The 71,622-nt window shown below is 49.4% G+C and overlaps 1 protein-coding gene across 1 annotated transcript; it reads right to left on the bottom strand.

Annotated features, from left to right (window-relative positions):
* Positions 1-25,772: 25,772 nt before the first annotated feature.
* On the bottom strand, positions 25,773-66,874 carry Katnal1 (katanin catalytic subunit A1 like 1). Its single transcript, XM_051162853.1, has 10 exons — positions 66,686-66,874; positions 64,792-64,952; positions 51,377-51,539; positions 43,385-43,512; positions 42,922-43,027; positions 41,808-41,966; positions 40,743-40,869; positions 38,230-38,364; positions 28,681-28,807; positions 25,773-26,509 (listed from the first exon to the last, which is right to left on the bottom strand). Exons 1-10 carry the CDS (start codon positions 66,845-66,847, stop codon positions 26,311-26,313), a joined length of 1,467 nt encoding a protein of 488 aa, XP_051018810.1. The 5' UTR covers positions 66,848-66,874; the 3' UTR covers positions 25,773-26,310.
* Positions 66,875-71,622: the final 4,748 nt, after the last annotated feature.

Below are 71,622 nucleotides of genomic sequence, written 5' to 3'. Positions count from 1 at the left end.
AGGGCGGGGGGGAGGGGGGGGGAGAGATGGCATCCCACGTGGAAAGCCTGCGAGGCCCCAGTGGGGACTCTTGCTGCAGGGTTGATGGGGTCACCTGAGGCCATGGGTGAGGCTGGCCATGGTGGGGAGGCCTGGGAGGGAGGGAGGGGCTGTCAGGGAGAAATGGCATCAGAGGTCTGAACACCGGAGTAAAGATGGCATCCTAGAAGCTGAACCAGGCTGGACTCAATGGCCACATGAGGAGACAAATGCTTGGGAGAAGCCCTGAGTTCCTTCTGGACTGGGAAATTGGGACCCATCACTCTGCCTAAACACCCCAGAGGTGGGGGGCGGGAGATTGGGGATTTAGCTCAGTGGCAGAGCGCTTGCCTAGCAAGTGCAAAGCCCTGGGTTCGGTCCTCAGCTCTGGGGGGGGGGGGGGAGACAAAGTAACATCCCACAGGGAAAGCTTTCTTCTGCATCACACCTGGCATGTGCCTGCATCACACCTGGCATGTGCCTGCATCACACCTGGCATGTGCCTGCATCACACCTGGCATGTGCTGGCTTCGATGGCCTCTTCTATAGTGCATGCACAGTGTGCATTTAGCGTGAGTCAGGAAACTTCACACCACCTGAATAGTACCACAACTATAAAGCCAGAACATCCAGTAATCTCAGGTCAGCTGTTATTTTCCAAGTCAATAACCTCCTCTGTTGCCACCATGAACCTTAACGATGTGTGTAGGTGGGGGTGGGGACCCAGGCGCTTAGATTTATGTTCCTCTGTGACAGGGATCTCACACCGAACCCCGGTGAAGGCTTAAAAGGAACGTTCGGCTGGTTGGCCCCAGCGTGTTCTACGTGGGGTTATTTATGGATGTGTTTTCTCGGGTCACTGTGGGGCCTAATCTGCATAGGGCTCTCAGGAGAGTGGGGGGGGGCCGTTATTTGCATAAGAACTCCCAGCGTCCTGGAGAGGATTACGAACATAGCCAGGGCTGAGGGCTCTGCTACTGTGAACGCATGCCGCATGCCGGGGTAGCCTGTCTTCACCAAGCCTCGAGTCAGCTAGTCCGAGGACCTTTCTGTCGTTAGTCTGCCGTGGTGCCATGCATAGCCAACAGCCCCCTCAGTCCTCCCTTTGGGCTCTGGCCCAGGGAGAAGGGATGTGTCGTCTGTAAGCAGTTAAGAGCACTGGCTGCTCTCACAGAGGACTCAAGCCCCATTCCCAGCACCCACATGGAGGCGCAAAACCATGTGTAACACGTTTCCAGGGAGACAGTCGCCCTCTTCTGGCCGCCGTGAGAACTGCATACATATAATAAACTTTCAAGCAGGTAAAACAATCATAAATTAATAAGATAATTAAAAAACAGAGCAGTAGTTTCTTTTTCTGTTCTTGGCTTGTATTTCCCTGGTGGTTAGAGCCTTCAAATGTTATGAGAAGCCCACCTTGTCTCCAGAATTTTCTTTGTCCTGAAGTTTCTTTATCAGATAGTGACATCATTGCCCCTTATCTTTTTAAAAACCAATGTTTATGTTGTATGTCCATAAATAGAGAATATTGTTTAGACCTTCTGAAGAGATAGGCTTGCTGGCCATGCACTCCCCTTTTGTGTGTGTGTGTGTGTGTGTGTGTGTGTGTGTGTGTGTGTGTGTGTCTGATAATGTATTTCTCCTTCCACTGTTGATGGCTACAGAGTTTGTGGTAGGTCATTCATTTCTTTCAAAGACATTTGCATTTGTATTTATGTGTGTGTGTGTATGTGTATGTAAGCACGTGTAGATGCAGTACTCATGAAGGCCACAAGAGGGCATCAGAGCCTCCTGATGTGGGTGCTGGGAACTGGACTTGAGTTTTCTACAAAAGCTGCCAGTGCTCTTAACTGCTGAGCCATCTCACCAGCCTTGGTTGGTCTGTCCTTTCAATATTTAAAAATGCTGAGAAGCTCCTCCTGGTCTGGCTTCAGATGGAAAGGCCCCTGACACTCAGCCCCGAGTTCCCCTGTAAATAAGTAGCCACCTCCCGTTCAAAAAATGCTGTTTTGGCTTTGCATTGGTTTGTAATGTGACTTTAAAAAGCTTAGCGCTGCCATGTCTTGGCATGGATTCCCAGCGCTTGGTTTTATCTTTTGTGTATTTCACTTAGTCTCTTCAGATGTCTTTCTCAATCCCATGAACACCTTCCTAGGATAAGTAAGACCATCCATTCACAGTGCCTCATTGCTTCCAAGGGCAAGCATGAACTCAGTTTCCCCTGGTTCCCACTGACACCCAGAAGCAGGGGAGGGGAGGGCTGACCCACACGGCTCCCTGCTGCAGACATAGGACAAGCTCCTTCTGTGGCCTGTTGATGCCCGGGGAGGGGAAGGGCAGTGACTCAGCTCCCACATCCTCCTGCCTCGCTGCCACTGGTGAGCGTACAGCCCTTTACTGTGGCTGGAGCCTGAAGTGCCCCCCACAGGGTCGTGTGTTCAAACACTGGCTCCAGCTGATGGGATCATATGAAAAGGTCTTGGAGCCCTTAGGAGGCAGGGTCTGGCTGGTGCGGGAGCGCCACAGGGGCGGGACCTTTGAGGTTGTAACCCACCCCGCTTCCTGATCTTCATGTATGTATACCATACCCTGTTGTTTTAAACAAGATCTCAATCTTCAGTTTTACCAATTAAGACTCAGGATCCAGATGCTGGGGTGAAAACCTGCTAGCTCAGAGAGGCAGAGAAAGCATCCAGCTGACCTCCCTCCCCAGCCGACATCTCAGAAGGAAAAGGGAATCTCTCCTTCACTGTGTCTCAAAAACCCTCAAACTCAATGACCCTCCTTTTTACTTCCTGTGCACTTCCCTATTCGTCCCCCCACTTTCTCTTACTCTGTATGTTTTTTTCCTATGTTCACTCTCTGTAAACAGTTGCTTTCTCTGCCTCTTGACCTAGGGTTAACTTTTTAAAAGTCCTGTCTTGGATTAAAGGTGTGTGCTATGGCTGAGTCACACCATAACTAGAAACAAGTGTTTCCAGTAAATAACACCATCTCAGGGCTCACATTGTGGCCAAATAGCCTGCAACATTTCCCTCTAAAACTGAGAGCAAAGGCAAGCCGCTCCTTCTGTGGTGTCTTCCCGAAGGCAGAGAAACCAGAGCTGTCCCTGCAACCACAGAGCAGGGTGGGAGATCAAGTGACTGCTGTGCCACCACAGCACCCGACGGGTCAGTGACGGGGCACTCGGCTGGTCACACCGGACGGACGTCCCTGCTCCTCAGTGGTGTCTGTGGCTCCCCACTGTCCCTCAGCCTTCCTGACGGGAGACCCCGTAGTAGAGCTCCTCCTGCTGTGGTGACGTCAACTGCAAACTATTCTTGTCACTACCGCGCAGCTGTAATGTTGCTACTGTGATGAATCATGATGTGATGTAATGAGTCTGCATTTTCGCATAGTCTTAGGTGATAGGGTCGGTCAACTCCCCCAAAAGGGTCTTGACCCACAGGTTAAGAACCGCTGACCTAGAGGATGTTGAGAATTGCCGGGAGAGTTTCTGCAGTTAGGTCACCCTTAATGTTTTAGTAATGAGGGTGGGGGTGGGGTGGGGATGAGTGGGTGAAGGTGAGTGGGTGAGGTGAGTGGAGGTGTGGGGGTGGAGGTGTGGGGGTGGAGGTGTGGGGGTGGGGATGAGTGGGTGGGATGAGTGGGTGGAGGTGAGTGGGTGGAGGTGAGTGGGTGGGGGCGAGTGGTTGGGGGCGAGTGGGTGGGGGTGATGGGTAGGGGTGAGTGGGTGGGGGTGAATGGGCGGGGATGAGTGGGCGGAGGTGAGTGGGCAGAGGTGAGTGGGTGGGGGTGAGTGGGGGTAAGTGGGTGGGGTGAATGGGTGGAACTGTGGAAGTGGAGGTGTAGGGGTGGAGGCGAGTATGTGGAGACGAGTGGGTGAGAGTGAGTGGGTGGAGGTAAGTGGGTGGGGATGAGTGGGTGGGGGTGGGGTGGAAACAGTTGTTGGTAAATTACCCTTAAGTCCTGTCTGGAATAAGAAACACCCAGGAGTCGCCACTGTGTGATGCCTGAGACTGGGGTGCATAGCAGCCTCGTTCCTCCCTTCAGAGTCACCTCGTGCTTTTCTGTTACAGGTCAGCGGGAAGGGGCTGCCCAGGCTCCGCTGGAACCCCAAGCCTGACTTCTCTTGGCTTGTTCGGGAAAGTGAAAGCTCTGCCCTGGAGACCTTTGGGTGACGAGGGCACCATCAAGGATGAGGAAGGGGAAAGCTCTGCCGGAGACCTTTGGGTGACGAGAGCACCATTGAGGATGAGGAAGGGGCCAAGGGAAGGAGCCAACGAGCTGCTGTGACAGGGAAGGAACAGCTTTTGTGCCTTTTCACCAATGACAGTTAAGTGCTGACTAGGGAACTTGTATAAGAAGCACGAATTATGTCTCAGGACGCAGCTCCCTTTCCCCGCCTTGACCGGACATTTGGTTGTCATCCTTCATTCCTCAGAGGGCGAGTCAAAAACAAAAACAAAAACAAAAAACAAAACAAAACAAAAAAAACCACCCTTGGTGTTGAAAGTAAAGCAAGACCTCTAGACCCTCACTTGGCTCTACCATCTCCTCACTAAGGGTCTTACAGTCGCTGTCCTCCAAGGCTGGTCACACACAGGACGCCGTGGCAACACTCGGGCGTGCTACAGAAGCTAGCCTGGTGATCCAATGTGTTTCCCGGGAAACACGGAGGAAGAGACCAAATCAGTAAGGCAAGCTTTGATGTGTTTCCAGAAAGTGACTCCTGTCCCCAGTTTCTGACATCTTTTAACATGAAATCTCTAAGCATCTATTTCCAAGGCTGGACAGGAAGTCTCTTAGTAGCCATAACTACGTGGTGTCACGTGGCAGCTACAGCTTGTCTCCGTTTTCTAAAATCATACCAGGAAAAAAAAAATTCCTTTTATACTAGTTCGAGGCTAAGCATTTAAACGTGCGTAAGTCTGCAAGGCTGCCTTTACAAATGGTGTCATGCGTCCTGCTCAAGGACGTGACTCCCACCTTGGGTGCTCTACAAACCAGCTGGGGTATCTGCTGGGTGCCCCTCCTGTTTTGGGGTGCCCCTCTTCAAAGCAAACAACAAATCTTCAGACCCTCTGGCTAATTGATCAGCTTAGTGCCGTTTCTGGTCTGTGACAGAAACACACATCTCGAGTTGCTCTGAATAGCAAGAGGCGTGAGCGTACGTGTGTGTGTGTGTGTGTGTGTGTATGGTGAATCTGTGTATGCAATAGCGGGGAGGTCAAGGTATAAATTTCTATTTTTTTTTTCTTGATGAAATATATGAGATGCCATATGGTGGTGGTGGTGGGGGGAATAACCTGAGAATGCCAGGTGTGTCTGCTTCAGCATCTACTGTGCCGTTGCCATGGAAACCAGCACTCCTTCCACAGTGCAAGGCCTCTACCGCCCCACTCGCTCAGCTCGGAGGAGCTTGGCTAACTAATCAGAGCCCGTGCTTTGACTTGCAAGAGCACTAAGCCTTGAGGGCAGGCCTTCAGCAAATTTTTGATTTCTTTTTCCTTGAGCCTTCTTAAGAGCTTCTGCCCTCCAGACTTGCACCTAATGCCAGAGCTGAGTAATCGTATTTACATCTATAGAGCCAGTACTTTCTGTTCCACGCACTGACACCGACAACGAAGTGTTTTTATCTGTGTTTACAAGGAGTCCAAAGGCCTTCAAGAAAGAGCCTCGTTCCCAGGCCAGAATTCTCTGCCCACTTCAGGATCTGAACGCGGAACCACCGGTTTTCAGTTGCTAAGGTCCTGCTGGGGTTAAGTTGTTAAATAAACCAATCCTTTTTTTTTTTTTTTTTTTTTTTTCCTTTTTTTTTTTTTTGGTCTTTCTTGTCTAAACCCACACACCTTCCTCATAAATTAGGCTGCGGTAAGAGCCTAAATACAAGAGAGAGCGCGTGTGAGGCTTCTGCGGCAACAGGATGGCCACACGGCGGTGACTCATTAAGGAGACACACACACTGAGAGCGAATGTGTCATTCTTTCAATAAACATGTATTGAGACTTCCTAATGCCAAGCTTTGTCTTCAGTGTGAGTATAGCTGTGACTAAACCAGGCGGACAAAAGCGTCTGCCTGTGGGGACGCCCCTCTGTGGGGCACAGTGTCCCCAGGAGTTGGAAAGCAGGAAATGGTTCTAACTCTCTTGAGCAGTGGACAATTTAGGAGTCAAGACGGATGCATAAATCACCCAACTGTGGAGCGTAGTGCTGGGTGCTGGTTTCCGGGGACTGCCAGTCAGAGTGCTGTGGCTGCTGGAGCGCAGTGGGGTGCTGCCCCTCGGCTGGTTCCGGTGACCTCCTAGGGCTTTGTCTGTGTTGTGAGACCTGGTTGGTCCTCGGTCTTGTCCAGGGGTGGTTTTCATCCCGCGCTTCATATCCTTACACTGCCTTTATTCATTTCAGCCCAGCTCTTTCTTCCCTGTCCCTTATGGAGCTGTTGGTAAAGGTTGTCAAGCAAAACAAACCATGCTGGGGGCTGGGTGGGGGCGGCTCCATCACTGTGCAGTGCAAGTACAAGGACCTGCATTTGCTCTAACACCAACCAAGGCAGCCGAGGCAGGACGGGCCCCAGTCTAGCCTAGCAGCTCCAGGCTGACGTCAGCTCTGTCTCAAAAAATGGGGTGGAGTGTTCCTGAGGCTGACACATGAAGTTCACCTCTGACCTCCACGTGCATGCATGTTCACGTGCACGAGAGAGCCCGAGTGCGCGTGTATGTGTGTGTGTGCATGCGTGTGCATGTGTGTGTGCGCGCATGCGTGCGCACACACGTGCAGGAAGTGGCTGGAGAGAGATGATGAGCAGACTGTAAGTATGCTCAGCTGTAGTTTGATAACATCCAACCCCCTCTGCCAAATTGCCAAACTGTCAATTTGTCAAAATTGTCAAACTGTCAAATTTGCCAAATTGTCAAAACACATGTGCAATGTGACCAGGAAAATTTTCCCGCTGTTGGGTTCATCTGTGTGCAGACAGGCATGATATCCAAGTCGCATATACACAGGGACCAATGTTTGTAATTAGTAAAGCTTAGAACCACATGAACCTGGCACATAGTACTGTCATGCACAGCCATGACAGTGCTGTGTGCTGAGGGCACAGGACTGCTAACACAGCCCAGGTAAGTCTAATTCCTTCAGCCAAAGGCCGCGGGGTACAAAATGACGGAAGAGAGGGATGAAAAGAAAGAGATGAAGATTTAGGAGACCAGTTAGTGATGCAGAGGTCAACGGGGAGGTGACTTCACACTGCCTGCCTTAAACCCAGCAACTCTGAGCCGTCATACACACCTCTGTCCAAGGGTCTCCAGTGCGTAGAAGCTGAGGAACTCAGCAGCAAGAAGCCTAAGTAGGGAAAACAGTCTGAAGGATTTCATCCAGAACTCTGAGAGGATGAACTACCTTCCAGGAAGCTGGTCTCTTAGTCTTCTGGTGGCGCTTAGCAGTTAAGAGCACTGGCTGCTCTTCCAAAGGCCCCACGTTCGTTCCCAGCACCCACAAGGCAGCTCAAAAACCACCTGTAACTCCAGTTCCAGGGGAAATCCAGCGCCATCTTCTGGTCTCTGTGGGTACTGCACACACATGTGCACAGACAAAACAGCGGCCGGGTGTGGTGGTGCACACCTTTAATCCCAGCACTCGGGAGGCAGAGGCAGGCGGATTGCTGTGAGTTTGAGGCCAGCCTGGTCTACAAAGTGACTCCAGGACAGCCAAGGCTAACACAGAGAAACTCTGTCTGGAAAACAAACAAAGAAACAAAGCCTTAATCAAACTATCTAGAAATCTTTTTGAAAATGTAGGTACTCTGGGGCTGTAGAGATAGCTCAGTAGTTAAGAGCACTGACTGCTCTTCTGGAGGTCCTGAGTTCAATTCTCAGCAACCACGTGGTGGCTGACAAGCATCTATAATGTGATCTGATGCCCTCTTCTGGCCTGCAGGTGTACATGCAGGCAGAGCACTGTATACATAATAATAAATAAATAAATATTTTTTAAAAAGAAAAAGAAAATGTAGGTACTCTGAAACCTACCATGTCAGGGGCTCAGGGAGGAGGAGCAGGGGACAGGAGGGGGTAGGGGGCAGGTGGGGGGGCACCTGGAGGGGGGCTTTGCTCTGGTTAACTGTCCTGCCCTGACGAGCACATGGCAAGAAGCATTGTGTGCATAGGATTTCTCTCAAGAGGTCATTAGAAGTTGCACCAAAGAGGAACAACAGAAGAGGTCAAAGGGAAGAGGCAGGATGCACTGGGTACAAGGAAGGAACATGCAGGACAAATGTCCGAAAGGCTGCTGCGGACACCCTTAACCCAGGCAGGGCGTCTGGTGCCGCAGCTGCGGAGGTGGCAGTGAGGCTTTGGGAGGCCTATGTGATCACAGGACTCGACTCCCTGGAAGACGCCTGGTTTTTTGAGACAGGATTTCTCTGTGTAGCCTTGGCTGTCCTAGACTCGCTTTGTAGACCAGGCTGGCCTTGAACTCACAGCGAGCCTCCTGCCTCTGCCTCCCAAGTTCTAGGATTAAAGGTGTGCACCACCATGCCCAGCCGCAGACTTGTTTCTATACATAGCAAAGCTTAGGGGCTTATAATTTCTTTTTTTTTTTTTCCTTTTTTCTTTCCTTTTTGTTTGTTTGTTTTTTGTTTTGTTTATTGGTGTGTGTGTGTGTGTGTGTTAGGTTTTTCAAGACAGGGTTTCTTGTGTAGCCTTGGCTGTCCTGGACTTGCTTTGTAGATCAGGCTGGCCTCGAACTCATAGACAGACATCTGCCTGCCTCTGCACCCCCTCCTCCAGTGCTGAGATTAAAGGATGATAGATAGATAGATAGATAGATAGATAGATAGATAGATAGAAGTTGTGGTTGTCTATCAAAATGAAGGTGCAACATTTTATCATCCTCAGAGAACAAATGGAGTGTAGCTTAGTCTTCCTGATACTGAACAGAAGAGCAAAGCATTGCAGAATCTGGACACAGCCTCACCCTTTCACAGGACCACGCCACGTCTGTGAGAGGCACACATCAACATGACCTGTCAAAGTGAGGGGTGGGGGGCACCCATCAACACGATGCATCAAAGTGAGGGGTGGGGGGCACACATCAACACGATGCATCAAAGTGGGGGGTGGGGGGCACCCATCAACACGATGCATCAAAGTGAGGGGTGGGGGGCACCCATCAACACGATGCATCAAAGTGAGGGGTGGGGGGCACACATCAGCACGATGCATCAAAGTGGGGGGCACACATCAACACGATGCATCAAAGTGAGGGGTGGGGGCACACATCAACATGATGCATCAAAGTGGGGGGTGGGGGGCACACATCAGCACGATGCATCAAAGTGGGGGGCACACATCAACACGATGCATCAAAGTGGGGGGTGGAGGCACACATCAACATAATGCATCAAAGTTGGGGTGGGGGGCATGGACAGAAGACTGCTCTAAATGAGTTGTCAGAATGACATAAGATGAACATGGTTTTGGATGGAATCTCTCTCTCTGCAGATAGTTGGAGAGCAATGTCCGTGCTACTTTAAAAGAAGAAAAAAGACACAACATATAGAGAACTAATTAGATTTACAGTCTGTGAACAAAGTAAAAAAAACAAAAAAACAAAAACAAAAACCTCAGACCTGCGGTTTCCTTCGTACATAGCCTAAGGGCAGCGGCCAAGAGGAATCGCCATCAAGTGTGAGAACGCAAAAGAGATCGCACGGATTTCTATCTGAAATGTGTGAATTTAATATACAACTGTAAATTGGGAAGTGCCTTCTGATTTCCAAAGCAGGCTTGCTTCACGGGTGGAACTTTTTCTACCAGTCTGACAAGTCTGGAGACCGTGAGAAAGAGACGGGGGACTGGAGGGCACCACAAAGACCCCGAGGCCATGGCGAGGGCTCCTCAGCCAGCAGCCTGTATGAGCTGCGCTGTGCTGGGGTGGGGCTGCATCACTCTGAGGACGGGGGTTCCCTCCTCATGACTAGGCACAGTGTACAGGTGACCCCACAGGCAGCCACAGGCTGGACCATGGATTTGACTCAGGGCTTTTCAGCCAGGAGATAAAATCCAAGGTGACGCTTGTGCAGGGAAGGACTTTGCTTACAGGGACAGACTTGAGGGTATGAGGCAGACTGGCACTGCCCTTTATAGGGTTAGCACCTATAATCCTCTGACCCCCAGAGGGTGGCAGGAAGAGGTTGCCTCCGCCCTCACTGAGCTAAACAGCCTGTTGGTACTGACCTGTGCTCTCGAGAAGCCCACCACAGCACTGATACAAAGCTACCGAGACAGGGACAGTGTGGCTGTCTGAATGCACTGCCGCCCCCCCCCCATAGACTTACAGGGAGCAGCATTATTACAGGGGTGGCCTTGCTGAAGCAAGTGTGTCACTGAAGGGCAGGCTTTGAGGTTTCAGACGATCAAGCCAGGTCTAGTGGCTCACTGTCCCTTCCTGCCCCCTGCTGACCCAGATGCAGACCTCTCAGCTCCTGTCCAGCCCCAGGGCTGCCTGCACGCCGCCGCCAGGCTTCCCGCCATGAGGATGACAGGACTAAACTCACTCTGGACTGTGAGCCAGCCCAATGAAGTGTTTTCCTTATAAGTGCTGCCCTGCCATGGTGTCTCTTCACAGTAACAAAACTCTAAGGCAGACAGCAACTTCTGCAGGACTGGTGTCACCTTCCTGAACAGGAGCTAACACAGAACATGGCTGCTCTGGCAGGAGATCACATCCAAAGACCTTCTAGGTCTGTGTGATCCGGCTGGAATATAAACACGTCTTTAATCCAGGAGACAGAGACAAAGAATCTGAGTTCAAGGCCAGCCTGCATAGAACAACTATCAGGTTAAAAAAAAGGGGGGGGGAGGGGGCTGGAAAGATGGCTCAGAGGTTAAGAGCACTGTCTGCTCTTCCAGAGGTCCTGAGTTCAATTCCCAGCAACTACATGGTGGCTCACAACCATCTATAATGAGATCTGGTGCCCTCTTCTGGTGTACAGGAAGAATAACTCTGGCTGTATGAATAAATAAGTAGATAAATAAATATCTTTTTTTAAAAAAGCTTAGGCTAGAGACTTCCAGGACTAGGCCTAGGTTAACAGAAGGAGGCAGTAAACCTCCGAGACAACAACTGAGCCAGGAGAATAAAAGTTACTTTTTATACCTCCCTATGTATCAGGTAAGCCTACTGTGGGCTTAATGCGGCTGGAGGAGCCCGTTTCTCCTGTGAGGTTTTCTCTGTCCTCCTCCGGACCACCTCTCAGCCCCACGCTCACTGACTTGAGTGCAGTCAGTAGCCTGGGCTTGACACAGCGTCTCTCTACAGGCTGAGCTTAGGGGCAGAGCAAGGGCCAGGCCTCAAATCCTCTGTGCAATCAATACGATCAAATTATCTACCTCAAGTCCACATGACGGACTTAACATCAGGGTTCCAATTAGGATTGATGGGAAGACAAGTTCTGGCTCAGCCCTCCAGCCCCGTGTATCATCCTACAGGGTCTCTCCAGGTGGGAGACCTTGTAGAAAGTTCTGTGGAACCTGAGACCTTCAGCCGCCATGCAGTGGCATGAACACATATCACTCTCGTCTGTGTCTTTTTTTTTTTTTTGATTTTTTTTTTCCAGACAGGGTTTCTCTGTGTAGCCTTGGCCATCCTGGACTCGCTTTGTAGACCAGGCTGGCCTCGAACTCACAGCGATCCACCTGCCTCTGCCTCCCGAGTGCTGGGATTAAAGGCGTGCGCCACCACGCCTGGCTCGTCTGTGTCTCTTAAGCAAAGCACACAGAAATCTGTGGGATTCCTTCGACAGGGCACGAGCCAGGGCTCCAGGAAGGAGAACGTGATGTTTGCAATTACCCTAAAGCATCTCTTTATTGACAAACCGAGGTTGCTGTTTGGTTTCTACGGAGAGCAACGATGGACACGCTACTGTGTGCTACATGAGGGTTAGGAGGGGTGGAGGGTGGGGAGAGCAGACCGTCTCTTCTCATCACCTCCTGGCCACTGCTGGGAAAGCCAAACTCTCAGCAAAACACTTGTGTGCACGTGCCTGCTGGATGACTGATGCATAAGCAGCAGTGGCCGAGGGGGCTCAGAAACTTCTGGAACCACACTGCTTTTGACAGAAATGCCCAAGTGTTGGTAGGGAAAAGACAGAAGAGCAGATGCTTCACTCTTCTTGTGGCCTACAGTTTCTGTTACGCAGCAGCTGCCAAAGCAGTCAGTCACCCCACAAGCCTGCGGGCTACGGAGCTGAGGTGCGTTTGGAATGCAGCTAGCACTAGCGTGCTGATAAGGGGCCCTCCGTGGGGACCTGTGCTGGCCCCAGATGCTGGGGAGGCTGGAAACATCCTCTAGTAGCCAACAACTGCACAGCAGGACTAGCTCGCGACAGCCGCAGCCACTTTAGTAGAGGCTCCGTCGGCATCAGAACTGACAGACTCCTCAGTGTCACGCACCTCAGCAGAGCTCTCAGAAATGCAGTTAACTGGTATCTAGTTCCCTTTTCAGGTGAAATAAAAGGCAGAGAGAGAGAGAGAGCCACTTGCTCAAAGATTCTCGCCATCTCATGGGCACAAAGACTATCTCACTGGCGAGCAGGGCTGGCTCATTGGCCATGGGAGGCCATCTGCATACAACCAGACATCCATGGGTCCCTCTGACCTCTCTTAGCCAGTCACAGAATGCACCCCGCCCTCCCCCTTTGGAAATGTTCTTTCGTTTTGCAGCCTGTCGTACCCCTATTAGCAGGGGGTCTGTCACGACTGAGTTGATGATCAGCGATGGCCAACCATCAGCTGTCTAAATGTTCCACATTTTATTGAGAGTCCCTGGGACCTAAGACCCACGATATGAGGAGACACAGATACTGACACAACACACTGCTGACTGGCTTCTGAAAAACGAAGTAATCTTGATAAGGACATATCCATGTCCTGTCTAGATGTCAGGACTTTTATGACTGACTGTAGAGAAATGAATGCTTAATCAGAAATCAAATTTGTCCCAGACAGATGACTCGCGGTTATGAGCACTGGCTGCTCTTACAGAGGACCAGGGTTTGACGCCCAGCGTCTACATGGTGGCTCCCAACCATCTGTAACTGCAGTTCCAGGGGATTTGACACCCTCTTCCTGCATCTGCAAGCACCAGGCACACATATGCAGCACAGACATACATGCAGGTAAACACCCATACACAAAAACTTTAAAAATAAAAAACCATAAATAAAACAACAGCGAAAACCTTGCACAGGTCACCCAAGGACTATAATATATCGACCAACTGAAACCAGGAAAGCATCAGCCAGGCTGAAGAAGTGGAAATCGCAAGCACAGTAGCGAGTGGGTGGGGGCGGATGCCCAGGGTGCCACCTGGAGAGGCAAGAGGGAGCTTGAGGAGCAGCATGGTGGAGCATTGGCAGGAGTGTGGTCTCCAGCCCACTTCTAGAAAGGGCCACTGAGGTCCAGCATACACTGTGGGGCAGGGGGTACACCCGGGGGCTGGCTGGAGAGGGATCCAGGGGGTATACCCGGGGGGCTGGCTGGAGAGAGGACCAGGGGTGCACCCGGGGGCTGGCTGGAGAGGGGCCCAGGGGGTGCACCCGGGTGCTGGCTGGAGAGGGGCCCAGGGGGTGCACCCGGGGGCTGGCTGGAGAGGGGCCCAGGGGGTGCACCCGGGGGCTGGCTGGAGAGGGGCCCAGGGGGAGCACCTGGGGGCTGGCTGGAGCGGGGCCCAGGGGGTGCACCCGAGGGCTGGCTGGAGAGGGGCCCAGGGGGTGCACCCGGGGGCTAGCTAGAGAGGGGACTAGGGGGTGCACTCGGGGGCTGGCTGGAGAGGGGCCCTGGGGGTGCACCCGGGGGCTAGCTAGAGAGGGGACCAGGGGGTGCACCGGGGGCTAGCTGGAGAGGGGACCAGGGGGTGCACCGGGGGCTGGCTGGGGAGGGACCCAGGGGGTGCACCGGGGGCTGGCTGGAGAGGGGCGCAGGGGGTGCACCCAGGGGCTGGCTGGAGAGGGGCACAGGGGGTGCACCTGGGGGCTGGCTGGAGAGGGACCCAGTGTCCTGCATCAGATCTAGCAGTTTTACAAAAGGAACTCAGTGGCAACACCGCAGCGCCTCACACATGGTGAGGGTAGGTATTGGGTTTTTTTTTTAAAACTTATGCTATGCATACATACCTAGTCTCGTCCAATGAAATGCTTATCTCAATTATCTATAATTTAATTCTCTTAAATGAGGAAATAGTGATCCTTTTAAAAGCAATCCATCAGATGGAGACTGATGTTGAGAAATGTTCTCACTGTTACAGAGTTTTGTTGCCAAAAACATCAAGTCTCTCATTAAAATGCTTAATATGGGTAAATTACTTTTGAAGCAATTTTCCTTTTTTTTTTTTTTTTTTAAGGTTTGGTGGATCTTGCACTGTTAATATAAAACTCCAACCTTCCAATTAATGTGAGGGGGGCTGAGGAGCATCAAGGAAAATTCCAAAGTTAAACAAAAAACTCCCTGCATAATTAGTTGGCATGGTTCACAGTGAGGCTCATTAAAGAGTTGATCTTAAACGGACGCGAGGCAGTCAGGGAAGATTCGGGGGAGGGGAGGGTGTGGGCTGGGGCTGGATAAGGGGGATGTGTGGCCTGTTCTAAGCCCGCCCGCTCGCCGGCCCGTATGACAGCTGACTGATTCCAGCGTATTGGTCTAGGAGGATGCCTAAGGTCCTGGATACAAACAAATGCTTGAAAAATGATGCTCAGGACTTAGATTTGTAGCCAGCCAGTTTCCGTCCAAAACTTTACACTGTCACAGGGGCTCTGTGAGCAGTCACCATCCCCGAGATTAGGCACTAAACAAAGTCAGTGTCCCCAAATTGTTATCCCCCCCCCAAAAAAACAATAAGACGCATCTAACCTCATGGCTTTCAACACAAAGTATTCACCGTTTCCGTAAAGATTTTGTTCCAGGAAGGTTTTCAGTGTTCATGAGTCTCGTCTTTAAATTTTCTACACTGTGTTTCTAGAAATTATATACAAATGCTGTCAGTCACAACCATCCTAATAAGCTGTCAATAGAGTGGGCGGGGCAGATGTTGGTGAGTGTCTGGCTGGTCTGTGGGTCAGCCCTAAGCCGGGACCTTGCACACAGACAGGCATTATCCCTCACTGAGCTCTGTTTTTCCTCTGGGTCTCAGCACTCAGTGCTGTCCTGTTTCCTGGAAGCCCTTATGTAGCCTAAGCAGGTTTTGAACCCATGATCCTCTGCCCAGCTCCTGAGCGCCGACGTTAGGAGGGCACAGGGCTGCCATTCATGTTACTCCTGGTTGGAAGTAGTGTCAAAGCTGGGGCAGACTGTCCTGAGGTAGGCAAGAGGGCTGGTGTGCTCCAGTGCCGGTGGTCAAGGCAACAGTGTCTGACAGCCATAGCCAGGAGAAAAGAGTAAGTCATTCCCACAAATACTGCTCTTCTTATAACTTAAACCCTGTGCATTTCCTTTGTAAAATAGTCACATGGAAAGGTACAAAGTAAAAGGTAAAAGAAAATCTTTTTTTTTTTAACTTTTTATTTTTTATGTGCATTGGTGTTTTTCCTGCATGTATGTGTGAGGGTGTCAGATCTTGGAGCTATAGACAGTTGTGAGCTGCCATGTGGGTGCTGGGAATTGAACCCGGGTCCTTTGGAAGAGCACTCAATGCTTTTAACCACTGAACCATCTCTCCAGACCAAAAAAAAAAAAAAAAAAAAAAATCTTTTACTAAGATAAAATTGTTTTAGTTCAACCACAATCTAAGGGCAAATTCTTACACTAATCAGGATAGTTTCACTGAAATATTAAGATCCCTTTTTGTGGCGCAAACCAGTGAGTCTGTGTGAAGCCAGGCTACTCTGAAAGCACCGAAAAGATTTGTCTGCTAAATAAGTCCTTGAAAAAAAAAACCCCAGTTATTAAAGGTATGGTGTCAGGGGCACGCGCTTCACGCCTCCCCACTAGGAATCGATGGAGACGTCGCACCGTCCTCCGGCTCCCTTCCACGGCTGTCTAGCTGCCTGGAGCAAGCCCCCATCTGTGCTACGGTTCTGCGGCTCTCTCCTGAGTCACTATGGCTTCTGACTTCCTGTCCAATTAGCTGTTGCAGGCTTCCTCATCCCTTCACTGCAATGACCTTACTTATTCTAAGAAGACTGCATACCATTAAGTGCTTCAATCAGAGCCAAACAAAAAGCCGGTCTCAAAGCCCCACTGCTAGGCAACGCGGGAACCTGCTGAACTAACGCTCTGGTGGAAAATACGTCTAAAATACAGATGAGAACAATTATTGCAACTTCTCAATAAATTAATAATTTGGTTGAGAATGCTATCTTGTGAAAAGTTTAGGGGAAAAGTTGAGACTCGCCATCCTTTTGAGCACTGACATGGACATGATGCTCCTTCCAAATTCTGGACCACTTTGCATTTCAGTGGTTTGGGTGGTGTTAGACTGGTAAGAGCTGTGTAAACATCCCCGGCACACAAACCTCTCCAAACCCACAATCACCATTGTCCTGAGCCTTTGGTAAGGGATACACAGCAGGGGTGGGGGGTGCGAGGCGGGGAGGGGCGGGTGGGGGGAAGGAGCTAAGGTAACCAATCAGAATTCACCTCATTTCTTTAGAAGACTGGGTCTCCTGTAGCCTACCCTGCCCATAGACTTGTTTGCAGGTGAGGGTGATCCTCCTGTCTCCTCTACCTTATTGGGGGGGGGGGGGGGTTTGGGTCTGTTTTATTGTAGAGCTAGGGAGTTAAGTCAGGGCTTCAGGCCCGCTGGGAAGCACTCCACCGACTGTGAGGATGTGACAGTGACTATGACTCTGATGTGCACGATGGGTAACTCAGTGTACGTGTTTGAACAGTTCACCTTTCACTGTGAGAGGCAGCGAGCACCCTGCTCCTTCAAATGCACACTTTATTTGTGGGGGGTGGGGTTCAAGGCAGTGTTTCTCTGTGTAGCCTTGGCTGTCCTGGACTCACTTTGTAGACCAGGCTGGCCTCGAACTCACAGAGATCTGCTTGCCTCTGCCTCCCGAGTGCTGGGAGTAAAGGTGTGCACCACCACGCCTGGCTCAAATGCACACTTTGTAAGGCCCTCGCTAGTATCTGCTTTGAAAAGCAGTGAGTGGAGCCAGTTCTCACGGTGGAATCAGACTAATTTATTAGCCTTAATCCGGAGCTGGCTTAGACTTCAAGCTCTGTAGCTTAAACGGAACTAAAACACATTGCCCACATCTATCATGGGTGGAAAAGTTCTGATTAAGGGGAGCACTTTGAAAGGCTAACAGAATTTATGAGAGGGGTTCGTGCAACTTGTTAGAAAACAAACCGTTCTTTAAAAACAGCTTTGATGAGTTCAGCGTGACACGGATGAGAAACATACACTTCCCCTAAAATGCACGAGGGCTTAAACCCTGGAGGGTTTGCAAAGTGTGAGGAGTGTTGAAAACAGCCCGCGGTAGCTAATTAACCGCAGGTGAGCACAGCGGTTCATCCACCCCTAACTGCATAAGTGGGAGAACCGCAGTCCAAGATTTATGCCATGGAAGGGAGGGTGGCCATACTGTGGTTAGCCATTTATTTAAGAAATTACGGAAGATGTGCTAACTGAAAGACATCTGGAGCATCCGGCATGAACCTGGGCTGTGGGGCAGGGCCTTAGTGGTGCAGTAGTTGATGCAGCACACATCCCGCCAGGAAAAAAGGGCTAAGGAGCCGAGTGTGCCCCTGCTGCAGAGCCAGGCCACCTACACGGGGCTCTAAACACACTTCTCTGCAACTCTTGGGATGCTTAGTTTATTTTAGAAAGCCTTGCACTGAGAAGCAAGGCTGGTGCACGCACGCTCTGGCCCAGCAAGCGACAGCGACATCCCGATTAACATCTCATGGCAATAGCACCCGCTCCCCTGGCCCCCGTCAGTCGCGTAAAAAGCAAAAGGATGTGTAAGGACACTGTTCTAAAAATGCCCTGGTAAGAGAGCCCTGCCAATGAGGAAAGGTGAGTGGTTAGAAACCTCAGAAACAGGGCAGGGCTGCTCAGAGTAATTGGGAGGCTAACCCGAGCGAGCTAGGCTAGGTTGCAATCCGATCCTGAGTCTAACCTGGGCTAGGCTAGGATGCCACACAGTAGGTCACCCTGAATCCTGCCTCCTCCCCTGCAGAAGGCCGAACAGAATCCAATGACTATAAATCCATCTCCAATATACGGGGCACTGTAAATGCCACCTTCAGTTCTTGCAGGCTAGTGTCTTTACTATTAGGGACTTGAACCAATCAGCCAGCCATCCCCAATCAACAATGCCCCAGCGTGGGAGCACCAGGTGAGATGCCACACACGGAGACCACCGCGCCCAGCCTCCTGACAGGGCACAGCCAAAACAAAGTCTATAACAAGTCCCAAGTAGGATCACCTTCAGGCTTCATCTGTAAGGCGAATACAAAACAGAGAATCTGGGTTTATATTTTGGTCCCAGACCTAAGATATATACAAATACTCCCAAGTACCACCCAAGTCCCAAAGTGCCCATACTCTTAAGGACTCCGGGCTCCAGCAGACTGAATACTCAAGCTGTACATGTAACAGACATTTTGTTCTCTGATGCGTGACTTGCTTTCCACCTTCAGCAGCACACTTCACAGTGAGAACTGTACAGCATCGGAAGAGCATTTAAAATCTCTGGTTAAGGGGCTGGAGAGATGGCTCAGAGGTTAGGAGCACTGACTGCTCTTCCAGAGGTCCTGAGTTCAATTCCCAGCAACCACATGGTGGCTCACAACCATCTATAATGTGATCTGGTGCCCTCTTCTGGCCTGCAGGGGTACATGCAAGCAAAACATTGTATACATAATAAATAAATAAATCTTTAAAAAAATTACCATCTATAATGTGATCTGGTGCCCTCTTCTGGCCTGCAGGGGTACATGCAAGCAAAACATTGTATACATAATAAATAAATAAATAAATAAATAAATAAATCTTTAAAAAAAAGTTCTCTGGTTAACCCTTCACCGCAGAGAGAAAAAAGAGAGATGTTCGGACCATTGCTGGCTCCTGATTTTAGCTCTGGGTAACAGCCACTCAAGACACCATAAAGGGGACAGAAAGTACTACATCCTTTCCCACCAGTTGTGGGCAGTTGGAGAGAGAGCTGGAACCAGGCAGGTAGGACAGGGGACTCAGGTCCTCTGTTAGGGAGGAAGCAGAGGGTGTAGGACCCAGTGGCTCTCACGCCTTTCTCAGTTTCTTGGTTAACTTCTAGTTTCTCAGGGACCCTTTTCCACGCCCCGCCCCCACCCACACCCCCCAGCACTGAACTCTGCTCCATCCCAGTCTGTCTCACAGCTCCAAGCCGCACTGGCCCTGGGCCCTAGACAAAGCAGACAGGGCTAGAGGGACAGAGTGGGACTCCCTGGCCCTCCCTGGCCCTCCTGGCTCTTTGGTACAATTTACTCAACTCTTTTCCTATACCCTTCAGGGGGATAGAACAGCACTTGAGGTCCCAGGAAGGAAAATGGGGCCCAAAACTGTGTCATGTACCTTCCAAGCTATAAATGTGACCCAGCATGTGGCAATGTGGCTGTGTGCAAATCTCAGCTTCATGCTTGCTCTACCCAGACCACTTCTGGGAATTAAGCATCTTGGTTTCTCTTCTGTGGTTTGACCAAAAAAAAAAAAAAAAAAAAAAAAAAAAAAAATCTGACAGAAGCCACATGAGAGAGAAAGGTGTGATCTGGATTTACAGTTTTAAGGTAGTACAGTCCTTCGTGGTGAGTCGAGTTGCAGAAGCTCCATCACGTGGCATCAGTGGGACGTGTGCTTGCTGGTGCTCCGCTCCCAGCCTCTCACACCGTCCAGCATCCCTGCTCCCACAGAACAGTCCAGCCCACAGCTAAGTTCTAACTTCCCACATCAACTGACACAATGAAGACAATGTCTCAAGACACTTCCTCACAGGTGTGCCCGAGGCTTGTCTCCTAGGTGACAGTGGATCCTGTCAGAATCACACTGAACCCAGAGGAGTGACGACACACATTCACACACCCGAACTCCACTCCTCCCTGTCCCCAAACAGCTTGTACCCATTCTCCATGAGTCTCACGGCCTAACAATGGTCTCACTGGGTCAGTGCAGACCGGAAAAGGAGGAGACCCCATTAACATGATTTAGATTGGTAGGAATATGGGAAAAGCAAATGCCAGAGGTGCTTGGTGTTCATAATTCTGCACCACAAAGAAAAGGATAAATTAACTCTCTCACTTAGGAACCCAGAGCAAGAGTGTGATACAGTGGGGCTCCAATGACATCTCAGTAGAAATGAAAGGGCAGGGTCTGGAGAGCCAGCTCAGCAGTTAAACGCCCCAGCTGCTCTTCCAGAGGACCCAGTGTTCAGGTCCCAGCACCCACACAGTGGCTCACAACCATCTGTTACTCCAGTTCCAGGGAATCTGATGCCCTCTTCTGGCCTCTTCAGATACATACATTCAGGCAAAATGCTCATAAACATAAAAAAGTTTTAAAATTAAGAAGCGTATGAAAAGATGCCCAACATCAGTTGTCATCAGGAACAAGCTTATTAAAACAGCAATTACATACTTAACAAAATGGTAACATCCACACAATGACTACCACCAAATGCCGGCAAGGGTTTGGAGCAAGGAGATGCACATTCTCCGCTAATGCAAATGCAAGATGACCTTGGCCGTGTAGGAAGACAGCCATGTAGTTTCTCCAGGGACCAGAGCTGGAGGCGTTGACTCGAACGAGTTGAAAACTTGTGTGTACACAAAAACTGCACAGGAACACTGTAAAGATGCCAAGGTGGGTCACAGCCTCTTTATTCATAACTGCTGAGGCTCGGAAGCAACCGACACAGCTTTCAGTAGGCGGCGTAGCCATACAGTGCAGGGTCGTGTGAGAAAGCCCAGGTACACACACGGAAACGTTAAGGGTGTAACTGCTTCTGGACGGCTCACAGCAGTCTGAGAGCCTGAGTCTTACAACCCAACTAGACTGAGATCTGGAAAAGCAAAACTACAGAGACAAGACAGTCTGTGGCTGCAGGGCCCAGGAGGTGCAGGCAAATGAGCAGCCGGTGGCCCAAGGGATTTTCAGGGCAGCTAAACGATTGTTCATGAAACGGTTATGGTAGGCACATGCATTGTGCCCTTGTCAAAAACCCAGCACTACACAGACTGTAGCCCACTGCAAGCTAAGGGCGCACACAGGAGGACTTGTACCACGTCAGCGCAACATGCTAACGGGAGAGGTGGAGGGACTGGCGAGGGAGTTTGGGAGCCGTAGGAACCGTCTCCACTCACGTTTTCCTAAAAGTTCTCTAAAAAATAAAGTCTGGTCATTCATGAAGTCGCTTTTGGAGTGTCATAAAATAGGACTCGTGGTCTGGGAAATTCACTATACAGAAACCCCACTATGCAACAGTACCACATAAATATTAAAATAATGAATTTGGAAAACCACACACATTACCACACCAACCTTAAAATTATTAGTATATTGCACAGAAAACAAAATACCAGGCTGATACTATAGGGTTTCATGAGAAAAGTCTGAAAAAAGGTCATTGCCAGCTTGTGAGGAGGGTCTGCTGTTCCCATGGTAACAGGAAGAGCATATCACAGCTAGTGAGCAGTCTGTTCCCGTGGCAACAGGAAGAGGACATCACAGCTAGTGAGGGGGTCTGTTGTTCCCATGGTAACAAAAAGAACACATCACAGATGGTGAGGGGTCTGTTCCCGTGGCAACAGAAAGAACACATCACAGCTAGTGAGGGGGTATGTTGTTCCCATGGTAACAAGAACAACACATCACAGCTAGTGAGGGGTCTGTTGTTCCCATGGTAACAAAAAGAACACATTACAGCTGGTGAGGGGTGTGTGCCTGTGGCAACAGGGAGAGCGCATCACTGCACATCAGAATTGAGCCACATGGAAGGCCATCAACAGTCAACTCTCTAGGACTTTATTATGACATTGCAACTTACATACAAACACAACAAGGCTCGACTCCAGCCAACAGTAGTGTACAATGTGAGGGGAGACACGGTTAGCAGATACAACTTACAAACATCGTTTTTAAAAAATTAGTTTCAAATACTGGATAATAAACACTGGAAACTAAAATTGTAGAGGCAGACCCACAGCCATTCTGACATGCAGTGGTCCCACTGGACACTGTGTCCACAAAGTGGCCACTGAGTGCCACCACGTGAGCAGGCCTAGCTTCTCAGAGGCTAGAAAGAGGAACTGCAGGCTCCAAAATGTTTAATGCCACCATGTGGCTCTGCATTTCCAGAACTCCTGGGAGCCAGTGTGTGTGCTGTGTGAGAGCCTGCTCCTCGGGATGAAACGGATCCAAATGAGAGGCTGGCCACACAAGGGGGTAGTAACTTCCACACTTCACAGGGGACTGTCTGGGGAATCTGGCATGGCCAGAGGAGTGATGGCAAAGTGTGTGTGTGTGTGTGTGTGTGTGTGTGTGTGTCTGTGTGTGTGCGCGTCTGTGTGTGTTTAATCAAGTTAAGCTGGGTATGTGGCTCATGCCTTTTACTAGGGAGGCAGGAGAGGCAGACTCTTCAAGGCCAGCCTGACTGACATGTTAGTTCCAGGCCAGCCAGCACTCACTACACCTTGCCCCAAAACACTCCTATTACTACTCCTACTAATAATAATAATTTAAAATTTTCGGTTTCGAATTTTAAAGTTAGCAGGAGGAGGTAAAAGAAGCAGGGAAGGCAGTGCTTGAAGATCCGCAGTGATGAGGGCAGACCGCCTAAAACTAAGCGGGAGAGCGAGGCCCCTCGGCTGGCTCCACTCCCCAGGGCATAGGCGCCAGGGACAGGGAGACAGAGAGAGCGGAGAGCAGGGAGCGTTTATCCCTGTAAGACACAAGGCCAGCATCAATCCCCCATTTGTTGTGCCTAATGGACCAATCCGACACCACTAGTAGTAAGCCAATATTCAGGTTTTAGTTTTTGTGTTTAGTTTTCTTAAGTTATGAGAGAAGCAAAGCAAAAAATAATTTCACAGCACCATCTTAATATGTTTTTATTAACATGGCACCTGAAATGAGAAATATCATCAAAACTAGTTTTCAGAGAAAAAAAACTAGTAAAAATTCAAATTACTACTAAGTATGTAACAATATATTACCATACAGATTTAATGTTTTAAGTACTCAGTTTCCATGTTAAGAAACAATATCAAAAGCAAATGACCCCAAAATTAAATAAGTATGAAAAGCTTAAATTAAAAGTATAAATAAGTAAACATGTAGTAATTACTACAAAGTAAACTACAAAACTAATTATTGAAGATGAGAGTTAGACACGAGGTTTAGTTCACCCTGACCCGTCCTTCAACTCTACCTTTCTCTCTTCTGTTGTGATGGACTCAAGATTCTCATATTAAACATGTCACAGATTTAAAATACTATACATTCTAAACAAAAAGTGACAAAACAAAGACACAAAAACGGTGGAACATTCCGATTGTTTCCTCATCCTTAGAGTTAAATGACCTTTTCTTGGAAAAGACCAAGTCCCACCTAGCACGTAAGCCCCTGCCTGGGGCATTCCCTAGCTGTGGTCTATATTTAGTAAGATAGCAATAGAAATGTACTATTATGGAAAAAAAAATTTTTTTTAAAGACCAAAGAAGCCCACACCAAGGCCAAAGCCATGCCCACTATGCAAATGACGTGCCTTGGTCTCCACCAGCATCTGGGGCAAACAGAGGGTAACTGGCCCAAACCTGGACAGGCCGGGACCCTGCAGTGCATCCAAGGAAGAAAGCTCGGATACCTCAGCCTAAGGAGACCAGTGACCCCCACAGAGTCACCACACACAGGAAGAAGGATAAAGAGCAACAGTTGACACATTTCTGGGTGGCTACTCATTTTAGGGCAGGAGCAAGTTTGTTCATAAAAGGAAAAAGTCACTCATTCAATTTTTCAAAAAGTAGTCCCATTACAATAAAATCATGTCTGATTTGAAATTTTGTAATCTGTGTAAAGGGACCTATGTACTGTGGGGTGCGCCCTGCTGCGCCGCAGGGCAGGCACAGACCACACCCAAACACCAGTTTCCAAGCATAGCCAAAAGCTAGGTTGGTAAGTTGTGACTGGGTAAAGTTTTGATTGGGTATTCTAATTAGGTAAGTTTTGATTGGGTATTCTAACTAGGTTAATGGAAATAATAAATGTTGATTCCTGGACCTTGGTGTTCAGTCTCAGGAATGAGTCAGTGGCCAAAAAAGGGACAAGACCGTGGGGGCTAGCCTTAGGAACGTCATCTAGAGGACCGTGAGGGCTAGCCTTAGGAACGTCATCTACAGTTCAGCAAGGGGGAGAAGGGTAAAAGGCCAATCCTGCCAGTGCCGTGTTTGGCGTGGTCTGGCCTGGCCTGCGAGAGCCCTTCACATCCCTGTGTCTCAGAAGAAAGACAGCATTTACAGTCATCAGATGAATCCAGGGTTTAAAGAGAGTTGGCTCTGCGCTACGTGAAAAGAGCTTAAAGCATTTATAGGTTTTAGTAAGGAGAAGAGGCCAGATGGCTTAAGGAGCGCACGAAGAGGTTTTAAATGGGCCTGAGGATGTAGGTAACTCAGAGATAGTGGGCTTGAGAACCAGGGTAGTTATATCACACAGATGTTTAAGTTGACTATGACGGCATCGGCCTCCTGGTGGCCCAAATGGGTTAGGCATACTAAACTACAGAGAAGGCCCACCAGCGCGCATGCCCGCAACTCCCTTCCTGAGACCCGCCTACTGTCCCACCCCACTGCACGCTCAAAGTTCTCAGAAGGAAACATTTGTAACTCACTGGGTAGGGCACATCTTAGTAAGCAAGCTGTCTGAGAACCGTAAGGGATTCTGTTTGTGGGGCTGGAGAGATGGCTCAGCCATTAAGAGCACTGGTTGCTATTGCGGAGGCTCTGAACTTGGTTCCCAGCACCCACATGGAGGCTCACACCCCTGTAATTCCAGAACCAGGGGATCCAGCGCCCTCTTCTGGCCTCCCCAGGCACTGCACACATATGGTGTACAGACAGACATGCCAGTAAGAGATTCACATGCTTGGGGTGGGGGATGCGGGGGGGGGGGGGTGTTCCTTTTGCATTGGCCTCAGAGACCAGTCTTTTTTAATTTTTTTATTTTTATTTTTGGCTTTTCGAGACAGGGTTTCTCTGTGTAGCCTCGGCTGTCCTCGAACTCACAGTGATCCACCTGCCTCTGCCTCCCAAGTGCTGGGATTAAAGACGTGTGCCACCACTGCCCCGGTGGAGACCAGTCTTGTTTAGAGCTCAGATTATTCATCATAAACAAACCCAGTGTCAGGAGTGAGGAAACACATCAGCTGTAGCAATGTGAACTCCACAGAGCAGGAACAAGGCATGCTGCTAATGAAGTAGGAGATGTCTGTCCTTCCTGACAAAGTGTCAGGGCCCCAGCATCAAAGGCTACAGCCAGGGAAAGCTCTTGGCAACACGATTAGGGCCCCACAGATCACAGACTCATCCTTGATAGGTTAAGCCAGCAGCTAACAGAACAACGCTTTTTTGTTTTATTTTGCTTTTTTTCGAGACAGGGTCTGTCTGTGTAGCCCTGGGTATCCTGGACTCGCTTTGTAGACCAGGCTGGACTCGAACTCACATTGATCCACCTGCCTCTGCCTCCTGAGTGCTGGGATTACAGGTATGCGCCACCACGCCCGGCCAAATCAGTAATATTTAGTCAGAGTAATTTTCACTTACAGGCCAAAACACAATAAAAATGTCTAGAGCTACAGAGAAACATAGCTGAGAAATAAGAGCCGCTTATAGAGTCTGCTGGCTTTGGGCTAACAAACCTCAAACTCATGCCACAGAATACACAAGCCAGTGGCCCGGGTACGAGAGGCACAAAATAAGAGGAGTGAAAATTCTAACTACATATTAGATTGTAAGAGTAACTCTTAAATTCTACAGATTTAAAATTCATAATTTGCTGCAGAACGTAGTGTCATTCTTCTCAAAAGAACAATTCCAAGCAACCCACGATGCAAGTGAGAACAGAAAACATTGCCAGTGCTCTGTAAATGAAGCCCCAGCTCAGCACAGCACGACCCTTCAGCCAGGGCTGCCACACAAAGAAACCCCGTCTCGAAAAAAAAAAAAAGTTTTAAATTAAAAAATTCCAGATTTTTTTTTAATTTCAGGAATGTCTTCACATTTTATAAAGAAAAATACCAGAGCCGGAAGAGGTGACAGATCAGGCAGATCCGAACTCGACCATCCACTTTTCGTACTTTTCCAGGTCTGCAGCAGAGACGGACTTGGCAATTTTCTTAAGTGCCAACTCGAAGTCCCCTCTGGTGACAGGCATCTGCAGCTCCTCCTTGGACAGGGCCCGGATCTCTTCTGGACCCAAGCCATTGATACGCCGCCTCATGGCCATCAGAGAAGCATCCCTGGAACCAAAGGCAGAGCAGTCAGCAGCCTGCCTGCCATCCCCACTCCCGCCTTTAGGGTCAGGAGTCAGACACACACTCCAAGGGCAACTCGGTACGTGCTTTTATGACACCACTTAGACAGTTCCATTTCCATCACCTTCAAGTGTCGGAAGAGGTTCAAAACAACGCAAAAGCCGGGGATGGGGGGGGGGTAGAGGTGGGGGTGGGGCTGGGAGTGGTTCAGCTGGAGTACTGCAGCTGCATAAGCTTGGGGACCAGGGGCTCAACCCCCAACATGCTGGATACGTTGGACTATGCTTGTGGTTCTGGGGCTGGAGAGCTGACAAGAGGAATTCCTAGGGCCTGTTGGTCTGGGGCCCCACCTACTTGCCAAGCCTAAGGCCACAGAGAGACCTTGTCTGAAAAACCACAGTGAGGCCAGGGGAGGTGAAATAGTCCCAGGAACCAGATGGCAGAAGCAGGCAGGGCTCCTGTGAGTTTGGGGCTAGCCTGGTTTACATTGGCAGCCAGAGAAGCAGGGAGACCCTGCAAAACCTAAGACACCCTCCCCTATACACCACACAGACAAAGCCAGGTGGCTAGTACCTACAACACCCAAGGTGGGTCTCTGGCTTCCATGTGCAGGCACACACATGTGCACAGGCACCTGCACACATTTGTGCATTTCCAATCGTGAAAGATTTGAGAGGTGCTCTCTGTCAGAGCGGCCTGGGGCAAGCTCGGTGCATGCTCAGTTTTCTTCTCTGTGCCTCCAAAAGAGCCAGGGAACAACAGTTCAGGAAGAGGAAGTCGAATTTGGGGATCGAGAACTGCAGGCTTGGAACGAACATCTGCCTAATGTTAGAATAACTCGAGCCGTGTGTTACGCAGACGGGCAAAGGCGGGGGCATGGGCACACCCACACACAGCTTCCCTGAGCTCGGTGTCTGCAGGAAGCTAATGGCATAAACTCGGTCTCCTTAGCTCATTGTCAGCCCCATTTGCCCACCTCTAAGTAAGCGTGAAGGTTTAGAAGAAATGGCTGAGTTCTCAGCAAGGTCTGGTAGGAAGGGCAAGCCAGCCATGTCAGGCTCGCTAGTGTTTTACTCCAGCGTGTGGAACTAGAGTGACTGAGGCCTTTAGACTCAGACACACCTAGAAAAATGCTGGCAGGAAACGTGAGAGAGACAGATACTAAAGCCTTAAGGAAAAGCCGCTGTGCCCAATGGTGCAGACTTTTCTCCCCTTCCAGGTGTAAGGTCATGAAGCCCTCAAGTGAAGGGGAAATAAAGATGGGTGTGCCTCTTCTATCCATGAACCAATCGCCTTTGTTCATTGGGACATGGCCCACATTTGCCCAGGACAGTGGCACAACACGGCTTCACTGCTGCCCTGGGCCAGGGGTCGCTCGGCTCCTACTGCCAAGTAAGACATTTCCACAGCGATCAGCAGTCTAAGTGAGGGATGGAGGCGGAGCTCAGAGCCCTTGCTGAACACATGCCAGACCCTGTGTCTGATGCCTGGGACCATAAGGGGACAAAGTACAAAACCCTGAGAGGGTGTCGCAGTCCCAGCACTCCTGAGACAAGTGCAGGACCAGGGACTTACAGACAGCCCGGGTGACAGAGGACCTGGTGTCAAGAATCGAGCAAAGCAAGGAAAAAATCATCACATTACGGGCTTGTCTGTCTAACAGCAACCAGTGAAGCCGTGCGTTAGGGGAAAGGCTGTATAGTACTCTGCGCATGCGTGCTTTCAGGCCTGGCCACCAGGCAATGTGAGTAACCGGTGAGGTCTATCTCAGGACAGCTACTTCTCCCGCACTCACGGATCCTGGGGTGCCTGCAGTTCTGTGTCTAGGGTTGAGGCCTCCTAGCTCGGCCGCCTCCATGTTAGGCCACTGTTGTTCAGGGTTGGGCGGTCATGTTAGTGGGAGAGAGGGAAGGGAGATGGTGTAATTAAGAAAGAAAGTAAAGATAGTTGGAAAGAAGTGGGAGCAGCAGTGGGCAGGTGTCTGGAGGAAATGGGTCGATGCCTCGGGTATGGGGCTGACTGCACAGTCCTGGGAAGCTAACACTGCCGTGTGGGCTGCCATGTGCGCTGCCGTGTGGGCTGCCGTGTGCGCTGCCGTGTGGGCTGCCGTGTGCGCTGCCATGTGGGCTGCCATGTGGGCTGCTGTGTGCACGCACCTGCAGATGTTAGTTATGTCAGCGCCCGAGTAGCCCTCAGTTTTGTCGGCGATGTCCTCCAGGTGGACGTCGGGGTCCAGCTCCACGTCCCGAAGGCTGATCTTCAGGAGCTCCTCTCTTCCTTTTGCTGTAGGAAGATGGGGGTCGCATGTAAATTTGCTACTCAATTTGCAGAGGGATTGCATATGAACGTGCGGAAAAGAACAATAAAGAGGCAGCCAAGAAGGCACGACCCACGGCGCCTGCGCCCTGCCACACAACTCAGCATCCTGTTTTCTATACACAGTCCCTGAAACCTGACGTGACTTTATTCTCCTGATAGATGCAAGGCGCCTGCTGTGAAACCAAAGGTCTGAGCTCTCCAGGGAAGATAAACACTGTCTTCAGGTACTGGAACTGCTTCTAAGTACAAAATCTAGGGGCTGGAGAGACGGCTCAGCAGCCAAGAGTACCTGCTGCTCTTGCAGAGGACCTGGGTTCAGTTCCCAGCACCCGCACAGGGCTCACACAACCTGTAACTCCAGTTCTGGAGGTTCTGACGCCCTCTTCTGGCCTCCATAGGCACTGCATGCATGTGGCACTATTCATGTTGGCAAAATCCCTATACGCATAAAATTACTTTTAAAATTGAAAAACTATCTGGCCTACTTTATGAAATGAGACTGAATGGAGCACCAGTCCTCAGAATAACTCTGCTCAAGTGTTAGCGTGACAGATTTATAGAGCTCTTGTCCACGGTTCAGAAAAGCACCTAAGACTAACGAACAGCTCACTGGTGAGGCTGCTACTTAGAGGGTTAGACACAAGGCCTGTTTGAACAAAACACGACACAGACCATAATAGGTTTACCTGGGTCTTTATTTCCTAAGCTACAAAATAAATGTAATTTTCCCCAACTGGTATTTTGAGAAATTTTAAATGTACAGGGGAAAAAAAAAGTCTTTACTTCTCAAAATTCCCTGGCTGCTAACAGCGTCACTCTATGTCCCTACCTTGCCCTACACACACTCCTGTGAACTGAGAGCTGCTGCCGGTAACACCATGCCCACACTGTTCTGAGCATGCATCTCCTGAGAACAAAGGCATCTTTGCACACTTCTCACTAGTGTCAGGAAACACAAGAGCAATGCCTGGGCAGTACCAGGAACACAATTCAAATACGAGGCCTCGCCGTGTTTGCTGCCCCGTGGTGCCTAACGCATCACAGCCCACATTCACGCACAGCTCACGGCCTCTCATTAAAGTCAGGCCCTACATGTCCATCAAAGTGTGCAGAGGTCTGTTTATGGAATCCGAGGGTAGACTCTAAAATGCTTATGAGGACAGAGAGAGCCAATATTCTCCACAAGAGCAGCAGGATGGGGGAAATGATGCTGACGATGCATACGGTGGCCTGCAAGGCAGCAGAGTGCTGCAGGGGGACACTGTGGGGACAAACAGATCACGGGAACAGATCAGAGTGAGGTAGACACTGGACTCCAGGTTTGACAGGTGGCTCGGGCAATGAGGAAAAGCAAGCCTATCCTCAGAGAAAGTGAGGTCGGTTTTCCCTTGTACTATACACAAAAATCAGTGTCAGTACAAGTAAAATAAATGTAGTTATAAGATCTTGGAAAGTAACTAGGAAAATGGTTGATTATCTCAGGGAGAATTCTCAAGATACAAACTTTTAAGGCAGGGTGCTGGGGCTGGTAACCTGCTCACCATGAAAGCACAAGGGCCTGAGCCCGGGTCCCTAGTACCCGAGGACCTGAGTCCAGATCCCTAGCACCCTCAGCATCAACTGTAGGCACTGCGCTGGCAGGCAGGAGTGAAGATCCAGTCAGTCAGTGAGCTCCAAGTCCATGTCCAAGTCCGTCTCAAAAAATACAGAGGAGACTGACAGACCCACAACACCAGCCTCCGGCCTCCAGAGGCACATGCACAGCACTCGTGCAAACATGATCCCCCCATGCGACACAGCACACAGCAGAAGTGCAAAGGAAGAGCCTGCCGTGCAGATCACGCTTGAACTAGGAACTCCTAGTCTCACAAGAACCCGCCGCAGGTGTCCTTATGCTGAAGTGCTAACTCCAGGGCCTTAGGACATGACTGCGCTTGGTGGCCAGGCTTTTTAAAGGACACAATAGCAGGTCTGCCCTGACCCAAAGTAACCGACATTCTTCCGGAGAGCTCAGTGCACGGACATATCCAGGAGGGAGACGGCTTCCACCAGGCAAAGAGAAGGGTCTCAGTGAAAGATGTCCACACAGCCTTGACTCCAGGGAAAGCTGAGCAGTCCCTTTCTCCTCGCTTGCTCGGGGGGACACATGGCTAGGCCAGCAGTGACTTGCCAGCAGCCTCGCAGGAGAACGCCTGTGCTACTGCGTCACTGTGAATGGCGAACTAAGCTCCTTCACTGAGACTTGAGACCCCTTTGGCAGGAAACACAGTCTTTCCCTGGGTCCACAGATGTCCTGGGACCACAACAGGAGCAGAAGGCCTGGCACCCTCACCCTCGCCCTGTCTGTGGTCCTGGCTGGCTTCTCCTCTGGGCATATTCTACTCACCCTGCATGCAGACAAACTGAGTATTAGAGAAATATTCTATCTTGTCCTAGAATTCAGGGTTAATCTGACTGAGACATGCCTTGTCTCTTATCCCCCTTCAAGGTAAAGTCATCTACCAGGCACCATAACCAGAATACCGGAGCAGCAAATGAATGAAGAGTGGTGGCACCTGTGTCCCTGTAGAACCTTTGCCTGTGCCCATAAGAGGCATGATGCTCCTCCCTTGAATCCTCTCTCCTTCCTCCTCGTTCCCTGTGTCTAGTGGAGAAGCTGCCTGTGGTGGAGAAGCTGCTTGTGGTGGAGAAGCTGCCTGTAGTGGAGAAGCTGCCTTAGTGGAGAAGCTGCCTCAGTGGAGAAGCTGCCTATAGTTGAGAAGTTGGCTTTATGCAGCTTCTTATCCACTGTTCCATTGCTAAATAACAGCTGTTTGTATCCCCCATCACTCACGTGTGGGAGAGATCTCCCACCCACAGCATGGATCCCACAACTGGGTTCCATGGCACCTTTGTCTCAGATTCTAGGACTTAGAGAACTGTGAGCAAGGGGATCTCTCTTGTTTAATATAGCTCAGCTTTGGTGCTTCCAATAGCACTCCTAAAAAACGAACACAGTGGAGCACCACATGGCCCCAGAAAGAACTAACTACAGAGTGAAAACAGCCGACAGACACCATTCTGTTGCTGGATTGCGAAAGAAACAAAACTGTTTGGAAACATATTAAGTGGTAAAATTACGAGAAAAAAACAATAAATCTTTCTATAAAGGCAGTGGCAGTGGTTGGCAGTGGGTCCGGAAGAGGGTAAGCTAGGAGGACACCCTGGGGAGCTGCTGAGTTCTGAGGCTTTCGTGTGTCTTTCCTAGAAGTAGTGAGGGCATCTGACTTGTTGTGTGACTCTGCCCTGAGCTGTGGCTCACACACACACAGCCGAGTGAGACAAGACAGCAAGCACAGTCGTGGTGGGAGGACAGTAGGCACAGCTCCAGTCTTCCCTCCCAGACGCACTGCCCTGGGGCTGAACCTGGAGGTGCCTGGGACAAACACATTCAAGTCACTTCAGCAGCCGCTGTAGGTGAGCTCGCTTCATAAGCTCGACCAGTAATTAAGCACCATTGTAAGAAAAAGAAATGCTTGTACGTCAAGATTATTAAAAGTAGCAGAACAAAGAGTAACGGCCAGGAAAGGTGACCTAAGGCAGAGCCTGTGAGCTGAAATTCTACAGTTAATTGTGTTATACAGCCTGGAGGCCAAGTCAAGAGCGCTCAAGTAATATGTTATAAAAATACAGCCTCAAAATTCATAGACAAGGCTTCCCTTTCTAGCCATGGAGAAATAACAGAGTCCAGACCAGCCCTCCTGTGATAAACAGCTACAAACTTAGACAAAGTCACGAGGCCAACTATTCTCATGCCTGGACATTCACCTGCATGTGTGGCTATGCACCCTGTGTGTGCAGTGCCCACATAAGCCAGAAGATGGCGCTGAATCCCCCAAGGTTACAAATGCTGTGAGCTACCACGGAGGTGCTGGGAACCGAACCTGGTTCTCTCAAAAAGCAGCCAATGTTCTTAGCCACTGCCACCATTCCAGCCCAAGAGTACTGACATGGGTTTTCTTAGCTTTGCCTCTGAGTGCCTGCAGGAACCCAGGCAAACCTAGACTCCCTAACAGTGTAGAGTATACAATATAAATCAAGGGTATATTAAGAGAACAATTTAAATAAATAGAGAAAACTAAAAACAGTGGATAGAAACAGGTGGTCTAAAGGTTAGAATTGGCTAACAAAGTGGGAAGTGGCAATCTACTTTTGAGTAAACATTAAACTAAAGTTCAGAGGCTTAAAGTAATGTATTAACTGCATAGCTTCTGTGAACTAAGAATCTGAAAGCCACTTATCTAGAATGTTCCAACTTAAGGTCCATGATGTCTAATTTATATGTTCAACATGGCTGAGACAAAGTGACCAAAATTTATGTCAGGTTTTATTCTGGAGATCAATATTTACATTGGTGACTTTGGGAATGGCAGACCACCTGTTCCATGGTGTAGCTGGGCCTCACTCAATCAGTTGAGGGCCTGTATAGTTTAAGACAATGGCCTCACCCAGAAAAGGGAACTTGGAGTCAGCCTGCCTCTGGCTTAACTGCGTGTGACATCAAGTCTTCCTGGGTCTCTACTGTGGCACTCACCCTGCACACTGTGGACTTGCCAGCCTCCATGCGACACCTGCCCTGAGATGACTCCATCCATCTGTCTTTCTCTTCCTCTTTCCTCCTCTCACTTCTTCCTCCCAACCCCCAATACAGACAGACAGACAGACAGACAGACAGACAGACAGACAGATACACTCTCTTGGTTCCTGTTCTTTGTATAACCCCAACAGAAGATGTCCTAGTTTCCTTCTGCCACTGTGATAAAATACTCTGGCCAACAGTGACTCATCTGGAGAATGGTGATTTGCGCCCGTTTCTAGTTCACAGCCTATCTCTGAAGGAAGTTACTAGGAACTCAAACAGGAGGCTAAAGGCAGGACTGCACGTTACCTCCAACCAGGGAACTTGCTCACGGCCAGGAAGTACAGCAGAAACAGGGAGGGATGCTTGTGGCCACAGACTCACACTGAGCTAGCTTTCCTGCATAGCCCAGGCCCAACTGTGTAGGAATGGTGCTGCCTACATGAGCTTGGGCCCCAAACGTCAGCTAAAAATCAGGATGGTTCCCCAAAGCCACGCTCGCAGGCCAGGCTGAGGTAGCTGATCCACTGAACCTCTCTGGTGAGAGCTAGAGCTGACGACGACAGAAAGTGTCTCATAAGGCTGTGCACCAGGCCTACACTAGTCACTTCAGAAGCATCTCCTTGCCACGGCTTTCGAGATGGTGGTTGCGAGCAGAGGCCTCAGTGCCCGTGTGGGCTGCCTGAGTAACCTCATGTCATGGCTACCTCGGCCTCAGGAGAGGGAACTCAGGCAGAAACTAGCCTTGTTCTGACCTAGATCACTCTGCCACACTATTTCTAGACACAGGCCACCCAATCAATGTGGCGACAGAAGTCCACGAGTTAAAGGGAAAGAGAGACAATGCAATGAGGAATCCTAGCAAAGTAACAGAAACTATTGAAAAACTGCAAGTGACAGGTTTGTAAAACAGACTTAAATGAAAATTTACAGGGCAGGTTTAGAGCAGAAGAGATGGTAGAGGAAAGGGTCAGTGAACGAAGACAGAGCCTATCAGAAAGAAAGGCTATGGGGCTGGAGAGATGGCTCAGAGGATAAGAGCACCATCTGCTCTTCCGAAGGTCCCGAGTTCGATTCCCAGCAACCACATGGTGGCTGACAACCACCTGTAATGAGATCTGGTGTCTTCTTGTGGTGGGCAGGTACACGTGTGGGTAGAATACTGTATAAATAATTTAAAAAATCATTAAAAAAAAAAAAGAAAGACTAGAAAAGTGAATAACACCCCAGTGACAGCTGCAGCAGGACCAAGATGCCCGACACACATGCAGGAGAAAAGGAACGGGAAAACCCACATTACAGTCCACTGGTGAAGATGAAGTGCTCCATCTGAGAACAGCAGGGCAGACGGTGAGCAGCCGCTGCTATCGCCAAGCATGTGTGTGTCATGATGCCACCTCTCAGCAGTGACGCAGGAGAAGCGGACATCAGCCACACAAACACCCAACCATCAATTTGTTCAGAGTGGCCTCAATTAGAAACGGTCTAATATCAATCAACAGGGAATGGAGAAACAGTCTGTGACTGGTGACACAATAAATGACAAAATGACAGATCAGCTCAGGGAGAAGAAGGAAGAAAGGCCTGGGGAGGGTCGGAGAAGCCTTCGCAGATGAACGATGCCTTGCTTCTGGGTGTGTGGTCTAATGGTGGTACAGCCGCCGCCATCTCTCAGAATGATCAGGGGATAAAGTCTATTGTGCCTAACTTACTCCTCTGCAAACCTGACTTAAAAACAAAGGTGGAAAGACACACCTCAACACACAAGGGGACAATGACAGCTGATGTCGCATAAAAACAGAGGCAGCAGCAGTGCAAGGAATAAGAAACTCTAGACTGGTTCCTCCTGATGATGGGGCGACAAAGGCTCAAGCTCAGCACAGTTCAGAAGTCAGTGGAAAGTCCCAGAACCAGGCATGCTCAGAGTGTGGGCCTCGGCAGTCAGCTCTTCCCTGAGCTATCGCAGCGTTGCAGACTGGGAGGAAAAGGCCAACTTGTAGCTTCCCCTTGAGAGGGAGGGAGGAGAGAGAGGTGTGCACCTCACATCCCAGATTCCCATAGCACTGCCAAAGGACCTGCCCGCTGGCTCAGACTCCAAGCACTGAGGAGGAGTCTGCAGTGGCCTGAGAGCTGCTGAGAACAGAGCTCGGCAGCTACCATGGCACCAGAAGCCTGTGGCAGCTTGAAAAAACCTTGCACAGCTCCTAGCGCTGGGACAAAGTGTCCAGGCTTTTCCCGCTGTAGGAAGAGAGTGGAACATAGGTCTCACTGTGTCTAACATCAGAAAAACTGTCCAGCGCACTAGCGTCTGCCTCACCTGGCTGGCTGCAGGTGGAGCTTACTCTTTGAGCTTAACTTCCTCTTTTTCTGAAAGAAGAAACAGAGGACCACGTTGAGCAAATATTAACAGCTGTGAACTTTTCACCCACATGGTCCACAGGGATCCAGGGAAAGGCAATTAAGAAAATTCAGGGAAATGTTACTCTCAGTTGACACAATCTAGAGCTACATCTTCCATTTTCCTTACTGTCTGTGGGATCTGTTGTGGTGACGCCCTCATTCCGAGCATTGGTAATTTGTCTGTTCATTATTCCTCTAGAGAATTATTTGTCTTGTTAATAGGCTATCTCACGTTTCCCTTAACATTTTTCTAATTTATTTTCTCTACATACTGAGGCTAACTTGTGTTTCAAAGGCTAAAACAGTATCAACTCAAGCTTTCCTTTTTATGACACATTTTTTACCATGATAAAAATATTTTCTATTTTTCCAATTTTCTTATGCCTTTTTATTACTCAGAGCTAACTTATTTAGTAGTAATATATCGGGGTAGTCTAAATATCTTATTATTGATTCTTAATTCAAGTCCATTACTATTAAGATATCAGTTTTAAAGATTTTTATCGAATTGAGAAAACTCCTCTCAGTAAATGGTACTAGAACTGATTATACACATAGAAGAAATAAAAGCCAACCTGATCACCATGCATACAATTAACTCAAGGAGAACCACAGAGCCAAATATAGTAAACCAAAGAAGAAAGCTTTGCATTCTGGAGGAAAGGAAACATTTCCTAAAATACAGGAAACCCTATTAATAAAAAACAAAACAAAATAAAACAAAAGAACCTTGACAAATGGTCTTTACCAAGTTAAAATATTATGGCTATCAAGAAATAACATTAAGAAAATTGAAAAACTACAAACTACAAGGAAAAATTATAAAATATAAAACTGTATGTAAAGCAAATTTATATAAAGCATTAATAAAATATTAAATATTACAACATGGGAGGAAATACTACATGTGTTGATGAAGTCAACATCTTAAGCCGTCAGAGACACATGGACTGGCTATAATGAGATGCCATTTCACATGGGCCACGGCACATAACGTAGAAATGCTGTGACAGCAGTCCAGGCAAGGCTGCAGCAGTGCTGGCCTTCCCATTTAGTGATGGTGACAGTGACAGTAACAAGTCAAGATGGTACAACCACGCAGGCTTGGGTATTTATATAAAGTTAAGTACAGGTGTCCTGTTAGATGTGGGCAGAGCATTAGTCTTGTAAAGTCAAACATATGCCTCCCTATGACTGACTGACCTGTCCTATTCATCGTCTGCCAAAGACCTAAATGCAGCCACCCATAAAAAATATCTATAAGAAATTACAGCCAAAAACTAGAAGCAACCCCTGAGCCCTTCAACAGGGGACTCAGCACATGGTAGCTTTATCACATGGAGAAGAAACTGATGACAAGTGTAGTCACTGTGTGCTGTCACGGTTCTGCTTACACAAAGCTCAGCTACAGAGGCTGGTCTGTGGGGATGCAGGGCCAAGCGAGTCCCGTACCATGGAGGCACACCTGGTCTATGGGGACAGGCAAGTCGAGTATGTACACTGGAGGCACACCTGGTCTGTGGGGACAGGTGAGTCATGTACCGTGGAGGCACACCTGGTCTGTGGGGACAGGTGAGTCATGTACCGTGGAGGCACACCTGGTCTGCGGGGACAGGCGAGTCGTGTACCGCGGAGGCACACCTGGTCTGTGGGGACAGGCGGGTCGTGTACCGCGGAGGCACACCTGGTCTGTGGGGACAGGTGGGTCGTGTACCGCGGAGGCACACCTGGTCTGCGGGGACAGGCGGGTCGTGTACCGCGGAGGCACACCTGGTCTGCGGGGACAGGCGAGTCGTGTACCGCGGAGGCACACCTGGTCTGCGGGGACAGGCGGGTCGTGTACCACGGAGGCACACCTGGTCTGTGGGGACAGGCGGGTCGTGTACCGCGGAGGCACACCGAAGCCCTCTGAGGGAACAGAGCTCTAACTATCCTATCACATTCCAGCTAGGACAGATTCAACTCGACAACACAATTCAAGAGCTTGTCCAGTTGTACACTGAAGAAAGACCTTTCATTACATATACACTTAGCTCAAAAGATAAAAATAGCCTAAGAAAATTTCAACACTCAGGAGGAAATCACTTTTGAAAGTACTCAAGACAACTTTTTAAAAAATATTAAATAAGGATTGGTGAAACCCAACTTTAAAAGTAAGAATTTGACTGCTACCAAACTTAGCTGCACTAGTCCTGCTCTGAAGATGGGTTTCCCTGAAATGCAGAGGACGGCACAATGAGCTCTGTCTCCAGCCCTCAGACTGGCCTCCAACTGCCACAGAGGGTTTTCCGCAAAGTGCCAGCCGGCAGAGACAAGGCTGACAGGAAATGACAGAAGGCCCAGACCCAGGAAGAGGAAGGCGTCACACCTGTCGGGAGGGGGATGTAGATCCGCTTTTCCAGTCTCCTCCTCAAGGCTTCATCGATGTCCCATGGGAAGTTAGTGGCAGCCAGCACCATCACCATCTTTGATGGATCATCGTTTTCTAAGGCTCCTCCAACCCCTGGACACAGGAAAGGGCGGTAAGTGTTGCGTGCTGGCCACTAAACCCTTCCCTCAGCCAGCAGCTGTGTTAGCCACAGCTCCGGGTGGGGCCTCGGTGAGGCAAAGCCACCATCTCTGCAACCTCCATGGAGTGGCCAAACCCGACATCAACATGGAAACAAAACAAAGAGGCCAACAGAACCAAGCACCTCGGGCAGAGCTCTCCCAGGCTTTCTGTAGAATTCAGGGACTGGAGTCTACTGCGTTCTTTAATGTTTTCACTGTAAATTGTCTCTTTTCTTTTTCTGTCTTTTTGTTTGTTTGGTTTTTGGTTTTTTTTTTTTTTTCTCACTTCTCTGAAAAAGTGAGAACAGCTGAGACACTGCATCGTGCTTTACAGCCAGAGCAGCCAACGGTCTGTGTGCCCTGTCTGCTTTAATCCCAGCCCTTGGGAAGCAGAGACAGGTGAATCTTTGTGAGTTCAAAGCCAGCAAGTTCAAGGACAGCAAGATCTACACAACAGAGAGAACCTGTTTTTTTAAAAAAAAAAAAAAAAAAAAAAAAAAAAGCATCTACAACAACAAAAACTTTGAGGATGCACAATTGGCTCAGGGCAACACACCCTGAAATGTCACCCATACGTAAGCTCACAAATATGAGTGTTTGTCATAGTAGATTTTGAGCAACCCAGTTCAACATGCAGAATAAATACATCATTACTAAACGCCATCTTACATCTCTCCAGCTAACGAGGAGCTGTAAACACTGTTGGATGAAATCCTGCTGAACGTGTATCCTGTGATGTCGCGGCCCCAATTTTAAATACCTAATGTTTCCGGTTATGCTTTCTTCCCACATAAGACATATTCCTTCCTTTCACATAAAAGCGAGAGTTGAGGTGGCACACTGACTGAGGGGCAGGTCTGCTGGCATACACTGTTGCTCTCGCAGAGCCTGGCACTGTGTACCAGGTTATGCTAAGTACCATCTTGAGTGTGGTGGTTTGACTGAGACTACCCCACAGATGCTGACCTTTGAATGCTTGCTCCCCAGTTGTTGTAACTGTTTGGGAAGGATTAGGAGGCGTGGCGTTGTTGGAGGAGGTGTGTCACTAGGGGTGGGCTTGGAGGTTTCAAAAGCCCAGCAAGTTGCAAACCAGATGTGAGAGCTCAAGTTATTTCTCTAGCACTTTGCCTGCCAGGCACCCGGCTGTGATGGTAATGCTGGCCCTCTGAGGCTGTAAGGAGGGGGTGCTTTCTTGTATAAGTTGCCTTGGTCATGACGTCTCTTCACAGGACTAGAACAGTAACTACGACTCCAGTTTGCAAACCCGGTAAATGATCATCCACAATATTTGCTGAGTATTTTGGACATGCTTTTACCTTTTCTTGTGGATTGCTTAAACTGCCTGTTATCTATCACACAACCACCAGAGTGAGCCCCTAACTCTCCATCATGACTCCCCAAATGCTTTCCCTCTTTGTCTGGAAAATTCTAGCGAGGGCATCACAGCCTCTCCACCTGTCATGCTACACCCCTCCCGCCCTGACTACTGCGACTCCTCCACCCAGAGTTTTCTTCTGCCACAGAAGGGACCGCTGTGTGGTTCCCTACTCAGCTGTTTGTCTCTGACGTGGCAGTTGGTTGGTCTCAAATGTTTTGGTCCCAGAACCTTTGATGGTCTTAAAAATCCCTGCAACTCCGAAGAGCTATCATTGAGTATTGCCAAGCAATATTTGCCATTAGAAACCAAAACACAGGAAGGCCATGTGTTGGCTTGCCTTTCAGACAGGCACAGGCTCCAAGTTCTAGCCCAGGACTGTAAGTACATAGACAGACAGGTGGATAGTGTTCAGAGTATTAATTCACTCTACAACTAAGACTCCACGAATCATCAAATTAAGATAAACCATGTATTTTATGAAAAACAAGCATAGTTTTCAAAACTTCCCAAGTCTTAGTTAGAATACTTTTTAAATGGCTCAATATCTGAAGAAATAAAGAAATAGCTGTGCTCACCCAGCTGCGCCAGCCCTCCATCCCTGAGGTCCCTGGGTTTTGTTGACCCTGGAATCCTGTACTCCACACTTGTGAGAGAATTAAAGCAAAGCCAGCAAATGTGCCTCGGTGTTGTTACTGGACCTGTGCGGCCCTGGTGGGGCCCTGCATGGACTCCTCGCTGGGCACAGCAGGCCTCTGCCTAGGACCCTGACGGGCACATGGCTTGCAGGACATGTCCAGTGAGTCCTTGAGGGTGCTCAAGCAGGTGGGTGGTCGAGCGAGTGACTAAAAACAAATCCCAGCTGCCTTCGAGTCCGTGCAGAGAACTTCCAAAGCACCGATGGGACAAAGCTGAAAGAGGAGCGGCGCCTTTGGGCCTCATTAAGGGCCAGTTACCGTCCATCTGGATGAGGAGCTCGGCCTTGACCCTGCGACTCGCTTCATGTTCGTCCGACGTCCCTCTCCGACTGCAGATAGAGTCTATCTCGTCAATGAAGATGGTGGTGGGGGCATAGAACCTGGCCTTGGCGAGAACATTTAAAGTACCCAGTCAGTGCCCTCACAAAGCACTAGGCATTTTTAACTAACGTTTGCTTTTCATTCTAAAATAGTGGCAAACGAAAGCTGCACTTCTCGTCTGCTGAAGTGCCACCACTATCTTGTCACTGACTCTCATTTTAGGACAAAGCAAACCAGAAATAAAACGTACATCAATCCAGAAATAAAACGTACATAGTTGGTGATGCTGGGTGAAAGACACACGGAGAGCCACTGCATCATTTGGTTTCACTTTGTATGTGTTTATTATTGTTTTGAGGCAGGTCTCACTGGGTAGCCCTGACTGGTCTGCAACTGGCTATGCAGACCATATTAGCCTCAAACTCAGGCTTAGAAACCAAACCCATCTGTCTGCCTTCCAAGGCATCACCATCACACCTGGCGGCTCTTCCTAGTTTTATGATGAGAAATTTCCATCATTGGGGAAAAAAAAAATGTCTTGGAAACAATTTCAAATCAATCAATATCGAATGACAGATCTGCCTCTGGCTGGTTTTTAAAAGTCTTCTGGCTGGGCGGTGGTGGTGCACGCCTTTAATGCCAGCACTTGGGAGGCAGGTGGATCTCTGTGAGTTGGAGGCCAGTCTGGTCTACAAAGCAAGTCCAGGACTGCTAAGGCCTCACAGAGAAACCCTGTCTTGAAAAACAAACAAACAAACAAAGTCTTCTGTTCCATTCATGCACTAAACATGCAAAATGCTAGTCACCTCACAGGACAGGAGGCAAAGGACCTTTCCTCATCTCACAGAGAAAGATATGGCGAGGTTACACCAAGTGCCGCACAAATGCACAGTGCCTCACGTGCCCACAACTAGCACAAGACACCCACACTGCTCTCTCAAAAGATCACAGGGTGCACAGGCCAGGATCCCGAGGACTCAGCCCAGGTGGACAAACACTCACCATTTCAAACAAGAGACGGACCAACTTCTCAGACTCGCCTCGGTACTTGGATGTCAGGGTGGACGAGGACACATTGAAGAAGGTTGTGCCACACTCGGTGGCGACAGCTTTAGCCAGCATAGTCTTACCCGTCCCGGGGGGTCCGACCATCAGCACACCCTGAAATTTCAAGGTGAATTAAACAGCGTACTAGACGTAACGGCTTTTCCTTAACTATCATCATCTGATAACTCTGTACACGTGAGGATCCTCACTAAAACATAAACTCAGTTGTCATGGTGAGATCAGTGCACTTAGCAAGAGCATCAAGAAAACAATGAAAGTGGTTTCTCCGGGTGTCATGGGTCAGCCGCAGCCTGAGATGAGCTCAGAATAGACAGGCTGAGCGGGTGTGCTGCCCACGCCCGTGATCCTGGCACGTGGGAAGTGTGTGTGGAGTGTTCAGGGTTGGAGGCTAGCTTGGACCACAGAGGATCCTGTCTGATAAAACACAGAGACAGGGAGGGAAAGAAGGAGGGAGAAGGGAGAAAACAACAGCCCCGGGCAGAAGGGAACCTTCCCACACACTCAGACAGAACCTTGAGGGGAGATGTTCCTATAGTTCTGTGGACCAGAGTGACCGCTCTGCGGCTCAGTGGCAAAGGGGATCCTGTTCTTGCAGAGGACCTGAGCTCAGATCTGCACCCACATAAGGCTTAAAACCACCTTGACTTCAGCTCCAGGGGATCTGACGCCCTCTCCTGGCCTGTGGAGGCATCTGTACTCACATGCACAGTCTCCTACACACACACACACACACACACACACACACACACACACACACACACACATACACACACAATTTAACTTGCTTAACTTTTATTTACAGGAAAAGACATCCAAAAGTTCTTAAAAATCAACCTGTCACTCAGCACCTGAAGCACATGGCTTTGATGACAGCAGCTTCACTGTCCTGAGCCCCTCCTCTTGCTGTGTGGCCACAGCACATCCCAACTGCAAACCCTCCTCACCCCACCCACCCCCCGCCGGGTGGAGAAGCTGCCCCCTGGTGTTAGCACTGAGCTCCACAGCAGCAGCATTGCCCATCACTGTGCAAGCCTGTCAGAACTCTCACCTTCCAGGGCCTTCGGATGCCCTTGAAGAAGTCCGGCATCCACATGGGAAGGACAACAGCTTCCCGGAGCAGCTTCTTAGCCTCCTCCAGATCGGCTATGTCGTCCCTGGGAAAAAGCAGCCGCAGACTTAGTCAAGAGGCACCTCTGATTTATGGTCAAAGTTAATTACTTTAAATTTGTTTACTTGCAAAACTATTCTTATATTAAGACTGTATTCTAATTCTTACTTTAAAAATGACCAGTGAAAACACCCTGGCGTTATTAATCAGAACAGAACGTTATGCCCTGAGCAAACTTTGCCAGCGCGTTAACAGCAGGTCAGCGCGCAGAACTTCCCAGTTAGATGCTGAGGGGCTCATTATCACGGACCAAGGCATCGTCAGGAGCCCGGGAGGGGACAAGCGGACAGCCACCCACCCACCCCCACAATCTGTTTCTTCCTGGCTATCGTTCCAGACCCACCAGTGAATGCTAGGGTTCCTGGACACAATGTCCCGCTCCAGGGCTTCCACCAGATCTTTATCGTACCCAGCACCATCAAACTTGGGGATTTCGCCATCACTTGCACCGTCCTGCATATTTTTCCTTGCCTGGAGGTATGAATACAAAAGTTATGGCCAGTAACAAAATCACTAATTGATATCATTACTCTTTCAACATATAGTGTTCTGTGCATGCATGTGTGCATGTATGTTCGTGTGTGTGTGCATATATGTGCATATGCCAGAGCCTGCACATGCTGGCTCTAGCACTAAGCTACATTCCTGCCCAGAGTGGTCTCTTTAAAAATATCTCCTGATTGCTCAGATGCTGCCCTGCCCTATTTAACTCCTCAGAAATAGCTAAAGGGTCAAACTTATATAACCGTCCTCACATCTACATCCTTGAGGGACAGTTCCAGGCAAGAGTTCACTGACCCTTACTGGATCCATCAGCTGGGGCAGGGGAGGGGGGCTGCCTCTGAGCACTGGGTACAAAGGATTTGCACACCTCCTGGTGTGAAAAGAAGAAACAAATCACTGAGCATCTGCCTTGTGACAGAGTAGCTCACACAGGCCTCACTTAATGAAACAGCCTGGCACCGCGACTGCTTCCCTTTCTTTCCAAGTAAGGAAAATGGGCCTCAGAAAAGCTGGGTGGCGAAGATGAAGTGTCAGAGCCAAGTTAGGCTCCAGCCGTCAGTAAACATGAGGGCAGAAAATGCAGCTCAGGCCTCCATGTCTTCCTAAAGCAACACCTTTCCATGGCTTTCCAATCCCACAGCTGCCTGGGCTACTTAACCCTGTGTGCAGCAGATGGCAGAGCTGAGAGAGGCCTGGAGCAGCCAGTACAAAGGCTACAGGAAAGATGGACCCGGGACCTTTCCTGCACACAGTGCACTCAAGGGTGCCCCACCCCCACCCCCGTGCAGCTCCCTGGGCCCATCGCAGAGTAACTCCATGCTGTGGGAACTCCATGCTGTGGTAACATGTGAGCTCCCTCTCAACTCTCCCACCTCCTCCTGCTGCTCAGAAGACCTTTTTCAATCATAGGATTAGGACCTAAAGAAATGTTTGATCTACCTGAAGTTTTTACTAATACTGTGGCTTTAAGAAAAAGAAGGAGGGCTCAGAGGTTAAGAACACTAGCTGTTCTTCCTAAAGGTCCTGAGTTCAGTTCCCAGCAACCACATGGTGGCCTATAGCCATCTGATGCCCTCTGCTCACATACAGGCTGAATACTGTATAAATAAATAAATATTAAAAAAAAAAAAAGAAAGAAAAAAGAAAAAGAAGGAGTTTAGGCTATATGAGCTGCAGGGTCTACAGGATTCAGTCAGTGCTGAGGACTGAACAGGGAAATGCTCTGATTTTTCGGATTTCAATCACAAGAACAGCTTGAATGAGTAGAGCCATGTTAGCCCCTGTTCTGTCAGAAATAAAAATGAAGGGCAAAGGTCACGATGAGGAGACAACAGAACACCATAGACCTCTCCAACTCTGTCTGAGAGAAACATAGAGGCCCAGTCAGTACCATGAGGAAACCAAACGGCTCAGTTGGCAGAAGTTCTGGGGCTCTGTGGCACGGACTAAACGGCCAAACAGTGTCCTGGTGGCCTCTTCTTAAGGACTGACTTACTCGGGCAGTATGGGGCAGGGCTAGGCTAAATGCCTACTAAAATCCTTGTCGTTCAAATGGCGTATGTGAAAACTGACTATTAAAATGGGCAGACTTCTGACAATACAGCAAACATCAGCAAATCTAAGACAAGCCCTGTCTTCTACGGCATGGCTTGGCCACGGCTACAAGTCTCATACCGGCCAATCCCTGGGAACGCTGTGGCCATTTTATTCTAGAAACAAAGCGGTAAAAGTGCCAACAGGAAGCAGCACATCTGGTCCTACTAAGGCCTCACGTGCCTTTGTAATTTGAGACTTGCCAAGGTAAAAGTGACGTTAAACTGTCACTTTCAACATGCGATGGCGCACGCCTTTAATGCCAGCACTTGGGAGGCAGAGGGCAGGTGGATCGCTGTGAGTTCAAGGCCAGCCTGGTCTGCAAAGCCAGTCCAGGACAGCCAAGGCTACACATAGAAACACTGTCTTGAAAAACCAAAACCAAACCAAAACAAAACAAGATGTCACTTTCACACAAATGTCCACATGGCCGGGAACCTCAGCACACATCAAGAGGAGGGGAACACCCCAAAGCACGGGAGCATAAGCAGGTGGCTGTGAGCAGGTCACACAGCCCACCTGATCCCGTGTGGTCCAGGGCAGGAATGACGATGCACTCTGTTGCCCTAGGTGCTGCAGAGCCGAGCCATCAGTGCGCTGAACGAGGGCTGGAGAAGTCTGGGCCTCACAAGAGTGTGAATAACACAATCTGACCTGTACCGTAGACAGCCCTACTGGCTACTGTTGGGAAGGACGACAGTGTGGAGGAAAAGTGGGGCTGAGCCACTGAATGGCCTGCCTGGCACGTCCCCACAGACATGAGCAACTCTCGCATGAGGACCGCATCCAGTTAAGATGGTGAAGTGAAAGGTATGTCTGGGAAAGCTAAAGCAAAACCATCAGTAAAAACAGGCGGCCACTGTCCTTACAACAAACGAGTTAGCAGAGGGACAGCCACACAAACACCGTGTGCCTGAGCAGAAGCAGCCGAGAGCTCACTACTTTAATGAAACAGGTTTCAAGCAATGAAGCTCAAACCATCACTTGGGATGTTGTAACGTATGTCTAACACCAGGCTGGAAGGTCACAAAATGACCTCCAAATTTTTTTCTTAGTTTTGCATACTGGTCGTTACAATCAGAAATATCGAGCTTTTGACAAGTGTGGAGGCTGGCATACTGCCTTTATTTTCCCACTAAAGCAAACTACTTAAGTTTCTCTTTACTAATTTATAAATTATTCTAATTAAACCTTAAGGATGTTTTTTGAGTAAGGCCTTGTCATTCTGTCTGAAGAAAACGAGGCTCCACGTGTAGAGGCAAATATCTATAGCCTGCAGTCAATGATGGATACAGCTTGTCCCCAGTGCAAATAGAACTTGCATTTTGCTTCGCAGCTTCTCACAGTGTGGGGCTAAGTGGCTGAGACCCAGTCAGCTACAGAAATGATGGATGAACCATACCAGGGACTGAGGACCAGGTGACAGATGGCTCACACGTCATGCCACGTAAGCTGGGGCAGTACTAGTGGGGCCACACTGCCCACCAGCTGCTCTGTCACTAGGGCAGAGCGTGGGCCCGTAAGAAGCAACGGAAGAGGCAAGTTTCAGGTTAGCATAGGCAATTTCCTAACAACGGGTCCTGGTCAACAAAGACACCGACTTCCTAGTCAGGCAGTGAATGTCTTGGATGATCTGCAGATGGCCTGCGGTTCTTTCAATAAGGCTGCTGCCTCTCCCGTGTCCAATTTACCCTCTGATGCCTGGCTTCAATGGTCAAAAGCAGACACAAAATTTCTTGGACATTCATTATTTCTTTCCTCCCTCCCTCCTGCTCTCTCTCCACGCGGGGGAGCAAATCCATAGCCTTACACATGCTGAGCAAGCATTCTTAACACAGAACTATAGCCTCAGCCTCAATATATCAATTATACATATTTTTTTAATTTAAGTGTGTGTGTGTGTGTGTGTGTGTGTGTGTGTGTACAGGGTCTTGAGGAAGCCAGACACGTCAGACCCCTCCTGGAGCTGGAATTGCAGGACTGAGATTCATCCGAGCAAACTCAGGTCCTCTAGGATAGCAATATGTGCTCCTAACCACCGAGTCGGTGCTCTGGCTCCAATACCTCTTCTGTAAAACACTACTTTTGATTAATCTTTCCCATGTCTTTATTAGTCTCCCACTGTCACGTTAGGCTAACAGCTGACATCCACTCTGCTCACTGTGTCAGTGTCTGGGGAACTCAGCATGCATCAGGTAGGCATTCTGAGGGAAGCACGAAGTGGGTCTTCTTATTTCCATCACACAGAGGAGAAAACCGGAAAACAACGTCAATAGCCCGTCTAAGCATAAACAGCCGTCCAGGTACTCCGGCTCACAATCGCTGTGTTCACAGGGCACACAGCTGCACCTGGTAGCTGCGTCTATCCCACAGCAGAAGCAAACACAGGACTTGTTAGACCAGGCCCCCAAACTGTAGCCCACCAGAGCCCTGCTGTTCCACAAAGTCCCACAGGCTGGCACGGTGCAGAGCCCTGCATGGTCCTAGGAAAACACTGAGGACGGAACAACAGATGTGCAGCAAGCCGTGTGCTCTCCGGTGCACATGTTCTGCTCACAGTGCTTGCGAGCCGGGTTAGTGTGCCAGGCTCTGTTCTAGACACAGAATTCAGCAGTGAAGCAAACAGAGACCTCTGCACTCGTGAGGCTCGGGCCGAGGTGAGAGGACACCATGCACGTGTCAGGCAAACGTAGTGAACACCAGGGGAAGATGCTGCAAGCGGCTGTGTCCCTCACAGGTTCCGAGAACAGGGGCAGAAGCAGAGTTTGCAGTGGGCAGTCAAGCCAGCCAGGCCATGTACATGCTGGTGGAAAGTTTTGAGCAGAGGACACAGGGCAAGCCATGTCCCAGGCTGCTGAGGGCACACAGACCAGGGGCAATGGCGTCCTTGTGTTCTGGCTCACGCTCTCTACAGTGCACAGGATGGCTAGCATGAGCAGTGGATTCTGAGAAAGGAGAAAGGAATTAAAGATGGCCACTAAGACGTCACATCCAATCTTCCCAGGTATGAAATACCACATTTAAACAGAGCTCACAGACCCTCGGCAACTTGATAGCCTTGAGAGTGGGAACAGTTTAGCTCAACAAGAACCTACAGATTCTAAAATCAAGAGGCTGAAGAGGACGCTCGCTGAGCGAGGCTGAAGTACAGCAGGGGCACTGACCCTGAGGAGACTCATCGACGGGACACAGCCTGCCCTCCCACAGCCTCAGAGCTGGCCTCTCAAACACCAAGACAATAACAGGCGAGAAAAGAAAACCAATGTGGATTTTTAAAAAGCAGTGCCAATGCCTATGTATGTGCAAGTCGGACACAGGTAGAGAGATAAAAGTGGCGTACAAATACAAAAGTGAAAAGCCACATCACTGCATATTAGCTGATATAAGGCGGAAACAGGTGGATGGTTTAATGCCCAAAGCTCACAGTAAGACTGCTCTTAAAACACATCACTGATCAAAACACAGCCAGTCCACGTAAGGGAAGCTCTTCAGTCTCTAACGTAGGAGAGACATGCTGGTAAACATGCTGGTAAAGCCATGACACCTTCAAGGGCTCAACACTGTTGAGTGCTGGCAATGGTGTGGAGACCTGCAATGCCCACCCTCCCAGTCACAGTACAAACTGCTAACACCTGCCTGCAAAGCCAAGTCACACGGTGCCCGTGATGGCACCATTCCACCCCTACTTACTAAGTGGATGCGTAGGCACAGCAAAGAAGAAAAGCCACCCACGCTGGCACCACTCAACCGTTCCAGACTAGACGACCCCAACCTTCCTAACAAGGAGACAGATTTAGCTGTACAGAAGAATGTGTGATTATTATGGGGAAAACTTACAGTAAGTACGAAAGCATGGAGAATCTCACAAACACACATTACACAGAGAACGAAAAGGGAAAAACAACAACAACAAAGATCTAATTCCCAAGAACAGGCGACTTCAAGCCAGAAGCTACGAACCCACAAGCCACCATCACAAGATGACTGGTTACTCTAGGAAAGAGGGAAGGGGAGGAGACGGAGCATCAGGACCTGGGCTTCTGACGTCCCAAGCACCAATGGTTCTTGACCTGGGATGGTCACATTTATGACAAGATGGCTACAAGAGTTACTACAAAAACTGGTTCTTGTTAGCTTATGATAGACAATTATTATATTTTCAAGAACTTCATAATCCAGTTGTGAAACACATTTAATACTAAATATTAAACCTCATCAAGAGCTTATAACATGTTTAGGTTAAAAAGATATTACTTTAATCCCCTCACTTCCTGATTACCACTGTCTGTGCTCTACACGTTTCTTGTTGCTGTTTTTTGAGACAGGGTCTCTCTGTGTAGCCTTGGCTGTCCTGGACTCACTTTGTAGATCAGGCTGGCCTCAAACTCACAGCGATCTGCGTGCCTCTGCCTCCCGAGTGCTGGGATTAAAGGTGTGCGCCACCACCAGCTTATAAATTTCTGAAATCTCTGCAATGGTGGAAACAGCGCAGAGTGGGGATCACCCTCGCACGGAGACAGAGTACAGTGAGGTGCTAGAGCACCCCACTGGAATCAAGCACAGAACTTGGTGTGCTATGAGGCCTCAACGCGCCTTGTTGACTGTCTAGACTTTGAGCAGTGAAGGGGAAAATGGCAGTGCAAAGCCAACTTAGAAGTATGCCACTGGAGGCGGGGGAGCAGGCTCAGGGGGTGAACACCAGACAGCAAGATGAAGGCGTGAGCGCAGACACCAGCACCCAGCCCAAGAGGACCCTAAAGCTTGCTGGCCAGTCAGCCTAGCCAACTAGAGCTTAGGGTTAGCACAAGACCCCGTCTCCAAAACTACAGTGGAAAAGGATAGAGATGACTGGTGTCGACCTCTGACTGCCACACACATCTGCACAGCTGTGCACAGGCACAGGCACTCTTGTCATCCCCCCCCCACACACATACACATGCTGTCTCTATTAGTTTTACAGTATAAAAAAACCAAAAAAAAAAGAATATTCTTCCAACATTTGAAACTTATCCTCTTCGTCAATGTTGCACAAGTCATGGACAAATGAGCGAAGTTGCCGGGGCCTTTGCTCTTCGCTGTGTTGCTACCTTCTTACCTATGAAAGCAAACTGACCACCAGCACCCGTGTCTGTACTGCACCCCTCAGTCTGCAGTCACAGTCAGACAGAGACAGACGTGGGCCCAGGTCAGCGAAGGCACCTTCTCGAGTCTGTAAAGGGCACTGGACAAACAGCGGCCCATGCCTCATGTCACTCACGTCTATGGCGACTCACATATGTATGCATGAATTATATATGAACACACTTCTCCAGAAAAGTCATTCTTAAACACCCGTCAGCACCCCACAAGATGATAATTCATAAAACAATTCGATTATGACTTATGCACTTTAAGTCACTGCTCATTTGTGCAGTCAACAGGTGTCAGCAGGCTAGCCTGGTCTTGCTTCCAACACCCCTCCATGTGTGTGTCTCGACGCTAACCATCAGACAGAAGCCGGTCACCATGGCCAGCTGCTTATGTAACGTGATGAGACAAAGTGCTTTAGATGGCGCAGCTGAGCAGTGAGTGAGTTCAGTGAGGGACACCTGTACCGTGTGACAATGTTGCCTGGTCGCCCTGTTCTCAGTGTAAGAGTCACGTTTAAAAACCAAGATTGATTGATTCAGTTGTGGATTTCTATTCTCAAATCCAATCCAGACTTGGCTGGTGGGCTGAGGAGGAGAATGGGGGGCCCAGACCCCACCCCTTAGTTTTACTCTGAAGAGAGGTGTAGGGCTGTCTTATAAACTATTGGTGAACGGCGCCCAGAGCTTCCACAGGCACAGCCAGGGCTGCTTCTGACCTTTCTTCTGTTAGAGCTGCCGCAAAAGGTCCGCCTTACTAACACACCAGTACCTGACTACGTCCGCGCTGAGCCCGCCATTTGCAGTTGGCTTAGTGAAATGCTGGCTTGAATTGCTCGTAAGAAGAAAACATGTACAAGTACTTGTAGTTTTAAGTCCTGTCCTTTAAGGAAAAGGTGTGTGCTTGTGAGTGTGTATGTGTGCATTTACTTAACTAAATACGCCTGCCTATACCTCTGTGTGTGTGTGTGTGCACACTTACTACCCCTCTATAGTTCTGTGCATTGTGATGTGGCCTTTGAACTGTTCAGAGCAGTAGGGGCCTGAGGACCCAGCAGCAATCATAATATCCGCCAAAGCCCGGGCTGCCTGTGAAGGAATCGCAGTCTCGCCTTGTCATCTCTGCCTCTGGCTCGGCAGTCCTTGTCCCGACTTGCAGGCTTGTCACTCTTGGATATGGGGTGCGCTCGGCCCACGAGTCCTCGGGCTCCCGCGCCCACGTCTTTCCTCAGAGGCCTTACTTCACGACTGGGACGCCTGATTTGAGGAGGAGCTCTGACAAAAGCAAGACAGTTAAATAGAAATTAATCAAAGACAGGTAATTCCACACCGACTTCCTCGAGAGACTATCGGTTTCCCTCAAGGTACAATGGTTGATACAATTATAAAATATAGGTGACACCTATGGAACGATTGCTTTGCCAAAAGTAATCGCAATCACCAACAGAGGGCGCCACAGACTGCGCCCACCTGTTAGCCTCGGTACCTTAAATGAAGAGGAGTTGGCTCAGAAACAATGAAAACCTTTTCCCTAAAGTAGTTTAAAACTACAAGTACTCGTATACTTTAGATGTTTTCTTCTTATGAGCAAGATGACTTTCTCCACTTACACTGGAGAAGCCAGCATTTCACCAAGCAAACTGCAAATGGCAGGGCTCAGCGCTGACATAGTCTTATAAACAAAAGCATTTATGTGGGATGGGTGTCAGAAACTGTTACAGGGCTGCAGGCATGGTTAATGCTGTCAAGGCATCCACAAGGGACCCTGGAAGGCTCAGTGCAGCCTCTTGTGAACATGATGCAGCTTCTGTCGTCGTCTGACACACTGAGCCTTAGAGGTCCCGGCACAGCACTGCGGCATCTCCCTGGTGGGGAGTTCATCCCTTCAGAGTTCATCTCCGTTCTCAAACCCTCCCTCATCCTATCTCCCTAGCTTGTCCCCGCCCAGGGCCATGGTGGCAGCACTGATGCCTGTGGTACACAGTTCAGACCCCTGTGTGCTGCCACTTTTTCCTCCCAACAGCTCAGGAATCATCCCTGTCTCCAGGCTCCTGGGCAGTGTGTGTTTCTCCTAATGCTTTCATTAGCATATCTTAGTTACACACGCTAACGATCCCGTCAGGACATATTCTCACGCAGGTGTATCACACACTTTACTCACCAACGCCCTTGTTAACCCCCCGCCTGCTCTCCCCCCATTCCCACCAACCCCTTTGCTCTTCCAAACTAGCTTCTCTCTTTTCTCTCGCTCTCTCCCTCTCCCCTGCTCTGTGTGTGTGTGTCCCAATAGAAGTTTCATTAGCATTGGTCACAGGAGCTTGAGGACCTAACCAATGGCTGAAAAGGTCTCTCCCACCCCATTAACTCAGTGAAGAGTGGGGCCCTATAAGGCCCTCCCCGTTCCATGACAGAGTGCTCAAGGGCCAAGTGCCTTGTGAAGATCCTGTGCATGTAACCATGGCTGCTGAGTTCAAGGGCACAGCAAGCCCTCTGTGGCTGGAAGTGAGCAGTTCAGGTTCCCGCCCCTCCCCCTCCGGCCAAGCTACCTCTCTGCCCTCTTTGTCTGCAGTGCCCCCTGCAGCTCTGGGGCTTTAACTCAGCACCAGGTTTCCTTCCTGGTGCCCTTGGCCCGACAAGAATAAGGATCCACACACTTCTGAGGGCTGCAGCTCTGACACTGAGCTGCGGTTAGATGGGAAGTGGCTCCGTCAGGCGTGGCCCCTGGTTCGTGGTTCAGCAGCAGCTGTGTGTGGAACCTTTAAGAAGCCTGGGGGACATAGGGAGTGGATGGGATAGACACTTATGGTCCATCCCTGTCCCGACTCTGATCAGAACCAACAAGCAGCTGCCTCCCACTCCTACCTGCCTGGCTCCCTTAACTTTCCTGCTCAAGGGAAGTCCCCAGGAACACGAGTCAAACCAAGTCTTTCCTCACTGGGGTTTTATCACAGCGGTGAAAAAGGCAACCAGGCCTGTTTGACTTACTCTTTGTTTGTTTTGAGGAAGAGCTAGAAAGCCTTGTGTGTGCGTGTACGCAGAAGTGTCTTTCCTGCACAAGTCCCGGGCATCGGTGACAAGGAGACTATCTTCCCTCCGCTCGCTGCCAGCAGCTGCCATTCAAATGGCTCACCATGGTCCAGCACGAAGCCTTTGCTCCCTAGGCTGAGCTCAGCCCCTGAGCTTCATGCAGACTCTCTGTGAGGCCTTGCCATGAATCCTGAGACAGTCCTAACTCTCGGCTTCCTACAGCTGCTCACAAGGCCCACCGCAGTCCAGTTTGAGCCCACATCTGGCTTGGTTAACTATGTCCTAAGACCCTTCCAAGCCTCTCCCACAGGCTGCCTTCCAAGGGGTGTGCCGAGCTTGGCCTGCATGCACTATTCTGATAGGCTCACAGAGAGCCTGAGTGAAGGGCTCAACAAGCTGCAGGTGGCATTTTCGGCAAGTCCCACGTCTCCTGGGAAGTATACGTGTGCTCTCTGCGTCTTCAGTTCCACCTCGCTGCTGTTGGACATGACATGTGTAACAGACTCTGTCGATGTCCCAGAGGACACCCTTGATTTCGTTCTGGGCTTCTTTGTCCACTGCCATCACTGCGCAGTGCCATGCTTCACTGTGGGGACTCTGTGACAGCGTCCAGGCTGAGTAAGCAACAAACTCAGGATGCTTCTTTTTTTTTTTTTTTCATGATGTTTCTTAAAAAGAGAGTTTGGTGGGGCTGCACGGGGCCACTGGGCTCAGCCCTGATGGTCAAACAGACCGACACTCTACGAGAACACAGCTTTTCAAAACCAGAGAGCAGCTAGTCCATCATATCTGCACAGTGAATCAATACCAGCCTGCTATTCTACACCCAGCTACCACTTAGGAGCCACAGGAAGAGGCAGATATTCTAAAATAAAAACTGATAGTTTTATCACCAGTGGAGGCCTTCACTGTGAGAATCACTAAATATACATCAGCAAGGATGAAAGGCAAGCAGAAAGAGATGGATGAGGAACAGACGTGTAAACGGGCACCTCACAGTCCTCCAAGGCTGCTGGAATCCTACCCTAGACCACATATTCTTCCTGTGCTAGGGATGCAGCAGTGACCAAGCCCCAGGTATATGATGGGGTGGGGGAGGGGTGGGAGCGGACAATAAGCACACGTGAGGTCTGGTAGCAGTAAGAACGAAAAGATAAAAGCTAAGTAGGCTGGACTCCTGAAATCATCTGAGCAAAGCCAAAGTCAGGGTGTCGGCCACTGGACCCCAGGGGGAAGCTGCAAGCCCGTCCTGCCTCCCTGCCTGGCTGCACCTGCTGCACACCCGTCCTGCACACCCTGCCGCCAGGCTGTACCTGCTGCACACCCGTCCTGTACACCCTGCCGCCAGGCTGTACCTGCTGCACACCCGTCCTGTACACCCTGCCGCCAGGCTGTACCTGCTGCACACCCGTCCTACACACCCTGCCGCCAGGCTGTACCTGCTGCACACCCGTCCTACACACCCTGCCGCCAGGCTGTACCTGCTGCACACCCGTCCTGCACACCCTGCCGCCAGGCTGTACCTGCTGCACACCCGTCCTACACACCCTGCCGCCAGGCTGCACCTGCTGCACACCCGTCCTGTACACCCTGCCGCCAGGCTGCACCTGCTGCACACCCGTCCTACACACCCTGCCGCCAGGCTGTACCTGCTGCACACCCGTCCTGCACACCCTGCCGCCAGGCTGTACCTGCTGCACACCCGTCCTGCACACCCTGCCGCTAGGCTGCTTGCTCGTCACACTCTCCGTGCACTAAGCCACTTCAACCCCACAACCACTGCTCGGGGCAACTGCCACACTGATCTCGATTTACAGAGGGAAAATGAGGCTGCCAGCCTATCGTCAGGGCCACCGAGTGGCAGAGCTAAGAAGAGACCCTCTCTGTCCCCAGAGCCGGCAACTGGTCTGTGCATAGTAGCAGGGAAGGAGATGCTGCGTGACAACAGACCTTGCTCTTGCTTGTCAGCATCCAGAGGGTACAGTGACGTCACGCTGAGCTGCACCAGGAAGAGCATGGGAGCTGGGGAGTAGGGACAGGGGAGGACAGGAGAGAAGAGGCCACTGTCACAAAAGGAAGGGGATGCACAGTGGAGCCATGTAAACGCCACAGAAGCCAGAGGAGGGGAAGGGAGTGCCAACAAGGACAGAGCAAGTGTCGCCAAGGTGAGGAGGGAAGAGACACACTGTCACACTGGCGAGCTGCAGGATGGAGTCAAGGGCTCAGTCCCAGTGCTGTAGTGGCTGGGAACTCAGCCTCGTAGGAACTGAGGGGGATGTGTGACAGGCTGCCAGGAGAAGGACAGCAAGGCAAAGCTGTTTCAGTGCAAATGTGATAGCAACTGTGTTACTCTTTCATTCTGAAATCACCATCTTGTTTTGACTGTGTCTGTAGTAAATGATACCGTCCACATTCAGTTGCCTTTTCTAAAACATGGAAATAAGCAAGTTTAGGGGACGGAAAGGATGGCTCAGTGGCTACGAGTACGGCTGCTCTTGCAGAGGACCATGGTTCAGTTCCCAAAACCCACAAGGTGGCTCACGACCACTCATAACTCCAGTTCCAGGGGATCTGGTGCCCCCTTCTGGCCTCCATGGGCATTGCATGCATGTGGTACACAGACACAGAGCAGGGCAAAGCACTCCCCCCCCCCACACACACAATATAAAAATAAATCTTAAAAAAAAATTTTTAGGCACTCACTGTAGTAAATATCTAGATATCCAAAATTCAAGTGACTAGTGGTTTTGTAGCAGGAGACAGATCTTTCCTACCGAAAGCTTACATAAGACAGACAAACTGAAAATCAAGGGCTGGGTATGGTGGCACACGCCTTTAATCCCAGCACTTGGGAGGCAGATTACTGTGAGTTAGAGCCCAGTCTAGTCTACAAAGTGAGTCCAGGACAGCCAACACTACACAGAGAAACCCTGTCTCAAAAAGCACAACATAACGCAACAAAACAAAAAAACCAAAGCCCAGCACAATGCCCACCCCTCTGGAGGCCCCTCCCCTTCCAGCCTTCCTTGCTGTGCCTTCCTTGCTGTTACTTTCCTGTAAGCTGACAACAGCACCTGCACTAAGCAGCAGGGAGCTGGTTCTTTATACTTCAACCTGCTCTGACTGAGCTTTCTGCCCCACTGCATCAGGACCACTGCTCCTGAGACCTGCCCGGCCTGCAGCAATGCTCCCGCCCCCAGCATCACCTTCCCAGCACACCCTCCCATGCACCAGCTGTAAATAAGCAGCCGCCTCTCTGCTCTGCTCCCCGTGTCAGTGAGACTAGCTGAACCAACTGTGGACTCACTGTTTCCATCTAAACCTGGTCTGCGGTGCTCTGCCATTCCATTCTAACTGTGCACAGTGGTACATGCCTGAAATCTCAGGCCTGGAGAAGCTGGGACGGGCAGACCAGGAGTTTGAGACCAGCCCAGACGTTCACAGGAGATCATGTTTCAAATATCCAAATAAAATTTAGGCTGTCTTTCCAATGCTGTGCAGGTAAGTGTGTGCTGCTACGATCCCTCCTGGTTCTCAGCCCTACCGTGCCCTACAGTGTCCTAGGGTGCCCTACAGTGCCCTATAGTGTTCTACAGTGTCCCACAGTGTCCCATGGTGCCCTACAGTGTCTTATCACACCCTAGGGTGCACTACAATGTCCTATAGTGTTCTAGAGTGTCCTATGGTTCCCTATGGTGTCCTATGGTGCCCTACAGTGTTCTAGAGTGCCCTACAGTGTCCCTTGGTGCCCTACAGTGTTCTAGAGTGCCCTACAGTGTCCCTTGGTGCCCTACAGTGTTCTAGAGTGCCCTACAGTGTCCCACAGTGTCCCATGGTGCCCTACAGTGTCTTGTAGTACCCTAGGGTGCACTACAGTGTCCTATAGTCTTCTAGAGTGCCCTATGGTGCCCTATAGTGGCCCAAGCTGTCCTATGATGTCTTACAGTGCCCTATAGTATACTACAGTGTCCTATGGTGCCCTATAATGTCCCATGATGTCCTCCAGGGTCCTAAGGTGTCCTATAGTGTCCTATGGTGCACTACAGTGTCCTTTAGTTCCCTATAGTGTCCTACAGTGCCCTACAGTCTTCCTATAGTGTCCTACAGTATCCCACGGTGTCCTGTAGTGCCCTATAGTGTCCTACAGTGGCCCACTGTGTCCTGAGGTATCCTAGTGCCCTATAGGCTCCTATGGTGTCTTACAGTGAGTGTGCTATAGTGCCCTACCATTTCCTATAGTATCCTACAGTGCCCTATACTGTCCAATGGTATCCTAGTGTCCCACAGTGCCCTATGGTTCCCTATGGTGGCCCACGGTGGCCTACATTGTCCTACGTTGTCCTATAGTGCCCTATAGTATACTATAGTTTCCTATAGTGGCTCTGTCCATAGGAGGGTGTGAAGATTAAATTATAAGCCATATAAAGAACTCAGTCAATGCCATTTATTACTAAGACAAGTCACCTATATTCTCTTCGCAATCTGAGAGACTATCCCATATCCCAGGCATACCTGCAGAATGTCAAGGGGATGGTGTGACCCCAGCCTGGCAGTAACCTAGTGTTAGTCTAGAACCTGCTGCATCCTATAAAGAACAGCCTTAAGTGTCTGTCCCCCTCCTGGGCAGACACTCTTAGATAACCTCCATTGCTCTCCCACAGTCCCTGTTACCTCTAATTCCTTTTCAACAGCTACTTAGTGATCCAGTCCCACTGTTCTCCCATTCTCACTATCTCATTTGTCACCATCTTTAATCTATTTTACCCAGTATGCTCTGGCGCCCACCCCAGGGCAGGGCTTCCCAAGGTGCACAGCGGCTGGCGCAGAGCTCGGCGGGTCACAGGTGCCAGCACCCCCGGGGGCCAGCTCTGTGGAGTTTGCCCTTGCCACTATACTACCTGCAGGGCCAACGCTAAATGCCTGGCACACAGCCTGCATTTGCAAAGGCCGGGCAGGTGGGCCCCGCAGCATTCTTCCTCCACAGGTTCCATCTCATTGTGATGCCCCCTCACATGGCGTGAGCCTGGAGGATGCCTGGCTCAGCAGCACCACAGCAAGGCCGCCTCTCCCACCCTGTTATGCTGGAATACAACCGAATGGGAGCAGAGGTGAAGGACTCACAAAGAGGAAACAGTCCTCTCCTCTCTCTCTCAGTCCTTGACTTGGGTCTTAGCCAAACCTTCTTCTCATTAGCTGGGTTTGTTTTGCATGCTGACAGTTACTGCAGCTAGCAGGGTACTCAGGGAGACCTGTGGCGACAACCTTAACATCACGTCTGTAAGAAGACCCACAGGGACTTAAGGAAAACCAATCTCCCTAAGTGTATGTGGAGACACAGTGCACCATCTCCCCCAAGCACATGTGTGTACACACACACACACGACACAGAGAGACACAGAGACAGAGACAGAGACAAGAGAGGCAGTCAGTCTGGCTCACCAAGCCTGGAGCTCAGAGACTGAGCTAGCCCAGCTGGCCAGTAAAGCCCCCGGACCTTCCTCCATTTGCCTCCAGCCCTGAACTGCAGGCCTACACCTCTGTGCCCAGGTTTAATGTGGGCACAGGGATCCAATCTCGGGTTAGCATGCTTACACAGTGAGCTCCTTACACAGTGGGCTCTCTCCACAGCCCCTGCCTCCAGGTCTTGAGGAAATAGCATTAGCAGGTCCGTTAGGGCATTAGTCACAAAAGCACCCACACAGAACAAACCGAATGATAACTTCCAGGCTCACATAGACAATCTCACTTGTCCCTCCCCTAAAGGCATGGGTAGGTTTTAACCTACCCATGGGAATGTAACTTATATATCCATGTGAAGAGCACCAATAGCTTCTCAAAAATTAAAATTAGTGGCTGGAGAGATAGCTCAGCAGCTCAGAGCACTGGAGGACCTGGCTGGGTTCCCAGCACCCAACACGGTGGCTGATAGTTGTCAGGGGATCTGAGGCCCACCTTCAGCCTCTGCAGGCACTGCACATATGTGATGAAGAGGTAAAGAGGCATACATGCATACAAAACACGCATACACATATAATAAAGAAACATTTTAAAAATTAAAAATGGAATTATTATATGATTCAGTAATCCCATTTGTGAATATATAGCTAAATAAAATTGGATGGGGTTGAAGAAGCAGCTGCACCCTCCCCCCCATGTTCAGTTCAACACTATTCGCAGCAACAAGACGTGGAAATAATTTAGATGAATGCATAAAAATGCGGTGAGCATAAAATGGGCTGTTATCCAGCTTTAAAGAAGAAAGGTTTTCTATTTGCAAAGACACGGGTGAACCTAGAGGACACTGTGCTAAGTGAAACAAACCCCCTGCAGAAAGACAGGGCACAGGGTCTGAAGCAGTCAGATCCCAGAACTGCAGGGGACAGTGGTGGTTACTGAGAGCTGAAGGGAAGGAACCATCCGGGCCACTTGTCAAAGCACTTGACTGGGTAATTGAGAACAATTGGTGCTGTCTGTGCTCCCATTGGGATGCGGAGAAGTCTGGGGCTGAGGAAGCCACAGCTACAAGCACATAAGTGTGGCGTGGTCGCACGTCTATGGGTGGAGAGGAGTGACTTTCCTGTGAGGGCTAACAGCACCAGTCCATCCCTGGGCCACACCCTCAGGACCCAGTCCCTCAGGGAGCCAGCCTCTCGGTGTTGCTGCCCTGGGCAGTAAGGTGCCAACATGAGAGCTCTGGCAGACACGCAGACCACGGCACAGGCCAACACTGTCACAGGGACCTCTAGCATACATGAAGGGGACCACAGTTAACCATTTGTACTACATTTGAATTTTGCTAAGGCCGATCTTGTGTTCTCACTACAAAAAGAAAAAAGGGCAAATTAGGTGAGGTGAAGTCAGTTCAATTGTAGTCTTTAATTCATAATCTAATCCATTTGTTAAGTTGTAGAAATTAAATACAAATTCTACTTCAATAAGGCTGAAAAAGAATCTACCATATTTAGTTTTTAAAATGAAGAGAGAATATTCTAGGGAGAGTGAATATTGTAGGTGGCTCTGAAGTTCAGTGACACACATGTTAGTAACTACAAGAAAACACAGGACAACTCAGGAGGTTGTAAGAGTGGGGTTCAGTGTCAATACCTAGGCAGTAATAATGGCTGCAGGCTGCAATGAGATGTCCCTGTGGGTTTATCTGTTAAAACCAGGTCCCAGTGATGGTGCCGTGTGGAGCCTTTAGAGGGAGGGCTTGCTGGAAGCAGGCTGCCCAGGCTTCCTCTCACTCCCTCTGCCATGTGAGCAGCGGCACCGCTCTGCCAGGCTCTTCCTCCACCGAGGCATCTGCTGGAGGGTGGCACTGGCAACCACAGCCTCCACCTCCACAGCCTCCACCCTCTACAGCCTTCATCCTCCACCACCTCCACTCTCCATAGCCTTCACTCTCCATAGCCTCCACTCTCCACAGCCTCCACCCTCCACAGCCTCCACCCTCTACTGCCTCCACCCTCCACAACCTCCACCCTCCACTACCTCCACCCTCCATAGCCTCCACCCTCCACTGCCTCCACCCTCCACAGCCTCCACCCTCCACAGCCTCCACCCTCCACTGCCTCCACTCTCCACTGCCTCCACTCTCTATAGCCTCCACTCTCCACAGCCTCCACCCTCCACAGCCTCTACTCTCCACAGCCTCCACCCTCCTCAGCCTCCACCCTCCACAGCCTTGAGCAGTGAGCCTTCCTTGCCTCTGGTTTTCTCAGGTGGTTGTCACGGACACAAAAGTAACTAATACACCGTGGAAATGAGAGTCTCTTTTCCAAGTGACACACATGCTCAGATCAATTTATACACTGTCTCTAACCCACAGAGAACACAGAAGCACATGCCACATAGAAGAGCTACACATAGCAAGGTGGTGGTGGTGCACGCCTTGCACCCTAGCACTAAGGAAACAGGCAGGTGCATCTCTGATTTCAAGGCCAGCCTGGTCTGCAAAGTGAGTTCCAGGACAGCCAGGGCTACACAGAGAAACCCTGCCTTGAAAAACAACAACAACAAAATCAATATAACAACTATAAAATGCAATCTATGTTACAGGTATGTAAGGAAGGACAAATGACAGGAAATGGCTGTGTTGGGGGCCAGCAATGAGGGACAATTTCTAGTTACGCAATCATCAATGGGAAAACATTATCCACAATTTTTATCATTTGAGTCACAAATATTAACGTTACTGTCTATAGCCACAGCCTCCTAAAATTAATGATGATAGCCTAACAATTCAGAACATGTACTTTAAAATGTAAATTTATTATTAGCTATTAGCTTTAAGCCAGATGTATATTTCAGAATTAATGACTCTCAGGGGGAAAAAAGTGAGTCATTCTATTATATACAGAAAAAAATGTGGTGTTCTGACAGACTACAGTCCTGTTCCTTGTTTTTTTTTTTTTTTTTTCAATTATTACTCTGTAGCTTCCAAGAGAATAGCCCTGACCCCTTCTGAAGGGTGAGGCTAACTAAATAAAAATATATAGACATATCATTTACCTTAAAAAAGAATTCCCAATAAAAATGGTTTAATTAATAGTAATTAAAAAAAAGAATTCCCACCTAGTGTATTCCTTTACCAGAAAAATCACAAGCCCCCTGTAACTAGTAGGAGCAATTCTGGAAGAACTTGATGGGTTAGTGGTGCAAAGTCTAATCCTGGCACTTGGGAGGCTGATTCTGGAGGATGAGAAATAGAGGCCAGCCTGGGCTACATAACAAGTTCCTGCCAGCCTAGGCTACATAGCAAGTTCCAGGCAAGCCTGGGCTACATAACAAGTTCCTGCCAGCCTAGGGTACATAGGAAGTTCCAGGCAAGCCTGGGCTACATAGCCCTGTCTTAAATTGAAGCAACAAAAAAATTAACCCTAGACAACTGCAGCTACTGGCTAAAAGAAAACGTATTTTCTCTGGGCCAACACTGGGCCCACAGTACCACTTCACAATGCAGGAGACAAAGGGCAGGGGTAGAGGGGGAGCCAGGAAGATCTGCTCACAGAGTCTGCTCCAACCTGACTCAGGCACCCAGTTCTCCCAGGCCTCAGGCTAACTCATAAAGCTGCTCACTTTAGTCACTCAGCACTGAGCTCCCACTAAGGGCAAACCTCTGTGTTACAATGAGCATCTATTGCCACGTTTTTTGTTTGTTTGGTTTTTTGTTTTGTTGTTTTCCGAGACAGGGTTTCTCTATGTACCCTGGGCTGTCCTAGACTCGCTTTGTAGACCAGGCTGACGTCGAACTCACAGAGATCTGCCTGTCTCTGCCTCCCGAGTGCTGGTGTGTGCCACCACACCCAGCCTGGATTTACCTTTCTTAAGTGGTTGAAAGAGGAATGCTATTCAATGGCATGCATATGTGATAAGTGTCCCTAAATAAAGTCCACTGGAGCCCAGCCCTGCTGTTCTCTTATTTCTGCTACTACCAGGTTTTTAAGTAAACTGAGTCATGGCCTTCACCTGTCACAGTCTCGAATCACAAAGAGACAAGCGAATGAAGCTGGACACTTGCCAGCCACACACCAAAGACAACGCTTCGGTCAGTTGACAGACTTAAGATAAGCAGCTTAGCCAGGTGCAGTGGCACATGCCGTTAATCCTAGCACTTAGGAGGCAGAGGCAGGTGGATAGCTGGAAGTTCGAAGCCAGCCTGGTCCACAAAGCAAGTCCAGGACAGACAAGCCTACACAGAGAAACTTTGTCTTGAAAAAAAAAAAAAGGTAATCAGCTTAGTGGGGTGAATTGTAGGTGTTCTTTGGAGAAAGAACACACTGTGTACAGACCAAAAAGAGAAAGAAGAGAGCGGTCGGATGTAGAGGGTCTGAGAAACTGGTGGGAACAAAAGCCTTACATGCCACCCTGAAGAGGCTGAAGCAAAAAAGCACTGTCAATTACAGGCAGCCTTCTACACGCAGGCACTGGTAGCCCAGAGGACCAGTGCAGGTGGCCACCCTTTCACTTGAAGGGGTCAGTCTCTCTCAACAACAAGGTGTGATGCTGAAATCATCAATCTAAAAGACTGCTAGTAACGATAAGCTGTAGAACCCGGTACTGGGACAGCAGAGGGAAACAGAAAGCAAGGAGCTGACAAGGAGCTGACAAGGGACCAACAAGGAGCTAACAAGGGGCTGACAAGGGGCTGACAAGGGACTGATGAGGGCTGGCAAGGGCTGACAAGAGGCTGACAAGGGCTCACAAGGGCTCACAAGGAGCTGACAAGGGGCTGACAAGGGCTCACAAGGAGATACAAGGGGCTGACAAGGGCTCACAAGGAGCTGACAAGGGCTCACAAGTGGCTGACAAGGGGCTGACAAGGAGCTGACAAGGGTCTGACAAGGGCTCACAAAGAGCTGACAGGGGTTGACAAGGGCTCACAAGGAGTTGACAAGGGGCAGACAAGGGCTCACAAGGAGCTGACAAGGACTGACAAGAGGCTGACAAGGGCTGACAAGGGCCTGACAAGGGGCTGACAAGGGGCTGACAAGGGCTGACAAGGAGCTGACAAGGTGGTGACAAGAAGCTGACAAGGGGCCAACAAGGGGAGGACAAGAAGCTGACAAGGGGCTGACAAGGGCTGACAAGGGGCTGACATGAGCTGACAAGGGGCTGAAAGGAGCTGACAAGGGGCTGACAAGGGGCTGCCAAGGGCTGACAAGGAGCTGACAAGTGGTTGACAAGGGGCTGACAAGGAGCTGAGAAGGGCTGACAAGGGCTGACAAGGAGCTGACAAAGGCTGACAAGGGGCTGACAAGGGCTCAGAAGGGCTGACAAGGGCTGACAAGGGGCCGACAAGGGCTGACAAGGGGCTGACCAGGAGCTGACAAGGGCTGAGAAGGGGCTGACAAGGAGGTGACAAGGGCTGACAAGGGCTGACAAGGGGCTGACAAGGGCTAAGAAGGGGCTGACAAGGGCTGAAAAGGAGCTGACAAGGGGCTGACAAGGGCTGACAAAGAGCTGACAAGGAGCTGACAAGGGCTGACAAGGGGCCGACAAGGGCTGAAATGGAGCTGACAAGGGATGACAAGGGCCTGACAAGGGCCTGACAAGGGGCTGACAAGGGCTGACAAGGAGCTGACAAGGAGCTGACAAGGTGGTGACAAGAAGCTGACAAGGGGCCAACAAGGGGAGGACAAGAAGCTGACAAGGGGCTGACAAGGGCTGACAAGGGGCTGACATGAGCTGACAAGGAGCTGACAAGGGGCTGACAAGGGGCTGACGAGGGCTGACAAAGGATGATAAGGGGCTGACAAGGGCTGACAAGGAGCTGACAAAGGGCTGACAAGGGGCTGACATGAGCTGACAAGGGGCTGACAAGGGGCTGACTAGGGCTGACAAGGTCTGACAAGGCCTGACAACGGCTGACACCTACAGGGACAATCATGATGGACACATTAGGTTTCTAAGCCCCCAGGTGTTTCTGCAGAACACTGCTCAGACAAAGCTCCACCCTGGGCATTGCTGTCCAGCAACCCGTCCCCCAAGGTGCACTTACCTGTGTTCTGCAGGGACAGGGGGTGGCCAAACTGCTGGGTCTCTAAACGGTTCATCTCGGCAAGACACAGGGAAGTCGGGGGGCTTGTCGATTTTAAAGCTTTCTAAAGTGCTGACGATGCTCTTAACTTGTTCGTATTCTTCCAAGAGTTCCTGCCGTACCTTAAGAAAGGAGCCATTACGTTAGACGCCATTCAGAGCTCACCACAAGCAAGTAAGTTACTACAGAGTGCAAGCTTTCTTAGAGCCCAAGTATGCAAAGTGCGTCACAGAGACGGTGGCACACAGCTGTGCAGAGAGATCCAGACAGGCAGAGAGCCACAAGAAGGCCACGTAGCCAAGGAAGGGCTGTGTGTCCAGTTAAAATGTGGCAATTATCACGGTGCCTCAAAACACTGAAGTCAGAAACAAGCTAGGCACCGCAAACATCAAAGACTACACTACATATTTCCATATTCTTACAGATGAAGACAAAATTGGTCAGATTTTTCACCCTATCCCCCATCTCCACTGTCACTAAATATGAAACTCTTGTCCCAAGTGTGGCCCCTGTGCTAAGCACAGCCCTCCTTTCATCACAGCCTCTCTTGTCCTTCAGCTCTTTTGAGTCCTGAATATGATTTGATGTGAAATTTAAGTCAAGTTGAAAATTGTATCTCAAGCTGGGTGTGGTGGTGCACACCTGTGATCCCAGCACTCAGGGAGGCAGAGGCAGGTGGATCTCTGTGATTTCAAGGCCAGCCTGGCCTACTGAGTGAGTCCAGGACAGGCAAGGCTACACAGAGAAACCCTGTCTCAAAAAAGCAAAGCAAAGCAAAACCAAAAAAGAAAGAAAGAAAGAAGACGTGACTAAGTACCTACAATGTGCAAAGTATTGCCTTCAAACCTGGCCCTCAGGCTAATTCTCAAACACAAACAGTGACTGGACAGGCTGTAATTTTAAACTCACTTTACAATTACAGTAACTTCTTAACCAGAAAGCCCATTGAACTCCAAGGTAGAGCACAAGAAATTTTCCCCCTGCAACCATATTAAGAGGACATATGAGGAAGCTGCAGAACCAAAGCCCGTAGTGAGAGCCAGCTGCCAGCGCGAGTGGCTGTTTGAGACACCACCTGCACACAGGTTCTGCACGCCAGGCCCAGTGCAAAGCACATGCGGGAATACCTCAACAGAACAGCTCCGCGCCTGAGAACTGGGAGGCCCAAGGCTGTAGGCCGAGTCACAGCCAGTGTGCTTGCTCTTGCTCAACACAACTGGGTAGGCTCATGTTGGAGCGTGAGCCAAATTTACCTCAAAAGTCAGTGAAGCAACATCCCTGACTCCAGGGAACTGAGAGGTTCTGGAAAGGCAGCAGAGGAAACGCAAGCTTCAAAGCACTGTCTTTGTACTTTTCATTTTAAAAGGATCTTAAGTTACAACTATAATTGGGGAAATCGTAATTCCAGTTTGCATTAACTAGACTATTATATAATCAAATTGTACAGTCAAAAAGACAGAAAATATGTTAATGCTTTTTATTAGATTACCAGCTCATTTGGGTTTGGAAGAAGGCTCTCGATGAAAGCGTTTATTAAGTACGTCAGAACTACAAAGATGAGAGACAGCAACAAGAAATATCTAATTTCAAAAATGTGTGGCCAGATACAATTAAGCATGGACCTTAAGAAACCATTTAAGTACAGTTAAGTATTCTCAAGGATTAAAATGAATGGTCAAAAAATACAGACTATTAAGAAGGTAGCCTATCAGAACCGCAGGCAGAGTTACATGTGTTTCAATTTTCAGACAAATGAAAACAATGGTTAAAGTCTCTGGCTAAGTCCACAAGTCTGTTTCCTCAAGCTCACCAGCAGGGCCACCGCTGTGCATGGAACCCTTGTAGAGCGTCCTACCTGGTGCCACTTTCCTCTGAGGGTCGGGTCGCGCAGTGACTGGCAGTGTCTCTGAATCTGCTGGATCACGCCCTGGTAATACACCATGGATGAGTCATAATTTCCCAGAAGCGCGTACTCTCGCCCTTTCTTTGCGTTCTCACAAATCTCTGCCAGATTCATCTTCTTCTGACACCTGCGTGATAAAATACAACGCTTTTTAAAAGCAGTCCTTGGCACTGGATTTTAAAACAATTATCAGTTTTGTAACATGTGCACCAAACAGTGCTGAGAGTCAAAATAGCCTTACTGCTGAACTAAATTTCCAGTTCTGTAAGAGTGAAGGAGACCGCAGGACACCCACGGAGGTAACAGGCAGTGCCACCCAGCTAGTGACAACGAGCTGTTTGTGAGAACAGTGGACACGCATGCTCCTTGCTCATTTATAACTGCCACAAGCTCAGACATATTTGCCAAGATTCTGCTCTGCCCAGCTACTTCTTTATAACACAGAAAGAGTGCGTGAACATCAGTAACTATTTTAGCATGTGCTATTTTCACTGAGATCCTTGGACCCGGGAACAGTCAGGTCTCACTGTGGAGGATGGAGGATGTCCATTGTCACGTAGATGCCTCAGCTGTGTCACACAGCAAGTCTGAGAGAAACGCGCGAGTTAAACCGCGAGCAATTTCTGTGTCTCACCATGTCTGTCCCCCTCACTGTGTATTTATTTTGCACGGGGGGGGGGGGGGACAGTCAGGTGCCGCTCCTGGGCTGGCTCTCCCCTTCTACTGCTCAGCCACCTGATAACACCCCACCTGACCCACCCATCGGAAGCTAGGGATGTCCTCTGTGACTCTGGCTTCCAGGCCAGTCCTTCAGCTCAGCAAGTCTGGCTTTTCTCTAGACATCCCTAAAGACTCCTAGAGGCACCCAAGGCTTCTCAGAAAAGACACTTTCCTCCCAAGACCAGAAGCACAAAAGTCTGAAATACAGATGGGAACGCAGCAAGAGTACCAGTTGCCCTACTATCTCCAGTTAAATATCTAATAAAGAAAATAGAAGTACTTCTCCTTGCCTTTCCAGAGAACAAGTTTGGTTGTGGTAGCCTGACCCTCCCCAAGGAGACGGTAGAATGAGCAAGCTGTGAGCGCGAGTGGGCAACCCTGCCTCAGTGCAGAAGACAGGGAGCAAGGAGGAGAACCCTGCTGTCACCCTCTGACCACACACACACACACACACACACACGTACATGCACACACATGTGCGCACACACACACACAAGGGTGCATTCACACCACATATATACATTTAACATATTTAAAAGAAGCACCTAGAAGCCCAGTAAATTGCATCTCTGGGTCTATCTGAGAAAATGTTTCCAGAGAAAGTCAACCTTGAGAAGAAGGCCTGCCCAGGGGATGGGTAGCAGCATCTCAGAGCCCGGGGACCCAGACTTTTCTCTGCTTCCTGGGTGCCATAGCAAGTCCAGTCAGCCACACCTTTCTGCCCGAATGTGCTAAGTACCTCAGGAAGGAGCGAAGCCCGGAACCAGCCTCCCATGGGCTGAAGCTAAAACCATCATGTCTGAACAGACCCACCTTCCCGGAGGCTGCGGTTCTCAGGTATTTGTCACACCAGTCTGAACTCTTGCTTTATGACTAGCTAAGCCTCGATGAATAAAATGGTAGAAACAAAATTCTCCATGACGTACAGTCTTCTAAGGTTGCTGTCTGCTAATATGTGCAGGCACATCATTATGTAGGAAAAAATAGATATAAAAAAGTTATATCCTTTTTGTATAGGTTCAAACAACTATTTAAGTTTTAAAGAGACTAACAAGCAAAACAGAGGATACCGGGTAAACACTTATATAGCCTGATGAAATTGCCAGCCATGGTGGTGCACACCTTTAATCCTGGCACTCGGGAGGCAGAGGCAGGCAGATCTCTGTGAGTTCAAGGCCAGCCTGGTCTACAAAGCAAGTCCAGGACAGCCTAGGCTACACAGAGAAACCCTGTCTTGAAAAAAAAAAAAAACAATAAAATTAAGAGTAAGGGGCTGGAGAGATGTCGCAGACGTTAAAAGCACTGACTGTTCTTCCAGAGGTCCTGAGTTCAACTCCCAGCAACTGTGTGGTGGCTCACAACCATCTATGATGAAATCTGATGTCCTTTTCTGGCCTGCAGGTGTACATGCAGGCAGAATACTGTATACTAAATAAATTTTTAAAATTGAAGGAGGAGGAGATTTTCTATATTTCATAGTGACAAAATTTAAAAATATAGATAATAGGACCTCTGCAAAGCAAGTTTCCTAGTGAAAAGAATCAGCTCTCTTCAAGGCTTAGGATTGAGTTAGTGTTCCCGGCTGTCAATCACAAGAAACATGCCATTAGAGCCGGTGTTTAATAAACACTGTATGCATTTCAGCTGGGAAGTCACCAGTTCAGTCCTCCCACACCCTGTTAGCAAACCGCAGCCACGTGCTTTTCAGTCAGAGTAAACAATGCATTCTGCACATTATTCCAGACCAATTAAAGATGAGCCTGCAAGGAACGTCAACAACACAGTTAAATGGAAATCTAATACAGAAACTGACATCGGAGTCTAGAAAACAATGCTGAAACCCGGCTCAGCTCAGAACACTGACAGCCACGCAGGTGGGAAGGGAGACGTCATCTGCTTTGCTTTCTGACTAACGGAAAGCCGAGCAACGCTAGCTGTGTGTGGAGGCACTGATTGGCACTGCAATAATTTTACTGCTGTATTGGTTTTGATAGAAACTCCTGTTCTGTCTTGGGATGTGTAAGGTGAATTCGTTTATAGGAAAAGCTGATGGCTAAAACCATTCGGTGTTCAATTAGAGTGGCTGAGGGTAGTTTCTCTAGTTCTGACGACTTCCCGCCTCTATGCTACACTCAAAGCCTGGTATGGCTAAGCCATCAGGCAGCTGGGTGGCAAAGGCACGGGAGGGGATTGGTTCTACACCTGACACAAAGCTGTGGAACTGACACCTGTTAATTCCATGAGGGCAAATGCTAACCCGGCAGGGACCGTGACCATACGACAGATATACATACTATCTCCCAAATGCCACAGAATTAACAACAGGCACCTACAAGTCTCATCCGATTGACGTTTTCATAGCATCGTGACCATGGCCACCTGAGTGCAAGCCCATTCTACGCAGATGCTTACAACCGTTGTTCTAATGTATCTCCTCAGATTCAAGTTGTACAGAACTGGCGTTTTAACATCCTGAAAACACTGTGTCTCCTGGCCACCCCAGCACACACTCACTGTTCGATAACTTCAGCTCAGCACTGGCTGCTCAAACAAACAACTGAGTAGTATTGCTAACGGCTCCCATCTCATCAGGAGCCAGGGAAAGCCACTTGAAAGCATTTGCTTTGGTTTTTAATTGATTAATGGTGCCCTCAACGCTTCGAGCAACTGTTCCTGCCAAAAGGCTAATCATTTTAAACAAGTTTATTTTCTCCAGACACAATTCTGGGCCTGCTGCAATCTAATTCCCCACTGGTCAATGATTTCCTTGCTTGGCTAACAAACGGGCCATTTGGAAACTGACAGGCATTTCCACTTTCCGGTTCTGTGAAGTCTCCTCAAGTTTGATGATCCGCCTGGCCTTTGCTTTCTTACGTAACTTGGGTATGTTACACCTTGGATGCTTACTCTGGTGACGCTAGTGTGTGCCGACGCTTCAGCGCGTGTACACACACACACACACACACACACACACACACACACACACACACACACAACACGTGTGCCACACAAGGCACCGCGCCTCGTCCTCTGACTCGCTGTGCTCTCAAATTAAAATTCCAAATGCAGTTTTCCACCTTTTCTTGTTTTGACTAGAGCGTGCGCTGACAAAAATAATAGTTTAGATGTCACATACAGCACAGAGACGCACGTGCATGAAGCTGTACAAATGGCACGCCATCTCCAACACACCTACTCAACACTGCCACTCCAGAGAAAGACAGCTAAGAGCCGCACACGCGCACACACACACAACTCGGGGTGAAGTGGCCCCTGGGTAGAGGAGCGCCCACCTTTCACTTGAGGGCTGGAGGAATTCAACCCCAAAGAGGCAGAAAGGAAAAACAAAATTGCACCCAAATTTTGGCTACGTTGTGGGTTCTTCTTTCTTCTACCCTTTCAAGCCCCTAACCTCAGATAAGAGAGAAAAAAGGATAGAGAAGGAGGGAAAGAGATCCCTGAATAAAGTCAGGGGTCAGAAGGGGCGGGGGATGTTATCACTGTCCTTAGACCACCTGCTGCTGATTAGGAGCATCGAGTGCCTTTGGGCAAGCCCGATCTTCTAAGTCAGGACATCTAATTTCTTCTTTGCATATGAGTACTTAACAAACCACAACCCCTCCTCTCGGACCCTAGCATTTATATACCCTCTGGAGAGTCCCCAGAATTCCAATCACACGATTGCAGAAACTGTCTGCACCTGCAAAATCACGCACCGGGCAAATCACTGTCAGTGGCTGCGGACAGTCTGACGCGGCCCCGTATCCCACACCTGGGATCAAATGGAACCGTTCTTATGTCTGTGTTTTTCAAAAAAAAAAAACAAAATCCTCACTACACATAATAAAGAGAAGAAGTTACCCTGGGCCATGCCGAATCCCAGCTTTCTGAGGCACAAACAAGTGGATCTCTGAGTTCGAGGACAGGCTGGTCTACATAGTGAGTTCTAGCTAGCCAAAACCTCCCAGTGAAATGTGAAGTCGCTCAATCAAATTTAAAAAGAAAAAGGATACAAAACATTTCACTGTGGCCAAAAGGAGATTCTTCAGAAAGTTCAATGAAATTAATAAACTTCTTCTAGTAAAGCTGGCTAGGAAAAAAGGAGAAAACATTACCAAAATCAGAAAGAAGGAGACCTGGCAATACAAATGTCAAAGACAGTGGAAGGC

The sequence above is a fragment of the Acomys russatus genome, chromosome 19 (genome assembly GCF_903995435.1).
Source record: "Acomys russatus chromosome 19, mAcoRus1.1, whole genome shotgun sequence".
Lineage (NCBI taxonomy): Eukaryota > Metazoa > Chordata > Mammalia > Rodentia > Muridae > Acomys > Acomys russatus.
This window is presented reverse-complemented; position numbering and strand designations above follow the sequence as displayed.

Excerpts from the sequence above, each read along its gene's own strand:
- Katnal1 (XM_051162853.1), bottom strand. The coding sequence starts at position 66,847 with ATGAATCTGGCAGAGATTTGTGAGAACGCAAAGAAAGGGCGAGAGTAC. Across the intron at positions 51,540-64,791 it reads CCTGTCCCTGCAGAACACAG|AGCTCCTCCTCAAATCAGGC; the intron begins GTAAGTGCACCT and ends TGCTTTTGTCAG. Across the intron at positions 38,365-40,742 it reads GCTCCTCATCCAGATGGACG|GGGTTGGAGGAGCCTTAGAA; the intron begins GTAACTGGCCCT and ends TCCTGTGTCCAG.